The 70,321-nt window shown below is 41.2% G+C and overlaps 7 protein-coding genes across 8 annotated transcripts in view; 6 read left to right on the plus strand and 1 right to left on the minus strand.

The window, feature by feature from the left end:
- Positions 1-17,903: 17,903 nt before the first annotated feature.
- LOC120795003 lies at positions 17,904-24,119 on the plus strand. Its single transcript, XM_040136433.1, has 6 exons — positions 17,904-18,032; positions 19,771-20,402; positions 21,635-21,965; positions 22,112-22,290; positions 22,387-22,623; positions 23,756-24,119. The coding sequence occupies exons 2-5, from the start codon at positions 19,792-19,794 to the stop codon at positions 22,616-22,618; spliced, it is 1,353 nt and encodes a 450-aa protein (XP_039992367.1). The 5' UTR covers positions 17,904-18,032; positions 19,771-19,791; the 3' UTR covers positions 22,619-22,623; positions 23,756-24,119.
- A 4,576-nt stretch (positions 24,120-28,695) lies between these two features.
- Positions 28,696-35,082, plus strand: LOC120795016. The gene is made up of 5 exons (XM_040136454.1): positions 28,696-29,026; positions 32,128-32,760; positions 33,266-33,596; positions 33,727-33,902; positions 34,037-35,082. The coding sequence occupies exons 2-5, from the start codon at positions 32,156-32,158 to the stop codon at positions 34,254-34,256; spliced, it is 1,332 nt and encodes a 443-aa protein (XP_039992388.1). The 5' UTR covers positions 28,696-29,026; positions 32,128-32,155; the 3' UTR covers positions 34,257-35,082.
- Positions 35,083-37,344: 2,262 nt separating this feature from the next.
- LOC120795876 (programmed cell death protein 10) lies at positions 37,345-46,487 on the minus strand. The gene is made up of 8 exons (XM_040138111.1): positions 46,332-46,487; positions 44,873-45,093; positions 44,227-44,280; positions 41,244-41,361; positions 40,904-41,030; positions 39,333-39,411; positions 39,136-39,218; positions 37,345-38,173 (listed from the first exon to the last, which is right to left on the minus strand). Exons 2-8 carry the CDS (start codon positions 44,960-44,962, stop codon positions 38,092-38,094), a joined length of 633 nt encoding a protein of 210 aa, XP_039994045.1. The 5' UTR covers positions 44,963-45,093; positions 46,332-46,487; the 3' UTR covers positions 37,345-38,091.
- A 2,209-nt stretch (positions 46,488-48,696) lies between these two features.
- Positions 48,697-55,370, plus strand: LOC120795925 (inositol-3-phosphate synthase 1-A-like). Its single transcript, XM_040138209.1, has 11 exons — positions 48,697-48,890; positions 49,268-49,392; positions 49,494-49,655; positions 50,444-50,573; positions 50,937-51,130; positions 51,249-51,398; positions 52,058-52,273; positions 52,454-52,618; positions 52,718-52,831; positions 53,857-54,074; positions 54,265-55,370. The coding sequence occupies exons 2-11, from the start codon at positions 49,279-49,281 to the stop codon at positions 54,458-54,460; spliced, it is 1,659 nt and encodes a 552-aa protein (XP_039994143.1). The 5' UTR covers positions 48,697-48,890; positions 49,268-49,278; the 3' UTR covers positions 54,461-55,370.
- Positions 55,371-56,012: 642 nt separating this feature from the next.
- On the plus strand, positions 56,013-58,954 carry tpgs1 (tubulin polyglutamylase complex subunit 1). Of its 2 annotated transcripts, none has more exons than XM_040136412.1 (2): positions 56,013-56,546; positions 57,613-58,954. In XM_040136412.1, the coding sequence occupies exons 1-2, from the start codon at positions 56,209-56,211 to the stop codon at positions 58,274-58,276; spliced, it is 1,002 nt and encodes a 333-aa protein (XP_039992346.1). In that variant the 5' UTR covers positions 56,013-56,208; the 3' UTR covers positions 58,277-58,954. The 2 variants fall into 2 exon arrangements, with proteins under 2 accessions (XP_039992346.1, XP_039992347.1); XM_040136413.1 differs by having other exon boundaries at positions 56,013-56,453.
- A 1,377-nt stretch (positions 58,955-60,331) lies between these two features.
- On the plus strand, positions 60,332-63,708 carry LOC120794988 (protein ALP1-like). Its single transcript, XM_040136414.1, has 4 exons — positions 60,332-60,619; positions 61,372-61,920; positions 62,013-62,173; positions 62,825-63,708. Exons 1-4 carry the CDS (start codon positions 60,455-60,457, stop codon positions 63,255-63,257), a joined length of 1,308 nt encoding a protein of 435 aa, XP_039992348.1. The 5' UTR covers positions 60,332-60,454; the 3' UTR covers positions 63,258-63,708.
- A 2,041-nt stretch (positions 63,709-65,749) lies between these two features.
- The window catches only part of gna11b (guanine nucleotide binding protein (G protein), alpha 11b (Gq class)), a 23,160-nt gene continuing 18,588 nt past the window's right edge, over positions 65,750-70,321 (plus strand). Inside the window, exon 1 of the mRNA XM_040137413.1 lies at positions 65,750-66,859. Within this exon, the coding sequence (XP_039993347.1) occupies positions 66,724-66,859 (136 nt within the window). The 5' untranslated portion in view covers positions 65,750-66,723. The remainder of the gene's footprint in view (positions 66,860-70,321) is intronic.

Genomic DNA, 70,321 nt, shown 5'->3' on the forward strand with positions numbered 1-70,321 from the left:
GGCGTCACTTCAAGCCTCTCCGGTCCCCAAGTCTTACCCGGTCTTGTTTCAGCCGCTGAAGTGAGGCGCACTGCCTGCCTATCCTGCTCGTCACAACTGTGATGAATGTGTCAAAAGAAGCGATGCGAGGCATTTCATTCTCTTTGTCCTTGTATCTCTTCTTGTCTATAATGATAATAGATTGCATGTATTTTCTCGATGGAAGTCGGGGGTTCAAGAGGTGGCAGGCGAAGCGGAAAATACAGTGAGAGGAAATTGCAAGGGGGGCGGCAGAAATGAGCCCTCACATTTTGTTGGTGTTGTTTTGTTTTGTTTTTTTCAATGGGTCTCAAAGCAGCTAGGCAGTGTACCAGGGGGACAAGACACTGAAAACACTGTAACTTTAAAAACACTGTAACTCACTTATAAGGATTCAGACACACAAAAAGGAAACACTTGCTCCTGTGCACGCCCACACACATTTAAGTCCATGAAAATCTTGTAACAAAACATAATTCAGTATTTGCATACTTAAACGAGATGTCTTACATTTGTGTGTTATGTGTGTGTGTGTGTGTGTGTGTGTTTTTGTATTTGCACAGCTTTGGTTGTTTTGGATCTTGCTGCGGATGCTAACATGCATATTATACAGATGATCAAAACAAAGGTCAGAATGCATTTAATCCTGGTTTTTCATAATGGGTGTGCTTTCTACAGTGTGTGTGTGTGTGTGTGGGGGGGTGAGAGTGTTTGGTAATGTTGAGGTGGGTGTGTTTGCTCAGGTTTGGTTATTTTGGGTGTTGTCAACGTGGAAGTGAAATCATTTTACTGTAGGTACAAGTTTCTCTATTTGGTTGCCAGGCAACCAAAAGCCTTGAGTTGGTCCACAAAAGGCATGTGCATGCACATACATCCAGATGAAAACATGAAAACGCACACACGCACACACACACACACACACACACACACGCACTGGCACAGGCGCATATACATTTGCATATGAACGCACACACCTGCATGTTCGTGTGATAAACATTTGGCTGGAGTGGCAGATAAACAAGAGCTATCACCCCTGTCACAGTGTCCACTCTGGGGTTTGTTCTCACAGATCACATGCCAGATCACAAACAGTGTGCGAGTGTGAGCATGTGTGGATCTGCCCGTGTGTGTGTGTGCTCGTGTGTGTGTGTGTGTGTGTGTGTGTGTGTGTGTGTGTGCATCAGGGGGGATTTTTAAAGTGGCATTGTTTAAAATGTTCAGATAGTTCTGCTTGCCAGGGAGTCAACAATCCCCTTCTGTATGCACACACAGCAACACACCAATACAGAAACACATACATGCAGACTCCACATATACACACTCCACATTTGCATGCGTAAACATACACACACTAACCTATACAGACACACATCAATGACAAGAAGATGCTCATCCCCATTCAGGCGTGGGAGACGGGTGTCAGGTAGAATTTTTTTCCTCCATATTTTGTCATAATGACAGGTGGGGTAATGGGCCATTAGATTAACAGCAAACAGAGGAGGTGTTTTCGAATATAATGTAATGCTTTGTTGATAGAAACCAGACGCTGCTCTCCTCCTGACTTAGGCTTCTCTGCAGTATATGCCCATACACACTTAGCTCAAAATAAGGCCAATGATGATAGAATGAGGCAATCTCTGCTCTTTAGGGTGTGTGTGTGTGTGTGTGTATGTGTGTGTGTGTGTGTGTGTGTGTGTCAGAAGAGAAAGAAAGGCACAAACATGGGGAAAGGAATGGAGATAGAGAGTGTGTGTGTATGTATGTGGGGGTGAGCGAAAGTATGTGTGTGCTCATTAAAACTGAAAGAGAGGGAGGGAGAAAAAAAAGCTTGGGAGAGAGAATCATCTGTGCCCATCAGCAAGGATTTACTGATGAGGAAGTAAAGGGTCTCTCATCTCTCCTTAAGACATTCCCTCCTCTGCCCACTCTGTTTCTTTGCTGCCTGTTGTTAATTGCCATTGTTCAATACTGTAAATTCCCTTTGTCAGCACATACCCAGTGAAGACGGAGAAAGTTAAAATTCTGACCAATTTCAAAGAGGAATTTTGTTCTGTATTCCTACTGTAGATGAAAGCGGCAAAGCCAGAGCTCCTTCAGTTGCAGCTCGTTTCAAAGTTGAAACAGACGGTTAGACTGGGATGGTGCCCCTGCAACAGGTCAGGCTGTACAACTACAAACCTAAGCTAAGTGATAATGACTTATACTAGCAGCGTGCAATAGGTCTAAAGATAAATAGTTAAATCTATTATAAATCTATATTTATCTATTCTAAATCTATTTTTTTTAAAATACCAAGGATTTTGCCTACTGCCATCAGGAAAAGACAAAGAAGTCAGAAATATATTTTAAGAATACCAGGCTCCCACAAAAATGAGATACCCTCTATTTCAAAACAAGACTAGGTCAAAACCTAGTATAAGGCAGGACCGTGTATGGTCAATTTTGCAAGATTTAGGACGTAGTTGAAAACTTTTGTGAACAACTACTTTTAATTGAAGGTTGCTAAAGCTTGCTCGAAAAGTCACTAAATGTCAATAGATGACATAATATGCTAATTAGCACATTCATGACACATTGTGTCGTATTTGCATGCTGCCAAGTGTCAGCCAGTTTCAGCCGTTTGCTTCTCTCTTACTCCTTACTCCTTAATACAGCCACATTCCCAATAAAGTTTTTCTCATTTACATGTATTTCTGTTTCTGTTGTCAGACAATGGACAAGTATGAAATAGTGACTGAAAGGTTTGTCCAAAAAGTTGTTAGATTTGTTGCTAGGGGCTTTTATGCAAAAAAAGGCACTAAAGGGGTCTGAAAAGTCAGTAAATTTAGCAACAAAGGCACGAAGTTGGCAAAACCGCCTGTAAATACCCTCCAATGATGTAATAGAAACTGTTCGTCCCAATTTGATTTGCAAGAGCAGAAAAGCAACCAGTGGAGAAACTCTAACACTCGGGTGGCCAACCAATGGTGTAACTTCATCACTCACTCACTCACTCACTCATTCAGTGACATTCACCTGATCAGTGGTGTATCTTCATCAGTCAGTCAGTCAGTCGGCGACAGACATTCACATTTATAGGGCGGGCCCTGCTGCTACAGTCCAGCCAAAAGTGCAAAGATACAATGATAGTATATTAGAGTAAATTTCAAAGCATGCAAGGTAAGGTTTTGTGCAGATTGACAATGTTCTTACTATGGATTGCCATAGTGTTCAACATTAAAGTCCAACTCCTCTAAAAAATGTGTTTTTTTTATCGTTACTTCGCTCAGATGTTTCACCTTCATTGTACAGAATGACGTATGTGCAGAGTTTCACACTAGAAGACTATTTTCACGCTCATAGGCTGAAGGGAGAAGGCTTCTTTGTGCACACCTTCAATCTGAGTTTAAGGCATGTACATACAAGCGTGATTTTGTAACACAACAACTTTCACAGGTGTGATGCATATGAGAGATCTTGAATCCAGGAGTTTGACTTTTGAAAACAAAAAATATTTGCATATTCTTAGATTCTGGATTTTTGAACGATGTAGAAGTATTTTTATTAGTCTTAAAACATGTCTGGGGGAGGATCTTTAAATAAAAATTAAGACATTGTGATATAAATAACCATAGTAATAATTCAAGTAATTTATAAAAAATACCAAAATTATTATTGTGAAATAATTTGATAAATGATTGAACTTCAAACCATTATTGTGAAATTAAACCATTTTTAAGTTCATTAATTCTTATTTCATATTTTTTTTAAATCTCAAAATGCCCTTTTTCAATGTCTTTTAATTTCATCATAGCATTTTTCCCATTAACACTTTTATTTCATGTTCACTTTTCATGACAGCGGCCCTCCCACCTTTCAGCCAATCACATGCCTCCTGCCTCATGAACGAGTTCTCCACCTTTCTAGCATTGCACTCCTATGAACATCATCAGACTCACAATGGGCGGTTAAAAAAAAGATCAAAAAGATCAAAATTGAAACCTGGCGCGTACACTGCCCATAGTGCAACTCGACCGCCATCGACAGTTCTGCCGGAGATTTGGGTGCGTTATGCTAGTAGTGGCTAACATCTCCTCGAGCCGTCAGCTTCTAGCAGAGATTTAGCCAGGTAGCTCCCGTTAGCTAGAGCCAAAAACAATGCTGAAGAAATTGTGAATCAATTAACCAGCTAAAGACACAGTAACTAACCTCTCCTTTCACTTAGTAGATAGCTACATAAGCTAGCTACTTTGCTGGCTAACTAGCGAGGCAGGGTTGTGAGCTTGAATGATTACTCAGCATCAAACTGAAGAGCATATGTTAACGGCAGCAGCTAATGGTTAATTCAGAGATATTTTGGCAGTGTTGTGATTCTAAAGATGTTCCTCAGACAAAGACATTAAACTCTGTAAGGAGAAAAAAAGCCAGTCTCTCTCCAGGCACTTTCTTTAGGGTCCCCAGACGTGAGACGTGTCACTTCTGTTAGCGGTCTTATTTTATTTTATTTTATTTTACCAGATCTGAAAACAGTGACATTTCACTGCTCAGGACTTTAAGTAGCATAACATATTTATATTTGGTCAGGTAAAAAACTAGGTAAATATTCTTTCTTGTAGTGTGTAACGTGTGAAAGAAATATTGTTAGCCCTATAAAACCATGTGGAACAAATACAAATTTCACATATCCTCTGGAATAAAACTGAAAACATAAACCTCTTTTGTATTGTCAATGTCAGCTTTGATTTTAGCGAAATTGTGTGCCTTTCTGCGTGCCCGAGCTCATTCTGCCTTGAAAATGTATACATAAAATATGTACATACATATTTTCCAGTGTTTTTTCTTTTAAGTTTTTCTCGGGATAAAAAGGTAACACTACAGTTAATTAACAAACACAAAGTCACACACAAGTTAATCTTTAACAGAACATTAGCTGACAAACGTTTAATATCAGCATGAGGGTAAGTTGATTCCTACTGTATTTCTTTTTCACACCTTACTAATGTTAAAACGCTAATGTCACAAATGTCTTTATTATAGACAGAAGATAAAGTTATATCGACCGTACTACAGTACTATCTCAAAATTACATATATATATGTATACACATTTTTTTTTTCTGACAGATACTGTCACTGTTAGTCTTAGCAAGTGGGTGAGGGCGAGCCAGCCAATGACACAGGTGTGCTGGGGACACAGGTGATTGGCTGAATTTTTCATAATGTCATTTCTCATGACTCTGCTGTCATGAAAAGGGACATTATGAAGTAAAATGTGACATGAAAATAAAAAGTGACATGAGATAAAAGTCTCATTGGGAAATGCCATTGTGAAATAAAAACAGACCTATTGTAAAAGGACGTTTTGAAATAAAAATGATGAAAGATGTCTTATTTATTTCTTTAACACTGAACCCTTTTTGACTCCGTATTTTACCGACTGGATCTTCTACAAATGAGAGACGTGTCGACACTGTTGTAGGCAGGGGCACAGTTCATAACTGTGGGCCCCATGACAACAACTCAACAGCAGCTCTGACACAATATCTGTAATCCTTGACATGTTTTGAGACCCTGGTCCAGCTCTGAGTAAGAACCCAGTCCACAATGTCAACTTTTCACAGACTAAGAAAAACTGTTTTACTGTTGGCTGGGTGACAGCGCATTTCTGACATTAACCAGTGGGTTTCTGAGAAGTATTCACCAGCCACAGAGATGGTAAGATATATGTAGCCATTACATACATTATAGCATGAGTCACCAAAATCGGACTTTATATGCATAAGAAATATACGAAGACATTTTATATTATGCACTGTAACTGAAGTGAACATTCTAATAATGCACCTCCAGTGATGACTGCAGTAACAACTCGCTTGAAGGTGAAACAATGAGTGTTTGCAAACCAGACAGAGGCAGAAATGAGATGAGGGTCGGCCGTTTGTGTTTGTTGCTCGGCGTCGGCGGCAGATCAAGATGACTGAGTGTAAGCGAGCTAGTCAAGGCCGAGCCAAAGAATCCATATCAGAAGTGAGGCAGGGTAGTGCAAGGCAGATCAATGTGCAAACAACCCAGCCTTACAACAGCAAAGGAACACAGCCATCTGCTCTGGCTAGAAGACTTCTTTTTTTAATTCTGCACCCTTATCTTAAGTCAGGGATGAAAAATATGTCTTCTCTCTGCGAAAAGTTTAGTTTCTATAAGTCTGGGCCTTGAAATGTTAAAGTGATAATCTGTGAGAAGCTGTTTTTGTTTTGTGCCTCTGTCTTTGATGCCTCATTGCTCTGTTGTTTATGCACTTTACTCTGAGCAGAGCAATCCCCATTCAAACAAGAGAAGTCTTTCTCCTTGGATTTTATGTTGTTAAAGTTTATGCTTCCTTGGGTTGAGCTTTCTTTTTTGCATATCAGATGTTATTGATGCGCGTGCAAACTACCCAGTACTTCCAGTGAAATTCCAGCTACTCCCTTACCAATGTCATATTTTCACAAGCCAATGTAAATGAGGTGGAGGAAGCAGGTTGAAGAAGATTCTAAATCTTGAAGACAACAACTGAGAGCGAAAGTGAGTGCAACTCAATATTTGTGAATTTTCACCTTTCTTTTCTGTTTTGCTTATTTCTTCTCTGTTTCTTCGTTATTATTTTTTTGTCAGCCTCAGAGGCTATTTCGCCATCCATCTCTCTCTCATCGGCCACAATAGAGAATGATGTGCTAAACAGCAGGCAGACAGACAGAATGAGAGATACATAGACAGATTGCCAGGCAGATAGATCAGGAGATGGTTGAATTATCTATGCAGTGAATCTTAGCAGTTAAAACTTGTGATCACAGAAGGAACAGGAGGCAGGGAGACAAAAGGAGAGTAACAGGCGTAGAGAGAAAAAGAGAGAGAAAGAAGCAAAAACGAGTGAGGAGAGGGGAGAGGGAAGAGGTGTAGTTGAAAGTAAGAGGAGAATAGAGAAGAGGAGGGAATCGATGTTCCCCATGCGATCTATAGAACTCTCAATTATCCTACTGCAGCCTGTCAACGGTGGCTCTTGAGGAGAAGAAGAGGGGAGTGAAGAAGGGAGCAAGAGGCAGTGGAGGAAACATCAGTGGGAGGGGGAGCGGTCGGGAAGGTGCCTCCTGTTTCAGCGGTACCTACTTGCAGTGCAGGGTGTGATGGCGAACTCTGCGTTGCAATGCAACTGTCCTGTTTGTCTAGCGGCGTCGGCTACAGGGGACAAAAACACAAGGCACAGGGGAGGGAGAAACAGATAGAGAGAGAAACAGCTACAGAATGGAAATGAGACACAGAAAGAAAGAAAATGAAAGAACTGAACAAAGGCAGGGAGACAGGAGGGAAACTGGGAAAGAGATGAAGTGACAAGAGAGACAAAGACAACAGAAGGGGAAAAGGGGAAGGATGCTTTGAATAAACGAAAGACAAAATGAAGGGAAAAAATAACGAGATGTGGAGAAAGGAAGAAAACGGGGTAAATAAATCAAATAGACGCCTTCCTTTTTCAGCACCTAACTTCCTCTAAGAAAATCAATGCAGACTGTAGCCAGAGTCCCACAGGCCAAAGAGAAAAGATCCACTCTGCATGAGCATTTTCACACGTACCTCACATGCTGGTTGTGCTACAGCTGTGAGGACCCTGGATTGACTAACCACTCATCTGCTGAAGAATTACCCAAGCCTTAAATCTAAATGTCTTATGTCCGTAACCCTAACGTGACTTGCATCTAACTTTAACTTTGTTTCAGATCCTACAGCCGTGTCAAATGTGAAGCTTCATGGCTATGATTTTATCTCTGTTTTGTGCATATAGTAAAAAACAAAAAAGTGTGTTTTTTTTCTGTTTTGCCATTCAGTGTTGCGTGGTGAAAGAAGGTGCCAAATCACACTTTTAGCACATAAACCAACAGGAAGAAATGATTCTGCCATCATCTTAAAAATGGACTCTTCTTATTTAATGTTTGGAAAACAAAAGTTCTGTACTCATGTTTTTCACCTATCCACACGCTCATGACGCAGCATCAGGAGCGGGTAGGAGTTCAGTGTCTTGCTCAAGGACACTTCACTACGCTCTCTGGAGGAGAAACCTTCTGACCTCTAGACGACTGCTCTACCTCCTGAACCACGACGCCCCAACAGAGCCACAATTTAAGTTGAGAATCTACACTTGGGCAGTTCTGGTGCGTCATTCATCACGAGTCTGGGGCATCCACACATTGTCCAACAATCAGGTATGCCAGATTTAGGCCATGATTTTGATTTTACCACGCAATGAGACATCGAAATCTAGTGCTAGACTGATAAATCCAATGAGCAGTGGATAGCATTGGTTGTTTATTCAAACTATCTCTTGTGGTGTTGAGAGTAATTACTGTCCTGTGAAGCAAAGGCAAAAGAAGTGTGAGATTGTTATAGTGTACCAACAGTCAACATTGTTTTTTTTTAACCATGAAAGCAATGTTTTCCTAACTTTAACCATACCCATGACCTTAAAACAAGTACTTTTAGTTGCCTAAACTTAACCACACGTTAGCTATGAAGATGGAAGATCAGAAAATGTTAATTTAAGTCCTTTTTGGAGCAGTCACATAATTTGTTTTTTCAGACACCAACAAGTGGGCAACTTTGTCATTTAGAAATGAGGATTGCTCTTACATGACTAAGCCAATTCACTTGTTTAGGGAAACTGCTCTTCTGTGTTTGATCCATGTAAATATCCATGTGTTTGAACTATCCAGGAGCAGTATAGTGGCTGCACTGTATCTGAGGTCCACCTCCAGTTTCAATCCCATTGCCTTGGTCAAGAGCAATGGCCTTTTTATATGGGAGGAAGCACCCTGAGCATCTGAGGAAATAGAAGGATATTTTGGGAAATACATAAATTTGCTGTCTTGCTGAGAGTTAATAGCAGATCAATCAAAGACAAACAATGCACTGGTTGTCCAACTAAAAAGTTGAACCAGTCTTAACTTTTGCTGACGACATCCGATCAAATACTCCACATGCAAGCACATTCCTGGTGGATTTCGTTGTAACGTTTGCATTGCAGTCGTCGCAAAAAAAGATAAAGTACTTGCCAAAGTGATAACTTTCCAGAGTTGTAAAATCCTGTCTGTCAGTATTACAAATTGCTGTAGTCTTTTGCTGTCTGATAACCCTTAAGCACAGTAATCTGTTACTCAAACTGAACTTCCTGGATCGTATTTCACTGTCTTACCGGTGAAACAACACACCCCCACAAAGGCTGCTGTATGTGCCGTTTTAATGCAGGGGCATTTCTGGTCTGATCCCCCCCCTAAGAAAAAGAAACAGCAAAACTCTGCCTAAAAGAACAAACTTTGACATTTCAGTCTGGGTTAGGATTAAAAGAAGACAAAACGTGTTAACTGGTGAGCTTTAGATGTGTTGTTAGCTGTTCTGTTCTTTAATAGGAATCCAGGCTATTCCCTGCCTCTAGTCCTTATGCGAGGCAAATCCACCTCCTTGCCCTAGCTCTGTACTAGAGTGGTATCAGTCTTCTCATTTAACTCTGGGAAAGAAGAGCAAATAAGCCCGTATTTCCCAAAATGTCAACATAATACTAAAATCTGTGTTTTTACAACAGTGACAACCAGTCAAAATTTCCTCACAAGAACAATGGGTTAAGTATAGCAGAAGCATAGCTGAACCTCAACACACACATACACACACACACACACACACACACACACACACACAGAAACATACTGCACAATCAATCAGACACCCCCACAGACTAAGCGCACACAAACACAATGCCAACGTGCACGCATTGCGATGCTCAGAGAAAAATAAATGCAATCTTAAGGTGCGTCGATGACTCATTTTAATCGATGGGAGACGGTCTAGCTGCTCAAATCTCCGGGGAAGGCTGGCTCTCCCAACTCTGTGGTGGGTCACAGGGAGAAACCCACCGAATCGATAGATCACTTACGCTCGGAGAGGAAAGAGAGAAGCGAAACCAATCCATGAATCTGTTGACTTATTTGTGTGTGAGAGAGAAAGAACGGAGTGTTAAGAGAGGAGAAGAGAAGAGAAGAGAAGAGAAGAGAAGAGATTTGTGGCACTGCTGCATACTGTGTCTCCAGAAGAGCTCTTCTGGGTCCCCGAGACCATTTCTCTTTAAAGAAACTTCATCATCCTCCCTCAGTGCCTCTGTGTGTGTGCGTGTGCCTGTGTGTGTCTGCATGTGTGTGAGTATGCACTCAAACAGTATGTGTGTGTGTTCATGTGTGATAATTGGGTGTAAACAAAAGCGAGACAGTAATTAGGGATATGCCATTTCCCTTCTCTTCTCGGCTGTATTGTCTTTAAAGGTGCCTATGATTGATGTGCCTTTTATTTAGTGTTTGTAGTGTGTGTGTACGTGTGTGTTTATGTGCGCGCGGCTGTGCGTGTGTGTGTGTGTGTGTGAGAGAGAATGTGATAAAGGGTTATTGTATTCGGACTCAAGCTGTGCTGCATTGAAAGGGGGCCGTACCGAGTCATTATGGTCAGTAAGACATCCATTGATCAAGCTGTCAAGTATCTATGTTTTGTGTGTATGTGCGTGTGGTTGTCTGTGCGCTGTTGAGTGTGTGTGCTGTCGCCTGATAAGCTAATTGCCCCCTGGCCAATGAAAATACACAGTCTAATGGCTCAAAAACATCAAGTCAATTAGCACATATAACAACAGCCAATGATATAGTCATTCACTTAAACATTTCCCCTTGTCGAACACGCTATTGAACTCACTGTGTTTGTTGTTCTCTCTCCCTCTTTCATTGTGTACACCTACATATGAAGATGCATGCACAAGCCCACTTACTGTAGGCTGTATCTTATTACTTACATGCAAACGTCTGAGCACTCCAGCTGAAAATAAGGCTACAAAATGTGAAGAAAGCTGAGAGGTGGTGATACCTTAGGGAGCTGATTTACCGAGCAGGAGTGTGTTTCGCGTTAACCCACATCCACACACACAAACACACACACACTCACACACACACACACACACATGTACAAGACACAGATACATGCAGACACAGATGCTTGCCCACACAATAATTTATTCAATCTAAAAAAAGGAGATAGCTGCTGAATCCCTCCATCAACACAACGCCTTCAAATTCTAACGCACACATGAACACACCCAAGCGGCACACACATCCACATGCAGACATACACACACACACACACACACACACACACACACACACACACACACACACAGATCACACGGATCACACTCACAGAGGTATCTGCAATGAAATGGGATTAACTGTGGCTACAGCTAATCCTGATTGTTTGGTTGTTTTTTAAATCTGATTTTTACTGCACCACATTCACAAAAAGCTCAGGAGTTGAAACCCAAATCTGTCAATTTCCCATTGCTCAGGGAAAGTGGGCAAACACTTTCCTGTACCTCACACATGAACGTATTAAGAATCTAGAGAGGTATTTTATTAGTGTTGTTATCTCATATCTACACCCATCCAAAAGGAAATTGTGATCATATGTAGCTCAAAACATAGACTATAAGGTAGCCTCGAGGTAAAAAACTTGAGACTGAAAATTCTGGTTCAGCTCCCCAGGTCAGCTCATGGAAAGTGTGCCCTGGAAAAATGAACGAGAAAGGCAGTTAGCACTCACATGCTCCAGTGGAGCCGCTCGGCAGTCGACAGCGGCAGACAGAGGTTCTACTCCCAGGTGTGAATGTTTGTAAAAGCAGCCATATTCCAGAAACAAAATTGAACTTGTGCAAATCCAAACGCTGTTAATCAGGGTACGGCAAGCACTAATCACTGCATCTTAAGATGTGCTTCTGGACACCCAGATGGGTGTGCAGGTTGAGGGGTCAACACAAATCACAAAAAAACATAACTGGACGCTGCTACTAGTCGTATCTAGCCATGAAGAGAGTTTAGGATTTGTGAGCAGAGGTTTTGAGATACCTGCTACTGAAACCAGTGCCTCCTTCCTTAATTTTGTTGTGTTCGGCTCAAAGACAATTTATTTTACAGGTCCATTATTTTCTAGTCATTTCTTTAAAAATTTCAGGAAAGTACTGTGTAAATTCTGAGTCATATTTGACTTTAGTTAGTTGTCTTGGGGTTTAAACAGTAGTTGTTTTCTAGAGGAACTTTCTTGAAAGAGCTGCTCCGTTTAAACCAAGTAAATATTTATTAAATCAGTATTACATCTTTATGGATTTATATTTATATATTTTAGAATCAAAATTCACATTTTTGCACAGTCAGATGACTCTGGGATTAGCAATTAATTGAAATTATTTAATTGACGGCATGTCCGTTAAACAGTCTATATCTTAATTTACATATTTCTTCCTAGAGACAAATATCCAGTTTCTATGGATAAAAGACACTTTGCCCTGAGCTGCTTTTGTTATCATTTGTTATCATCTTACTACATTTTTCCATCTAATAACTTTTGCAAGTCTTGATTAATCAACCTTCGAAAATCAGCACAGGATCTAGGAACACAATGTGAACAAAGGTAATAAACCAGAAAGATGCAGCACTAAGGACACAGGTGAAAAAGATAATCAACCATGCAACACTGTTGGTGTATTCTGATGATTTTGCTTTTAGTATGTGTTTTGTCCTCTGGGCGTTACTGTAAAACATCACCATGAAGGTTAAAATGAACACATTTGCATCCGGTCACTTCCTTTAAAAGGATGGGTCTTTCATTGTGAATTGAAAGTCTCCACAAAAGCTTCCTGCGGCTTCTGTCCCCTGTTCTGTTTGACCTGATTTATCCGTCTATCTTCTCGCTGGCTAAGCCTTGCAGCTTTCTCTATGATCTTGTCTAAATTTACATCTCTCTACATGCCCCTCTAATCGTGGCTGAGGAAAAGTTCTCATTGCTGCTGATGAAAGAGTAAGAGGTCGATCAAATGCAAACCAGGCTCTCTAAAGCGTCCTCTGCATCACGCATCGCTCTGTCTTTGTGGCCTCCAGCTCCGAGCAGCACCAGGAAGGTCTGAAGGCAGCACTCCCATGAAAATCAATGATCAGACTTTGGTATTACTCCATTAAGAAGTGTGAGAACATTTTAGACAAGGGTGGGGTGGGGGGATTCACTGGATGGTATCTGATCGACTAGAAAGACCAGAGACGTTCGTCCTTTAACGTCCCAGATACATTAAAGGTGTGGAATAAAATATGCATGTCAGCATAAATCAATGGCGTGCGGCGGTGTACACTGCAATACAATACACAGTGAGTGTCAGCTGGGAAAGAGATTATAGAGCAACAGTACCTATCCGATCCAACAGCAACAAAACTGCAGGTCTTAAATTAGTTGGTGAGCAAAAAAATCTGTACAGGCTTAAATATGCTTTAATCACTGATAATCTATGTTTCAAAGGTGCCCTGTGGAGCTTCTGACCACTAGTAGGGCAACGGAGCAATGTTTTTATTAGTGGGTTTCCCCTTTTGACTGTGTGTCGTTTTCGCCTTATTAGAGCTGCGCTAATCAGTATTTTCATATTAACAATCAGTAAAACAACTAATGGTGTGAACGGAGTTGCGTGTAGTGATGAACCCGCAGAGAATTAACACCTGACTCCACAGCTCCGCTCAGCTTTACCGAGCTCTTAGCGTCTTTTAGCTCATAGTTTTGGTTTTACAGCCAACAAATTTCTGGTTCATATCACTTTCACTGCTCTAATCACTGTACCTTTCAGCAGCAGGAGCCTCAGCTCACTATAACTCATGCTGTTAAGATAAATTGTACCGTGGTAATCTTTCTTTTTTTATTTCTTATTTCCTTTTTGTTATCATAGCAATAACAACGACAATCACATATGTTCTTTCATTTATAGTACTACACCTTTAATTTCTTACATGGATACTTTCAAAGTCTCATTTAGTCCTCAGTCTGTTTCAACTCCATTTTATGAGTGTAGTTGAGTTCCTGCCTCCACATTTACCGAGCGACACTTTGGATCCTGGCTTCCAGAAGCAATGAAGATGCTGAAGACAGTGGAAATTCAGGGAAAGAGTAAATCCAGAGCTGGGAGTAGATGGTGGTGATGGTGACGATGAAGCTTGAAAATCAGAAGGCAGTGGGATAATAGCTATATATTTCCAGGTGTTACACATTGAGTGTTTTTCCATTGTAGAGAGAGAAAGTTAAATGAAAATAATAATGGGGATGTGCAGGTCCTCTCATTTCTATTTTGGCAGGAAGCACCAGGTAGAAATAAAGCGGACATGTAATAACTAGAAACCTAACAGAAATACATTGAACAGTTTGCACCTTAACCTACTGATATGAAAACTCTCAATGCCACCATCTGGGGAAACAACCTGGCAGGTTGTATAATATGTAGATTCACAAGCTTTCCAGAAACTACAGTTAAAATATAGTACAAGGACAGATAAAAGTGTAGCAGAAGTTCACACGAATCATCCTACATGTGCTACATTTTGCTGTCTGAACTTATTCCTTACAGCAGTTGGAGACACTGGCCTACCGTGTTTGTGCAGAGCAAAGCGGTGCTTAGTTAGCATATAATATAGGCAAAACAACATATGCAAAGCTGCTGCTTTTATACAGCAGTCACTTTTAGGTTTGGTATCCACTAGCGAATCCCTCTAACTTCTCTCCTGGTTTCAAGTGTTAGATTGATTTGACATTAAGAGACATTTTTTTTTCACTATTTAAACTCTGCAGGAAAGGAACTTCATGTACCTAAATTTTATACTGACGGAATTTAAGTACCCTGCCTCTTGCCCAATGTGTGCTGGGTAAGGCACTGGACAGGTACCGGTACAGTAAAAAACGGTAAGAGAACAATGATGGATTGATCATTTCCATGAAACAATGGAAATGCAACTGTCAAGATGTCCTGTGTAAATAAACAACAGTGCTTCAGCTGGCAAGAGCAGTGATGACTCAACGACCCGGAACAGTTGCACTTGCAAGTGTTTGCAAGTAAGGATGGGTCTAGATGTCAAAATGTTCTTGATAGAGGAGAATTGGTTTGCAATTGTATTTATTTATCTAGTTTTTTATTAAAAGAAAGCATATAAACTCTTTAAATAAAAAACATTTTACTTTTGGCTCACACAATACTACTACTACTCTTACTACTCTTGCTACACATAAAGGGGGTCACATTCACTGCTGCTCAAAAGCCAGTGTTTTTTATCTTAACAATGGATCAAAAATAATATATGTAATGTGAAAGGGGTCACTTGTAGTGACAAACCCAACTCTGCAGTTCCCCTCAGCTCTGCATAGCTTTTTAGCATCTTTCAGCTCATTGTTGTGTTGGTTTAACGGCCTGTAGTTTAACTGTTTTAGCTCACTCTCACTGCTCTCAGCAAAAAACAGAAAAAACCCTTTAAAATCCACTGTTAATACCTGCCCAGGACCAGACAGCAGACAGACAAAGTTAGCAACCAGCTGATGAACACAGTGAGCAATGTCAGTCAGTTGGTCCACCTCTTTGGTCCAGACTGAAATTTTTCAACAACTATTGGATGTACTGCCATGAAACTTGGTTCAGATATTCAACGTCCCCAGTGGACGAGTAATAACTTTGTGTTTCCGCTGACTTTTGATCCAGCCCAATCAGCGGGTCAAAATTTTAATTTTGTCTAAACTAAGTGTATTCCCATCAGCTTCAACTGTACTTTGTGTTTAGTGGTAATTAGCAAATGTTAGCGAGCTAACATGCCAAATAAGGGGTGAACATTATACCTACTGAACATCAGCTCATTAGCAGAGTCACTGTGAGCATGATAGCGTGCAAATTTTAGCATTAGCTCGAAGCATTGTTGTACCAAAGTACACTCTCACCGGGCCCCTAGCATGAACTGTAGACTCTTAATCTTGTTTTTTGATCCTGCGAAACTTGTTGGAGGATGTGTCCCTGTAGTACAGTATCAAACTAAAGTGGGTCCTGCATTATTACTTTATGATGTGGCCCTGTCTTTCAAAATGTAGTTTTAAGACCTTAATATTGTGGTTGTAGTACAGTGGTTGCGTTTAATCAAAATAGCACAGCCTAGGAAACAGAAAACCTGGGACCAGGTAGCATTCCAGGATAGGAGCACTGGTTTAGTATCTGTGCAAATAATGAAGCTGCTGTTTATAGGCTGCCGTGTGCTCTTCTAGATTGCACCAGATTCAATTCTGCGGGGAAATTATCAGTGACTTAAAAGAATGAATCAAACAATTTAGGATTCCCAGTTTCACCTATGCATTTATATATATGTATATATATATATATATATATATATATATATATACATATATATTTCCTCTATGCATATATTTACAGTATCGGGTATGTTCACTAGCAGTCCACGATAAATATATTACAATCTGATATGACTTTCATGGGGTGGTATATGTTTTTATCTTTCATAGCGAAGATGCCTGTTTTTAAGTGCCATCTGTCATGATGAGAGCACAACAAATACATTGCACCCAGGGCCCAACTGCTGCAACAGCAGGGGATCGTGGTTTATGTTTGCACTCCGGTGACATCTGCTGGTAGAAAGAAGCATCTACTCTCAAAAAAAGTTCGAGTCCCAGTAACAACTATTGCCACGACCACCAATACCGGTTGTCCCAACCTACATGAGCTGGACATGGTGCAACATGTAAAGATTAAGGGGCAACTATACAACAAACAGTGCACAATTAATAAATATCTGCACAATCAAGAACATTACATAATGGTGGTGCATTAAAAATGCTATAGGAGGTGTTATTCTTCAAGAAGTGTGAAAGCTGTTTGCGTCAACATTGGTTTTGGCTTAAAGGTCAGTGGCACATTGAGAAACACACCGGACACTGGATGTGTTCATGAGCTGTCTTTAAAGAGCCCATATGTTTCCTTTTGTGTTTGTTGTTGGCGCTGAGGGTCATACAATGATTTATCATCATCATAATTCCTGTTATTATATCCAGTAGTGGAAAGTAATTATGTACATTTACTTAAGTATTGTAGTTTTTATTTTTGCTTTATATATTTCCATTTTCTGCTAATTTATTCTTCTATTCCACTAAAGTTGAGAGGGAAAATGTAACTTTTAGTGCACGTCATTTCTTTGACAGCTGTAGTTACCAGTTACTTTGCAGATTAAGATTTTTAATACAAAAAACATATGATAAGATTATAAAACACAGCACATTGTTAAAGATCAAACCAGGGGCTTGCCAAATTGTTCACTTGCAGTGTCAGTGCCCCTCAGATGTCTGAGTTGTTCCACCGAAGATACATTTCCCCTCTAAACTTCTGATGGTTTCATTCAGATTCATTCCGAGGTCAGATTTTTCAATATTTGAAAAAATCATTGAAATAAATAAATTGATCAATAAAATAAAGGGGGGAGAAAAAGTCTAAAAACTGACATCAAATTCGTGCAGCAGAACTTTGTTTTTTTTTTCTTCCGTCCTAACGCCTTAATCCATCTCACGACCCTTCAAATGTAGTTTTTGTGACCCTTTGGACGGGCCCAATCCCCACGTCGGGAACCGCTGATCGCAGTTGATATCGCTGAACCTCAGCCACCTGCAACGATCAAATGCTGCTTACACACTGACGCCGCTGCTCCAATAACATCATCTGCAATAACATGTCAGTCACAACGGCCTTTTGGCTGCAGAACAAGTAGTTTTACTCCTGCTGAGTCATACATTTTGCTGATATCACCTATGTACTTTGACTTAAGATTTTGAAAGCAGTACGTTTAGTAGTAGTGGAAGTAGGCTTGTTTTCCTTTTCTCTTTCCTTTTTTTACATTGCGTTATTGGTACATTTGCATCTACGCTTACGCCACCTCCCTCGCCATCGTTATTAGGTGAAGCGGGCCCGGCAGCCGGCGTCACTCGGACACAGCGGCGACGCCTCCTCCTGATTGGCTGCCTTGCACTTTAGGATGATCTCGTGATTGAAAATCTAGTAATCGCTCGACACCTGGGCACGTCGCAGGCGCGCTTTCGTCTGAGGCCGGACCTCCGTGCTGTTTGCCCGCATGATTGATGGAAACTGAAGTAAGTCGCTTTGTCGTCGGATATTTCTGCCCGAAATGTCGCTGTTTAGGTACCGATACCTTGTGCCAAGAGCTAATTCCAGCTGTTTTGCCAAATCCCAGCGGCGATTTATCGAAGGGGATTTTCTGTTTCCTTGTGTTTCCTTTGTCTCTTTTGTTGGTTGTTGTTCCTTTTGTGTGTGTGTTTTTTTCTTTTTTTTCTTTTATGGTCTGTTGCTCTATAACTTTCAGGTAAAACATGTTGACAGTCACTTCGTTCAGATGCTCTGGCCAAGGGGCGCCCTTCACCTCTCCGGCCGCCCAGTCCATCCGCAATGCTGCCGGAGCAGCACGGAGCTGCGCGTATATCTGTGAACTCTAACGCACATCTGTAACCCTAATCTTTTATACCGCGGATGCACAACAGATAAAACTTCATGTGCCACTCTGACCTACAACAGACGTGAAATGATCTCTTGGTTAAATTGTGTTTTACAATATTGGCTACAATCAAGCAAATGAGCCTAAAATATTCCCAGTCTGACAGTCAAGGATGCAGCCTGTTTGAGTGCAGACCCGTGTGCTGAGATGAACAGATGAATTCTAATGAAGATGACTGTGAAGGCCACTTAAAATACACATTCGTTTACTATCAAACAAAAATGCTTTCGACACTGCGGTTTTAACGCCATGGTCCCCACTAGACCTTTACGAAAAAAGGCCATTCCCGAAGTGGTGGTGATTCAAACTGAACATGGTCAATTACTGCAGTGGCTCAGCTCATTGATATGTAGATCATCAATCAGCAAACCAAAAAGGCTCGTAACTTTTTAAAAAAAAAAATGTGTTATGATATTGTTCATGTGTTCATTGTTGAATCCAGTGTAGTGTACAGTAGTTCATTTTTGATTTAGTTTCAGCTAAACTTTACACGGGTAAGTTCTGACTTTTATCCCCACCTCCACCTGCAGCAGCAGCAGCAGCAGCTCTCGGCTGCTTCAGTGAACGTGACTGTTCACATGTGGTGCAGTGCTATACCTACATGTTGCGGAGGGCACTATTAACTATGGATGTCCTCCCTGTTTCTTGCCTGTGTCAGTGCTTTGAACAGCTTAGGGATATAGTGGTGACTGAAAGTTACTGTACATTATTTTACTATAAGATGGGGGGGGGGCATGATAGTAATCAAAGTTGTTGAGCAATTATTTTTCTGCTACATCATAGTCCCTCCAGACGACCCTACTAGGGTTTGGACTCATAATTGACCTTTTTCATCCCACTTGAGTTTGTAAGCTGGAATCATCATCATCATCATCATCATCATCATCATCATCATCAAAGCAAAGTCAAAGCAAAATAAGTAATAATGACACCCAGATTTGTAACTGTTGGTTTTAGGAGGATGTTGATGCCACTAAATATTGAAAAAAAAAATCGGATTGGATATTTATTTATTTATGTATGTGATTCTTTTTTTTTCTCAAGAATTCTGCTTTGCCAAGCTCTAACAGTTCTTAAACATTTTGAGATAAAAATGGAGCACCAGGCAAAATAAGAATATAAATGTGCAAATTCAAGAAAATTTACATTAGAGAGACAGCAGGTATTGTCTAGCCGGACCTGATATGAGATAAGCAGTGGTCTTAATAGGTAGAACAGTATGGCTTCTAGCTTGACTTTATCAAATCTGAAATGTGTTATCCGGCTGAGTTTCTTAAATGTCTTATACGTGTAATGATGACTCTAACGTCTGTCACCAGGATTCTTCAATCTTTGGCTGAATGGACAAGTGGAAAAAACTTAGATGGAAGTTTTTCTTCCTCTTCGTTGGCATCTTCATCTTCATGGTTGTGGTTGTGAGATTCCCTGGGACATACAGGGCCGTCCCGAAGCCAATCCTAAACCAGCGTCGGGTTCCAAACCCTTGCCCTCTATGGATCTCTGACCAGACTATCACCCCGCTCAACAATACCAGGCACTTGCTGGTTTCAGCCTTCATGGATCAGAGGGTGAAAGACTTCGATATACGCATCATTAGTATATTCAGAAGAGACTCAATTCATCCCCTTCGCTGTCTTTTTTGCTGTGCAGGCCTGTTATCAAATACAACAACTCAATCAAACATCGAAGAACACTCGGACAACTTTGGTTTTCCTTTCGTCACTACAGATGTCATGTGTAGGATTCCTCAAAACTGCAGGGCTACACATGTCAGTCTTGTGAGTCAGACAGATGGTGTGAAGGTGTCTGAGCAGATCTGGCTCCCCATAAGAAACCAGAAGAGCGATTGGAAGGAAGAGAGAGAGTTGCAATTTAACTTTACAGTATGCATCTCCAACCTGTTTGAATTCAACAATGTACTTCAGTATGCCCAGACCCTGGAGATGTACAGGTCAGCACTTTACACAACACACAGAATACAGAGGGTAGACATAGTAATAGCAACACCACCACAAAGTACAGCCTCAAAAATGAGCTGAATTAACCCTTGAGTTTCTAGAAAACTTTAATCTTACAAGGTTCAAAGGTACTATTCGATGCAGGGCTCCTACTATTTAGAGAAATGTCTTATTAACTTTAGCAACTACCTAAAACCAGTTGTTTTTTTTTTTTTTTTGTGACCACTTGGTGTGGAAAGATTGATTTCCACACCCAGCACAATTGTACAATTGGTGTTGCGCCACTTATTTGCCTCTGTTATATTGTTGGTAGGCCTTTAGGTGAATAATCAGAATTTTTTTTTTTGCTGTAGAGTAAGGAAGCCTCTTTTTACAAAGTTGGAAAAGTTTCTGTAGAACCCAAAATACTTCAACACATGGCTTCTCAAGTACTTTGGAGTTGTGATTGTCCGATTAGCTCAGCTTTTTTTTTTTTTTTTATTAGCTTATTTTACTGATAGGTCAATAGTGCTTGCGATATAGGTCAATCAATTTTTAGAGCGCCCCTGCTGGACTACAAGAAACTACTTTTTAAAAGCTCTGTGTTACAAACTGTAAATTTTGAATCCAAACGGGTCTTATTTTATTTATTTACCCACCCTCAGATGAAAGGTTGAATAAAAAGTGACAGCCCTGCTACTGAGTACTGTTGAGATGCATTGTTGTTTGTGGCTTAACACTAACAAGTGATAGTGGTATAGTTATAGTGGCATCTAGCCCTCCAGGTAGTTTCAGCTTTATTTGTCTGGGTTGTGAGAATAGCTATAATATTTCCATCTCGACCCAGTTTTGAACAAACACAAACTAAAGTCAGAAGGTGACTACCTGAAGACCTAAGTCAGTAAAACTACCAGTATTGTTTGTAGTACAATGAAATCTTCAGCAGCTTTGGTGAAAACTGAGAATTTCTCAATTTCTATAAGGTAAAGGTTTTAAGTTGTCCAACACGTTGGAGCAAGCTCTAAACACAGCTTGTTCCAACAGGCTACGGTGGCCAAAAAAATCAGATTTGACTGCAATGATTCAGTGGATGTCACAAAAGTTGCTCAAATCCATTTTAATATCTGGAATTATGGGAATATGGAACAAACTATTGGATACCGCTAGAGTTAAATGACAAAATGTGTTTTTGTCTTTTTTGTTTTTTGTAAATTTGTCTGAACAAACCATTTAACCTTTGCCCCAGGTTGCTGGGTGTGGACAGAGTGGTGATCTATAACACCAGCTGTGGCCCAGAACTCGACCGCCTCTTGCAGACCTACAGCCAGGAGGGCTTTGTGGAGATGGTTCCCTGGCCCATCGACAAGCATCTGAACCCATCTCGTGGCTGGCTCTTCTCAAAGTATGGAGGGGAAATGCATTACTTTGGCCAGCTGGCCACGCTTAATGAGTGCATTTACAGATCCATGGACCGATCACGCTACGTCCTGTTGAACGACATAGATGAGATCATAATGCCATACCAACACAACAGCCTAACACCTCTCATGGACATGCTCCAAGGGCAGCATCCAAAAGTAGGGTCTCATTTTGTGTGCATTTGAGAGACACTTGAATATATTAATATCCGTACTTGATGATCATATTTGGTGTTTACGGCAGGCTCTTGCTTTCTTTTCTAAATTTATACTGCATCCATCAAACTTTACTCCACGTTTTGCAGGTTGGGGTGTTTCTCGTTGAAAACCATATCTATCCCAAGAAACCCTTTGAGGAAAGTAAAAGGGGTCCCCTGCCTCAGTGGAGAGGGGTGCCAGGCTTTAATATTCTGGAGCACATCTATAAGTGGGAGCCTGACAGAATGGCACTGTACCACCCGTACAAGTTGATCGTTCGGCCAAGGTAAACAGACTTTTCAATATGGTGCTTTGTATCGACAGCGTAGTAGGTATCATAGCAGCATTCAGATAATGATCTGTGAATGTCTGTGCTTCACAGGCTGGTGGAGCAGACGTCGGTGCATTCAGTGCTTAAGACGTTTGGAGAGCAGTTCAGGATTCCACCGGAGTATTGTCACATTGTTCACTCTCCACTGAGCACGCCTTCTGTTCAGCCGGTGGAGAAGATCCATGTGGACACCCGACTGTGGGACTTCAAAGACAAGCTGATCCCTATTGTGAACAATGTGCTGAGGAGAGCGGGGCTGATGGACGAACGCTCAAATGGATAATATTTGTAATTGCATTTATATATTTATCAATTATATCTACAACATATTTAGCCATGCTAAAACTATGGTTCTATGCATGGCAATTGTCCAGACCGAAATATCTCAAATTATTAGATGGACTAGTGCAGTACCTGTTCAAAATGTGCTTTTTATCTAATTAATAGTTCAATGTTTTATTCAATCATCTAGTTAGATGACCTATCTAATTTCCACGTCACTGCTGTTACATAAAAATTAATAATAACCCTAGTGTCAGATATCTGATCAGAAAATACTGGACCACAAATTCAAAAGGATTGCTGTGGCATATGCATACAAACCCACACACCTAGATAACACTAATGCAGTGTAATACAGTAGGCCTGCAATAAATCCAATAAACATTAATCCTTCCTTCATGAGTAGTAGATTCAATAAAAACTGAACATTATGTTCAGTTTTTATTGAATCTGTTTCAAAGAGGTGTTTTATTTTAATGGCATATATATATATATAAATATATATATATATATATATATATATATATATATATATATATATATATATATATAAATTTTTTTTTTAATATAATATAAAAATTTCATCCCATTTTTAAGAATTAAGGCTGACAAAATATTAGGCGTTTTGTAGCTGCAGCTTGTTTTCTGGGGAATCCGTGCTTTGACCGGGCGCATCTGTCTGTGTGATGCGCCGTTGTGTAATCGATGACGTCGGCTGAGTGGAAGAGTCACCCTAACCAACTGTAGTTTGTTTCTCTCTCTCTTTTTTTTTTTTATATGTTTCTTGAGAATCGCTGTCAACACTGCACTTCCTTGGGTCCTCAACAATACACACGTGAAGTTTGAATTTGATTCGGATGAACTGTTGCCGAGAAACTCGAAAGACAGTCAGGGACTTCTCCATTTATTAGTGGGATGTTAGCATCCCGACATTACGACTTAGCTCAAAGCAAGGGTGTGCCTCGCAGAGCCACTACCATGGCTGTATACTCTTGGTCTTGTTTAAGTTTCTGCTGAGTTCAAGCAGAGAAACAATTCCCTGGAAATGGTTTGTTGACTTTTCTATTAACCAATTATTATTTTAGCTGAAGAACATAAAACCGTCTTAACCTGTTTTATGCATCTGCTGTCATTGCAGTCAATGCTGCTTTGCTCCTCCAACAACCTACCACCACCAGTGCCAAGGCCCTCTGGGATCTGTGACTGGCTGCTGTTTAGTATATGTCTCATCACCAAAGCCTTAAATATGTAACAAATTAGTGATTTAAAGTTTTTGATATTGCTGTAATAAAATGAACTTGTGTGTCTACCCTTAAAAAGCGTCCCTTTTTACAAAGAAGGAAGAAGGAAATACTATGCGCTTTGCTCCTGTACTTAATTTCATCTGGCACAACAGGGTATCCTTGCATATGCCTGTGCATGCACATGGGTGTCGGCGGGCCCGCGACCCGGACCACTTGACCGACAGAAAAAATAATTAAAGTAATATGTTTCTCACTTCATGTTGGGTTTTTTTATACATATACATTAATTGCTGAATTATTCAGTAGGCAACTGCCAATACTTACCAACATCCTTAACATAAACTGGGTTTATATTGTTCTTGCAGTTTTAAAAATTGGGATACAATTTTGAAAACATTTCAGATAAAAATAAAAAAAAGTCATTATAAACAATGATAAACATTCCTCGACAAACAGCCTATATAAACAGCTTTTCAAAAGCTTTAAAATACCCCCAGTTTTTCAGTTTTTATTGAAATTTAAGCATTTCAAGTCCAATGAATAACCTTAAGTGGTATAAAAGGTAAGAAGTAAACTGCATGAGGTCAAAAAAAAACAAAAAAACTTTTGCTGATTACTTACAAAAACTCTTGTCTGTACAAGGAAGAGTGTAGGGACATACTCCAGGTTATGTCAGAACTACCTTAGAGGAAAAGTACACGACAGTAGGCTTCAAAGGATGGAATGACTTAAACCCCATCAAGCTGGTTTGGGATGAACTGAACAGGAGGGTGAAAGCAAAGCAACCTTTTTGTGGGAACTTTTGAAACTGTTGAGGGCGGTGCCAAGGGGATAGGAGCCTTTTGTAATTTTCATCCAAGGGCGAAGCATACCGTAAAGTTTAAATCCCCAAATGTGTTCATTGTGACACGGTAAAGGTGAGAAATTTGAGTTCCAGAAAGGATGAGGTTTGTCGAACTGATCAACTCAATGCGAACATCAAGGAGCCAAAACTTACCGAATGATCCGACAATAGTCATCAAGCTGTGGTGAGACAATGCAAGAACTGATCTGTTACTTATACTTGTATTGGTTCACGGCCTCTTGGATTAAACTTAGACTGTTACTGGTGAAGGTTAAGCATTTCATAGTTTTATAGTCCTCTCTATGCTTTCTTTCCGTCACATTTTTATATTTTCTACTTCTTCACCACATCAGTACAACCATCCCCTGCTTTTTCTGGGGCTCGAGTTATTTCTGTCTCCTGCAAGCTACAATATGTGTATGATTCTAGTTGTTAAAAATCTAGTCATCTTTATGGTATCTGAGTGCTCTATCAAAAATAATCATGTGTATTTTTTAAATCCTGTAATCTTATAGTTTTTTCTTTAAAATGTGTGCAAAAGTTAGCCTTTTATCCTGATAAAGCCACTTGATTAACCGGATGGAACAGGCCCCAGTTTTCCACAGATTCAAACATGAAAATTTCCTCTTCCCTCCAGTCTGAAATTTCAATGGCAAGTAAAACCAGGCTCCACATTGGTCTGACTCACCGGACGTAGGCTGCGGGTATAAACCTGCCACTGGCTGTGTGCCTGCTGCGTGCTGGAAATGGCAAGTTTTGATTTGGGTTTTGCTACCACACAGTCAACAAACGTCTTACACTGTTTATTTGCTGTCTTTTCTTTGCGGGGAATTACCTATTTCAATGACAATGATAAACCTACCCACATGCAAATGTTCCACCAAAACAAGTCCCCCCCCCCCCCTGCACTATTTTGCAGGGGCACCACTGCTGCATCCTGGGCACCACCCAAGACGATTGTGATTGGTTTAAGTGAACACAAACAAGCCAGAGCGTTTTTTTTTCCCCTATAGCAGAATGATAATGGATGCAGCCAGACCATTCTCCAGCGCTGACACAGCACTGTGGAGAATGGTCTGGCCATGCGAGACCGGCTCCACATAGACATTGTTGCCAAAAGGACAATTATGTAGCTTTTTTGTGTTTAATAACTGAAAGACTTGTTTTTGTGACATGAAGTAAATTGTCCTTTAAACATGTTTTTCGTTTAAATATAACATTCTGCATACATAAAAGAGAAATACATATAAAAATGCGTATTGTATTTAACTTTATTTCTTTTTTGATATGATTTTATTTAGGCATTTTAAATTTTCCATAGAGAGAGTGCTGACTGGAAAAAATAACCCAATTCTTGCTTTCCCTGGGGAATTAACATGGCTGTGTAATGTATCCAGTAAAAGGGAATTTATACTTTTTCAAGACAACAGTGTGGAGGCTGAGTAACTGCATGAGAGCCACTAAAATCAATACTGACAACCTGGATCATTTTGCAGAAATGCACACAGAAAAAAAATCCCATCAAATTAAGGCACAAAAAGCTTTCTGCCCACCGGGTTTTTGCGTTCACATTCAGGATTGCAAATGGTCCAAATTAGATGGTAATCAACTGCAGGGCCCTGGTGATGCCAATGCACGCCGTACCTACAGTAAGACCAAAGGCACAACCTTGGGCCAAGCTACAATTCTGAACATGGAAAGAAAAGCCTCTTAAAGAGCTGCTGCATATCCCACCAGTAACAGAAGGAGAAGCAAACATGTAACAGGAAATTGTCACCACACAAGTTTGGTTCAGAGTGTGTGCACTGACTGCCTGTGAAATACAGGACACAAAGGAAATTACGAAACATTTCTCTTTAATCCCTTAAATTAGAGTCGTTCTTTTTAACGTGGTACCTCTCAGGTGAGTTGGAGTGGTACTGCAGTACATCCAGCATTTGACCCTTGTTCGTTGTGCAAGACATTTTGATAAAATAAAGATTAATGAAAGATGATCCAGAAAATGATCTTTTTTTTTTTTTTTACTGGTTATCATGCTTTCCATTAATAATGTCCGTATACATAAAAAAACACCACATCAATGCTTTGAATAATATACTAACCCAATAATTATCTATAATTTCCTTGACAGACATTATAGTCTTTGACGAATATTATGTTATATAGAAAAATGACAAAAATTCAATTGACTCAATAGAGTAACTAAGCTCAATCATATTTTTAATCACTATCTTTACTACAAAGAGCACTGTCCCTTACTGCATCATCTTTGATTAATGGTCAATTCTAGCTTTTTTTTTACGAGAATCATCTGTAATTAAGAACAGGGCTTTTTTCATCAAGGTGCATACAGCCCCAACAACTTCTGCAAGAAAGGTAGGACAGCTTGTTTTTTGGCCTGAAAGGAAAATCGGGGGCAAAAAAAAAAAAACCCTTCTACAATGAGGACACTGGTTTACTGGTTTTTTGGTGATGACTCACACTTAAACTGTACAAGTGTGGAAGCAATAGTAGTGGTCTAAAGTCAGTTGTGGAATGTAACAGTACAATTACTCAAGTAAAGTACAACTTTAAGAAAGATTGTACATTTCACACCACTACATTTATAGTGTAGGCAAATGCATATATTACTGTGTTTTGCAATAATGAGTACTTTTGCTTTTGGTGCTTTAAGTACATTTTGCTGCTAGAATGTTTGTACTTCTAGTCGAGTAAAACGTTGAATGCAAGACGTTTACTTGAAACGGATTATTTCTACACTTTTGTCTTGGTAGTTTTACATAAATAAAAGATCCGACTGCTTCTTCCATCACTGTCTAATATGAGCAAAGTGGGAGGCCACCCTCTCAACACAATATCAATTTGAATTACACCTGAGAGATCAAGCAAGACCAAAGGCGCCATTTCCGCTGGCAATGGGTAGGTGTCGCTGTCATCCCACCACATTTTCATTTTTATTCACTGACTAAAAGACCACTAAAACCACAGTTTCCTCTTACTTGCTCAGAGTCGATCAAAGCTCATCTGTGTCACCTCCAGTTATTACTCTATTACATTGCACACCATTTAAGTAGTGAATGATATGGGACTACTTTTCAGGCAACACACGCTGTCCTCCCTTCCTGGTCAAAGTTGCTGGGGTTTTATGCGGCCTGTGATGAAGCCTGCAGACATTACTCAGGCCTGAAAAAAGTCCCAAAGTCCTCTGCATTTTAGTTAAAAAAAAAAAAAAAATCATATAGCTGTTTTTATTTACAGATAATTCTCCTAAAATGATGCTGATGACCAATGAAAGATAATGCAGCAAAGGATGGTAATTTTACAGTGAAGATGGGAATAAAACATTATATTATTATTTAAAGGTTCATTCTTGACTTTGGAAATGGTAGCTTGAATTTTTGGTCAAACATTTTTAACATAGCACAATAATATTTATCGAAAGTTAATGGGTCTCTGTCAAAGAAATTGTGGGTGATTATTCGGTTACTGTATTATAATGCACCAATTTATCTGGCTTTGTTTTGGTATATGAACACTGTTATGGAAAAAAAATGATAACCTTTGTAATCGTAATTGATTATTTGCCAGAAGATAGACATTTATATACATGAAGCAAAACATCTCTTTCGTCCTTTTTGCTGCTGAAGAACCTCGGACTTCCTGGTGCCCCCCACCACGACCACCGCCCCCCTCTGGAGCCAAACCGACGCTTGAGCGAGGCGGAGTTTTCAAAACTGGAACTGACTGATTAATAAAAAATGGAAGAAAAGGAAAGGTTTTGAATAGAAAAAAAAAAGCAAAATAAAAAAAATAAAATAACTTCCGCCTTCTCTGCCTGCGGCCACTGACATCAGCTAATATTCCCAGGCACATGTCAACCTGATTCAGATCCCAGCAACATCAGTCCGGCTCCTCCTTTTTTTTTTTTTTTTTTTTTTTTGGCTTTTAAAGTTCACCAAGCAAAAAAAATGATGCGGAATGTGTGCATCAGCCTACATGGTGTTAACCTCAAAGCAAGACGGGACCCAGCAACCCGCTCCACCTAACGTACTGGCTGAGCTAGAGTGTTTTTGTTTTTTGTTTTTCCCGTTTTTCCTCTTTCCTTTCTTTTTTTTTTTTTTTTTTGTTTGTCTGCCGAAACTCACCTCCGTCAGGGGGGGCCACCTGGGGAAGAGACGGTCACGCCCAGACCTCATCAGAACGAGTAGAAAGTAAAACCCGAATAACGGGGACTCGGATGATAACTCGCCCGGCCCCGTGCGTCGTCAGCCGCCAGCTGCCCTCCGGCAAGAGGACCGCGCGGACTCCGCTTCGGCTCTCAGTGAGTTACTGCATGCTGGTTATCATATTCACATTAATGGTAAAGCTGATCCCAATAAGTCTAGGACCTGGAGTATTTCTCCATTTCCTCTCTACTAAGGGGAAAAAAAAAACCCAAAACGCTACGATTTTCCTTGAATTTTTCCTGTGATTTTATCGCGTGTAGTACTTTTCTGTCCGTAATTAAAAATAAATATGAAGACACACAGACATTCATCTTGCTGCCATGCCGTCACTGGTTGTCTGTCGATGTGTTGCTTTTCAGTTTCTCCACTGAACGGAGAGTTTATGGCCCCTTTGTGTTCTACTTCCCGACAGATGTATCTTTAATTTCTCCTGTAGGAAATTAACAGCGTATCCTAGTCGTATAACAAGTCACATGAGTATCGACAGGTCTCCCCTTTTTAACTCTGATCACACAGTAAGAAAAAGCTTGTTAACGCCGTTTTTCCTAAACTTTACTTTAGTGTCCCTGTAGGTACTGGGGATTTACAGGACATACTCAGGGGATCAGTCATGTCTCTTTTCCTCTAAAATGCTTGTTCTCCACGGTTTGTTTTCCTCTACTAGTACCAGCAGCAAAACCCATAACAGTTGCATGACTACCACATTCACACCAAATTACACTGTAAATCGCAGGCTGTATTATAAACCGCTGCCTTGTGTCACTGATACTATAACTACTCCAAGGAATGTATACTTGCTGAACACATCATGAAAATAAAAAGCCACTCTTCTTTTAGACCCATCAGTTACAGTAAGTCTGTTCGTTCAATTTCCTAGAACTGTATGCAGCAAAGCAGACCCGTTTTTTTTTCTTTTCTTCTATCAATCATCTTGCTATCATGGCCACAATCCAGAGTGAGGATGAAAGTAAACCGCTGTACACCGCTTCAGCATTTCTTTTCTCATACTGCAAAGGTGTGCCATTCTAATCTTTATACGTAGCCTAAGGGCAGAACTTTTTTATCATATACTACTGTGATTTATTTTGTGAAGCTGTTAGGAAACCTTTTTCCAATGACACGCGGATTCTCCGAAGTCAAAGCAAGTGGTTTATTCCCGCAGCAAGGAGACAAGTCATACAGCAGCGCAAGACAGTACGGCAGCAACGAGTTGTCTCCTTTCTCCTTCTTCCGCTATCCTCTGTGTGTGCCAGATGGGCAGAGGCTTGTATTCTCGCTGACATATATCAGTATGCACGGTGAAGATAGTTATTGGCTTATCATACGGGGAGGGACAAATGAGATGGCCTTGAGGAGACGAAGAATGCCCTGTTCCTCTCTGGTATTCACCTCCCCCCCTGGGCGCAGCCTCTGTTGTCATGCGAGAGTTGTACAGATTCTCACACAAGTAATAATACGAGGTCAATACGAGGTGATTACACAGTCATGAGCATAAGAAAAATTTTTCTAACAGAAGCTCCCCAATGCTTTATCTTAGGCTTTCTTCCTCCGTATAAACAGTATCCCTACACTCGAGCACAAACTGATTGATTTCTCATCAATAATTGTATGAGGCGTATTTGCATGTTGATAATGCCTGTGACTGCTGTGGCTGTTAATCTGGTTCACATCCTAAATTCCTGGAGCAGCTCCTAATCTCTGGGTTGATTGATTCATGAGAAGAATTTCCTCACAAGACAGATTTTGTAACCTGCAGCTGTTCATTTGGAAATGATTCGTGTAAAACTACCGCTAGCTTGAATTCACGACCGCTCTGATTCCAGCATCTGATGAGCTTCTCCATGCCAACGGCAGTTGAGGCTCATGGGTAATGTAGTATTTAGATCCATCCTCCATGCCAAAATGACGGAAAAAAACATGCCTTCTCAGAATTTGAAATTGAAATAATTAAAACTAGTGTCCACAAACTAGTGGCTAGGTAATGTAAGCTTCTCAGCAATAACAAACTAAATAAAGTAGAATCTTCAGTCTTGTAGCCAGATATGATAACTCTTCAACAAACAGAAACTGAGAGCTCAGATTGGTCGCTGTCATAGATGCAATCTCTAGATTCACAACGAGAGAGCCAGAATCAGCTAAGCAACCTGAGTCCCTACATCCCCGTAAACTGCAGTCGGTCCGCGCTACAATTACGGACTATAATTATTCAAGTCACAGTTTACAAAATTGCCTTAACTTAAGGCGGCTCATATAGCCAGCTATCGTCTACGTTACTTATTTCAACTTAAAATAACCTCTTTGTGCATCTTGTAATAACTTCAGTACCACAAAGTAGACATTTTACAGATCACGTAGCTCTTACTGACCCACTTACAGTAAAACCACTGTATACACATAATAGTACATATTTACTGATAAAAGGCGTAACTGCAAAGATTGATCTTGGGATTTTAATCAATCAATCAATATTGGATCATTCAAATAAAAATCGCCTACACATATACATAGATTTCTCAATATTTCCTTGTGGGGAGCAATGAGGTATTAAAGGTACTATATGTAAGTTTTTGCTATCGCTACATAGCCAACATTAGTATTAATAGCTGTTTACTTACCAGTCAAGAATAAAAATTGCGAGTTTAGCATCAAATCTCCTTCCTTTACTTGCCAAAAAGTGTATTCAGCGGTGGAAAGCAACGCCATAGTAAACTCTTGTTTTGCTTCTAGTTCTATCACTTCTTTTTTTCTACTGAAGTCAGCATGCCACCCAGCTAGCCCTAGCCCGTCCCATCTCGTAATACCAGTTTGTGATATTAAGTCTCTGTAGTGTCCAGTCAGCCCTCAGTTTAACATGAGTGGATGAAGAAGTAACACAAAAAGAAATTAAGTCTGATGCTTAACTCGCAACGTTTCTTCTAGAGTGGTAAGTAAACAGCTGTTGATGCTAATGTTGGCTATGCAGCGATAGCAAAGACTTACATATAGTACCTTTAATGCTGTGCATGTCTTACATTTACATAATATTCTATTCCACATGAGCTGGCTAACTGAAATAAAGTTTGTGAGTTTCACTAATCACAATCACATCTGTTAAGGATATTGCCGTAACAGCACGGTCCAGCATTAGCCATCAGTGTGTTTGCTTTGTTCGTCAAATATCTAATCTCTCTAACCGTGGTTCGTACTTCTGCCTCAGGTTGGGAATCTATCTCGTCTGTGGCTGGATGGATAAGGCAAAAGAATTAAGACAGAGGTTCTTCTTCCCATTCATTGCTACCATCATTTTCATCTGCATCATCGTTGTGAGAACACCCAGGATGTACGGGTCGATGCCAAACCTGCGGGGGCCCCAGAAAACTTGCCCCTTTCAGATCTCTCAGCAGACCATAACCCCCCTCAACAACACCAAGCACTTACTGGTGTCAACCTACATGGACCAGAGAGTGAACGGTTTTGATATACGAATCATTGGCATATTTAGGAGAGACTCCATCCAACCTCTTCACTGTCTTTTCTGCTGTGCAGGTTACTTATCAAGTACAACAACTCCAGCAACCATTTCACAACACTCAGACAACTTTGGTTTTCCCTTCGTCACTACAGATGTCATGTGTCAGATTCCTCCAAACTGCAACGCTACGCACATTGCTCTTCTGACTCAGCCAGAGTGCGCGATTTTATCTAACCAGATTTGGTTACCCATAAGAAACAAAAACACTAATGGGAAGGAGGCGAAAAAGTTGCAGTTTAACTTCACAGTCTGCTTCTCTAACCTTTTCGGAGACTACAACAATGTGCTTCAGTTTGCACAGACCCTGGAGATGTACAGGTGAGCACAGCAACAACACCACAAGCCACTGTGTCAAACATGAGCTGAACCACCTTCTCTCTGACACCGTCAAAAAAAAAAAGCTCATACTTAAGTAATACTCTCATACTGTTATAAATCAAGTTGGAATAAACTTAAACTAACATTTAATTTGTTCAAATGAACTCAACCCCAACATAATGTTTAAGTCTGAGATACAGTGAGCTCTGACTGCACATAAGCATATGTCCATCCATCAGCAGCCAGAGACTGTGTCTAAAGTAGGCAGTCAGATGGATTGTACAGGTGATGTTGCTCAACTTGTTTTTGCCTTATACAGTGGGTAAGCCACCAGGTGAGTTATCAGATTTGTTTTGAATGATGAATATCTTGAATAATGGGAATATGAAACAAAAACGTTTTATATAGCTGGATACCACTAGAGTTAAATGACAAAATATGTTGTGTTTTGTCTTTTTTGTTTTTTGTAAATTTGTCTGAACAAACCATTTAACCTTTGCCCCAGGTTGCTGGGTGTGGACAGAGTGGTGATCTATAACACCAGCTGTGGCCCAGAACTCGACCGCCTCTTGCAGACCTACAGCCAGGAGGGCTTTGTGGAGATGGTTCCCTGGCCCATCGACAAGCATCTGAACCCATCCCGTGGCTGGCTCTTCTCAGAGCACGGAGGGGACATGCATTACTTTGGCCAGCTGACCACGCTTAATGAGTGCATTTACAGATCCATGGACCGATCACGCTACGTCCTGTTGAACGACATAGATGAGATCATAATGCCATACCAACACAAAAACCTGATGTCTCTGATGAGCATGCTCCAACAGCAGCATCCAAATGTGGGTTATTTTGGGTGTGCATTTGAGAGAGACAATTATTGCATTAATATCCAAACTTTAAGATCACAAATTTAAATTTGTAAATAGTTATATTGTCTTTCCATCTTCCATGCTTTATCACATTCTGTAGACAGGGGTGTTCCTCATTGAGAACCACATCTTCCCCAAGAAACACTTTGAGCCAAGTGGGAGGTTTCACCTGCCTCAGTGGAGAGGGGTGCCAGGAGTTAATATTCTGGAGCACATCTACAAGGAGGAGCCTGACAGAAACATATATCACCCCCACAAGATGATAATTCAGCCAAGGTAGGGTGAATTTTTCACTGAAATCTACTCAATCAGAACCCACACTCAATGCTTTGACTGGATAAACAAAACAGTTGGCTACAGGTCTTTTTGTGAAACAATATATTAGTTATTTATGTCTCTGTGCATCACAGGATGGTGGAGCAGACTTCAGTACATGAAGTACTCAAGAATTTTGGACAGCATTTCAAGGTTCCACCAGACGTTTGTCGGATCATTCACGTCCGCGTGTGCCTGCAGGGGTCGTTAACGCTGCAGCAGCTCCATGTGGACAAACGGCTGTGGGACTTCACTGGAAAACTGATTCCAAATGTGGACAAGGTGTTGAAGAGAGCGGGACTGCTGACATCATAGGTGCAGAGCTGATGGATGGGACTGGACAGACACTCAGATGGACACAATGTACTGAGCAACGGCCACAATGCTGGTGCTGATGCAGTGAACTACACTGAACTGAATGCTGCTCAGCTGTCAAGAATGCTAAACCTTTGAAGAGCGGTAGAGGTATTGTGTGTAGTTCACTGTGACTAATTGGTTTTGTCACAGTTAACAATTGGTTAAGTGTTGGGCCCGTTTAAATCAGTGACCTTATATGAAAGTCAAGGGGTCACCAAATTTACCGCAGTTTATCCTGAGGGGGACATGAACGTCTGTACCAACGTCATGGAGATTCATCCAACCAGTGGACAGGCCAATATTCCCAAACTGCTTGCGTAACAATAAAAAAACACTAGAAATCCTTCTAAAATTGTAAAACTTGTGGTGCAATAGAACACAGAAAACAGAGAAATACTTGCAGATACAATAACTACAGTAAATAATTAAGCTCAGTAACCTCCTGGTTTCCTTGAGAAGTCATCCTGGATGTTTTTTTTAATCGAGTTATTGATAAATTCTGTAAACTGTACAAATTAAATATTTTTAACTATCAGCCTAAAGGAAGTGGGACTTTTGTCAGATTAAGGAGAACCGTGAAAACATTGTGATTTCTTATCAGTCTGTCGGCTCGGTAGGTTTTATACAAAATAAACAAGGGCGTTAATAGTTCTTTGTTCATGTGAGCATTTGGTCAGGCAGCTTTGTGGCGTTTCTGTTTACAGCTAGGTGTGAGGAAAATGAATGAATTTTATCAAAAATAAATGTGTTCTAAACACCTCAGGGCATATTTCTGTTAATTGGTTTTCTTTTTGTGCACACTTCATATTTAAAATATACATGTCTAATACATATTTTATAAATATATATTTAAAAGATAATATGTAACTTTTTTTTAACCAAATGGTTGATAAATTGCTGGTCCGTCGTAAAATACTAAAAACAAACAAGAAAAAAAAGAAGCGAATCATTTTGCTTGTTCAGCATGAATACCTGCTTATCAAGAACTTCAGACAACAGTGGGAACATTTAGGGAAACACAGCCAAGGGATTTGCCTGTGAAGTACAACTGTTCAGCTTCCGTCTGTTCACAGGTGCTGCTAAGAGTAGAAATTGCTTCATTAAACACACGACCGTGCATATGAGACACAACGGAGGGGAACACACACACACACACACGCCCACTACAGTGCAGTTTTCCCACTTCTGTGTAATTTGACAGGATAAACCAGGCCTGAATAGAGAAGCCACATTAGAGCTGGATAAACTTTCTTCTAGGAACACCGTTGACAATCCATTGTTCACTCTTGATTCATTTATTCATCTTTTGAGCCCACAACATTTTCTTTACAGAAAGCGGAAACCTGGACTGGTTTTGAAGGACCAGGTTTTCAAAACACCTGGTCCTGCATGGGAGTTGTCTCAAATGACTAAGGACTTTATCTGTTTGTAAATACTGCATTTCTGCCACACGTCAGCTTCTATTACCTGCTCAGATGTCAGTGGGTCATGCAGCATTCAAACAGCTGAATGGTTTTGAGTTCTTCTATCACATTTTTCAACACCTGCTGAACTCAAACAAGCTCCAGACCAAAAAGGTCCAACTATCAAGCAGCAAGAAATGGGAATGAAGACCTCTCTCGACGATACTGCAAAACTATTCTGGAGCCTTTCAGTCCCTTTGCAATTTCATGTTTTGCTAATGCATAGTTCCCAGGCAATGCTGGAAATGTTATTGTCTTAGTGTTGGTGGAGATGAACAGCAGTATTTCGGCTGACAAAGGCACTGTCAAGGGAATGGTACAGTTAGGAAGAAGCCTCTGACCTTGGAGATAACGTGCAGTCTATGTAGGAAAACTTTTTAAAGACTGCTCAAGCTTTGCCAAACCGCTAAGAGATGTTTTACGATGTTATTTTACCAGTTCAGTGTAAATAACACAATTAAACCATTTTTCAGCTGTTGGTCCTAACAGAGTAAAAGGCTCAAATTCACTTCTCTTTTACTGCACATGTAAAAAGTTGTATAAAGTCTTTTGTGGCACAAGGGGGATGCATGACATCCAAGAGACTGCCTCAACTGATGTTACCCGAGTCCGCATTGGCTGGTGCTCAAAACTACAAGTTTGGCAATGAGACAAATCTTGGGATGTGGAGTAATAATGTTAGCAGACCTCAACGGCCCCCACCTCATCTCTGCTAGATGCTTGTCGCTCAAGGCTACATCAGCGGCTACTAGCATAACACACCTGAATCTCTGGCAGAATTGTCAGTAGTGGATTTACACTGTGGGTAATGCAGGCGCCAGGCTTTGGCAAGGAAGAAGAATGCAACTGTCCACTGTGACGCCAGTGTTATACGAGTGCAACACTAAATCGATCGAGTTCTCTTTTAAAAAACCCACGACTTACGCTCAGTTGCCATTCTATAGTTACACCAAGCTGAAACAAATGCAGTCTAATACAACACTCCTGTAATAGATCCTACTTCATGAAGGTTATAATGTTCATGTTTTTTTGAAACTCTTAGAGAGGTGTTGAATCAATTTTATGGTCATTTTGGAGGCTGCAGTTTGTGATGCTGTTGAACTGTAATGCGTTACACCGACAAGCGTTTCTATTATTTTGTCCACCTCATGTTTATCGGTGAAGATAGGCAAAATAATGAACACTCTGAATGCAAAATAGTTCATCACCACCAGAAAACCACTTCCTCCAAAATGACCATGAAGTTGAATCAACACCTCTCAGAAACTGTTTGAATAACTATTCAAAATTATAACCTTCAGGAAGGCAGGATTTATTTCAGAGCTGTTGTATTAGACAACAGACTAATACTGTTGCCACTTTAGTTTAGTTTTAGCTAAGCCCAACTGGCATCCAAGTGTATGATTTTTGTATAAGGGGTGACTTACTAAAATGCATTTCATTTTTTCTTTGCATGAAGTTATTTTTCAGCTAACATAGTAACTGGAGTTCACAAAGTTTAAACGTCATACTCCATCTCCTCACCAAAAATAAAGACATCGACCTACACACATTGGACTCGGACACATTTAAAAAAAGCATCATCATTTGGAAACTATTTATTGAACATTTGCAACCAGGTATCAGTTAAATACAGAACTTTCATTTCTCTCTCTACATCCCCCAAAAGCAGGGACTGGCTCCACTTCATTACACACTGAGAGGAGGGAATGTTACAGGACTTGGTAAGGCGCACACTGTGCTGGAAGTCATTTGGCTTTCTGTCTTCTGATAAAGAGCAACAATATCTGAGTCTGCCTCTTATATGTCCAACACTGTTTCCTCTCCTCGCAGCTATTTCACCTGCGGTCGAGTGCTTTTGTCAATCCTATGCGTACAGACCGAGGCGAGAAGAGAAAACCTGTGTAGACGGCTGAGACACACCCCTACTGAGTGCGGTCTCACACGTGTAGCCATGATCGAAAAGCTAAAAGTAAAATGATCAACATGAATATATTAGAAAAATGGCAATTAGTCTTTAATAAACACCTCGCCTCACCTACTCCCAACAGACCGGGGTTATAAATTAAAACTGTCCAAATAAAATCAATCAACCAAGACTTTGGGCCCATTCAGTTCCATTTCAAGACTGGAAAATCCTCATTGAAATAACAAATGGCACTTTTCAGTCTGTTGAACTGGAATCTAGAATCTCGACTCCAATGGAATCGACCCCCCAACCCTAAAATCAACTCTTTCTAATTTACATATATGGGTCAGGTGCTCTTCAAGCTTCCGCCATTCTAGCAGTTGCTCCCCAAAGGACACGAGGACTCTGTGGTCTCTGAGGGCTAGGCCACGGTTTTGAAGGTCTGCAGTATGAGGTTGGTTTGGTGGATGAGCCGGTTTGCACTGATGAAGACATTTATTGCCCTGGGAACAAAGAAAATTACAAATTTGAGAAAACAGACTGGAAAGGCTCGGAAGTACTGTTTAAACGTGAAATAACAAAGGGGAAGTAGAATGAATGGAAATGGGGCGGGGCCATTTCTGCCAAGACATTCAAAGTCAAACGAACTGTCGACATTCCTGCCCTCATGTCCTTTCTTCTCAGAAACCTCCATGGTTGTTGATAGAAAGGAGGATGACACAATGCAGACATGCGTGAGGAGCTGGATGATTTGAAAACAATGTCACGATATCCAGATTTTTTTTTTTAACAATACTAACGTAAAGCTGTCAGTTCAATGGCTAACCAGCAACAATATGCAATATGTCCTTCCTTTATGAAGTGTATCACACACTGTGTCTGATTATTTTTATGAATGAATTTTTTAGCATTCTGTTGTAATGCGTTTCTAATAATTTAAAAATAATTAGGTATTATTCATCAGAGTAGTCATCAAATTAACTAACTGATAAAAAAATGTCAGCACTAATCTGGCTCCACTTAAATATAACTAACTGGTTTAACTCGCCTCATTTAACATACCTCCGCCAAGGAAAAAAAAAAAAAGCCTTATCTCACACTGTTAAGGAAAGTGATTTAAAAAAAAAAAAAAAAAATGCTGGATCCGCCCCTTTAACCAGATCTGCACCAAAATTTAATGGGTTCTTTCCCTGGCTCATGCCACATCCCTCCACCAAGTTTGGTGCAAATCGGTTCAGTACTTTGCTTAATCCTGCTGACAAATAAACAAACAAACCAAACAAACAGACACGGGTGAAAACATAATCTCTTTGGGGGAGGTAAAATTTCAGCAGCAACAATGTCCGTGTTACTCTGAATAACCTCCTAACCTCCCAGCTTTGCAGCACCTTGGACACAACCTCTACACATTTACCTGTGCAATGATGAGCTGTAGCATCATATACAGTGTTATAGTCATACTTACTTTCCGTCTTTGAAGTATGTTTTGAGGGTGTCGCTGAAACTTTTGGAGTATTTCACAAACTCCTTTTTCTGGTGCTCCAGGGCCTTTACAAGCAGACAAACAAACACAGAAAAATAATTCAGATCAATCATTTACAGTATACAGGCATGTATTTGTGTGTGTGTGTGTGTGTGTGTGTGTGTGTGTGTGTTACTCACTCTGCGATTCTGGTACTGATACTTCTTAATGACATTGTTGACTGTGTCCAGGAGCTCCTTTATGGCACTGGCTATGTCTCTGTCGGAAACAAAAGGCAACAACAGTCTCAATCTTTGTAATATTTGCACTGTCTTCACCAATAATGGCTTTATATCTAGTGCAAGATATTCTAGACGTGTATTGACCATATGCTGCCCATATATTTTTATGCTTGTTCCATTTCCTGTTTTGTCTTTTGACTCCCGCTCACTACAGTGCATTCAGAAAATATTCAGATCCCTTCACTTTTTTTCGCATTTTGTTATGTTACAGCCTTACGCTAAAATTTTTTAAATTAATTTTTTTCCCTCATCACTCTACACTTGAAACCTGATAATGACAAAGCAAAAACACAATATTAGAAATTTTTGCAAGTTTATTAAAAAGGAAAAACTGAAATATCCCTTTGTTGTAAGTATTTAAACCCTTTGCTCAGTACTTAGTTGAAGCACCTTTGGGAGTCATTACAGCCTTGAGTCTTCTTATCATGCGACAAGCTTTGCACACCAGGATTTGGGGATATTCTGCCAGTCTTCCCGGCAGTTCCTCTCGAGCTCTGTCAGGTTGGACTGGCATCGTTGGTGGCCAGCCATTTTCAGGTCTCCCTAGAGATGTCTGATTGGGTTCAAGTCAGGGCTCTGGCTGGGACAATCAGTGACATTCACACTTCTGTCCCTAAGCCACTCTTGGGTTGTCTTGGCTGTGCGCTTAGGAGCGTTCAGCCAAGTCTGAGGCCCTGAGCGCTCTTGACCAGGTTTTCATTAAGGATATCTCTGTACTTTGCTCTTTTCAGCTTTCCCTCAACCCTGACCAGTCTCCCTGTCCCTGCCGTTGAAAAACACCCCCAAGTAACCCTCCCTAGATCTGTGCATTGTCAGAATCCTGTCTCTGAGCTCTGAAGGCAGTTTCTTCAACCTCATGGCTTCGTTTTTGCTCTGACATGCATTGTCAGCTGTGAGACCTTATATAGACAGGCGTGTGCCTTTCCAAATCATGTCCAATCAATTGAATTTACCCTGGGTGGACTCCAATCAAGGTGCAAAAACATCTCAAAGATGACCCAGAGATATGGGAGGCACCGGAGCTAAATTCCAAGTGTCATAGCAAAGGTTCTGAATACTTATGTCAGTGTGATATTTCAGTTTCTCCTTTTTTATTAATTAGCAAAAATTTCTAAAATTCTGTTTCCGCTTTGTCATTATGGGGAATTGAATGTACATTGATGAGGGAAAAGTTAATTTAAACAACTTTAGAATGAGGCTGCAACATACCAAATTGTGAAAAAAAGTTACAGTATAAATACTACCAATGCGTTCTGATTTTTCAGGTATTTGCTAAATTGTGGGACAGGGTGATCAGGCAGCTTCACACTTCTGGAACAGACGGGAGGTTAAAATACAAAACAATGGAGTCGGAGCACTTGTTCCTGAGTTTCAGAAAAAAAATCAATTAAAAAAGTACTGGGGTGGGGGGGTGGGGTAGCAGTTTTGAACAGCATGATGGGCTTGTCAGTGTTTGTACTCGCACTCACTTGATAGTCTGTAGGAAGCGTACTCTGTCATTGATCTCATCAGGGATTTTGCTGAGGATGTGTTTCAGAGCTCTGGCCTTCTCATTCAGATCCTGGAACTCCTGCTCAGGCCGGTCGATCATGAAATCTACATGAAAAGGGTTTGTAGCACATTCCCAGAGACTCGATCATTTAGGTCAATCGGCAGACACACGCAAACAAATGGCTAAGTCAGAATAGAACAGAGAGCTGGTGTATACCAGTTAACTGGGGATAGTATGGGCATCCCGCTGGATCACCTGCAAACCTAGATCTTAGAGTCACAAAAGACCATTTCCAGCACAATATCTCACCACCTCACCTTCCACATCATCAGCTGCCATGCGCAGTAGGGATTCAGTAAAGTTGATTTGGACGTTCTTTTTCTCCAAGATCTTCATTATGATGTCCTGAGTCAGACCAGGGTTCTCCCTCTCCGCCTGACAAAAGAGGAGCTGAATTAGGCATGCAGGGTGATGAAGAGAAGTAATCATGTATGAGAGGAAAACCAGGTATAGTGTCCTCTCCCACAAAAGCAAGAGAGAACAAAGGCAGGACTTAACAGAACGTCAGACGTCTGCTGTGAGCAGTTAAGGTGAATGCACAAAAGATCTCCGCCTGAATAATTTAACCTTGAATTAGACCAACCAAGAAGCAGCAGGGGCAGCAGAGACACCAATCAGTGAGACAAGTGAACAAAAGACCCACAAATGTCATGGTAAAACAGCTGTAAGGTGATCACATCTCATTTTGGCTTGTATAACGACAAAGCTGCTTCACCTACATTAATATTTCATCCGTGCACACGGTCAACACTCGTGCTCATCAGCAGCGGTACAGAATAAGATATGACCGCTGTGCTTTTATTGTTCCAGTACAATCACAGCAGCCTATAGATAAAAATCAGAACCTTTCATGCCATATTGATAGCAGCTGAGTTAATTCATTTGGACATCAATCATGTACATGGAGGTGCTTCAGCATAATGAACACCACATAAACTGAATCTAACAGTGTCTACATGACTAGTAAGAAAGGTAAGATTGAAAAACTAATTTTATATGACATCATACATTATTCACTGATAATGTCATTGAATACTTGAGTTGCAGTGAAATGTACATGGAAACAACAGAACAGAACAGAGATTCTGCTTCATGTTTGTCCCCTTTAACTCTTTCGAAAAAGGAGACCTCGGTTCTCCACTGGATCGTTACTGTATTGAAGTGGCACGGAGGGCACGTGACAAACAAGTCTCTGATTTCTCAGTTGAAGGTTTATGACATTTGTGCATTGTTATCCACTCAAGGAGTGTTAGGGAATGAAGGAAAGTAGGAAAACAAAGATGAATGGGCTCCCTCCTGAGTGACTGGAAGCAGCTCAAAAAGGAAAACAGAGGGGTGCCTGCAGTGGGCAAGCCTCCTCCTATGGGTTTGGGGGCGACCCAAGACAGTGTCACCAGCTGAGCCCTCACTTAGAAATGAATAAAAGTCCGGGCTGAACCTCCTTAGAGGCCTTCCTCTGGATCTCCCTCTGCTGCTCGGGGCTTAGACTGAGGGCCTTTGGGCCATTGCCCTGAGAGCCCCCTCCGTCCCACCTCATACCGCTTTGCCTTTAATTCAAAATTTTTGTTTTATTTTCTTTTTCCGTTATATAGTACAGCTCAGCTTTCATATAGTCATTGTCATGCACTGCCCGCCTCACACCTTTGTGCATATCATAAATACATAATTGCTTTGTAAATGACAGCAACTGTTTTCTCTTGGTGTCAACATGTTTTTTTCTTGTTTGTCTCGTTCTTATTTCCATTTTTTTCCTTTCTTTGGTCTCATGTTTACTTTTCTTGTCTTTTGTCATATTTTTGTTACTTTTAAATAAAAATAACACTTGTGCATTTTTAAATGTTTTTTTTCTTCTGGCAAATAGACTTGAGATGTTACAATTGAAAAATGAGGAAGTGCAACAAAGCAAAAAAAAAAAAAAGTGGTTCTAAAAGCACTACAAGAAGAAATAACCAACATTAAAAGAAATCTACAGTTTTTTTTGGAACCTGTATTTTATTTTCTTAGCTCAGGCCAGCGGTTCTCTCAGTTATAACAGCACTGTCCTCATCAAAGTAAGTGCTGCAAATGCATCACTAAAAATAAGTCCAACATGGCAACAAAGATGAGCGGTCAGCCAATTAGTTTTATCAGATTTCCTAAACCCCTTTATTTGAGGGTAAAAAACAAAAAGTGAGTGCATCAGTATGTCGCTAATAATCCCAAGAAACCAGTGTGTTGGGCTGAAGCTGTGGTGGATGGACTACAATTAAATGTCTTGGTTGATACCCTACAGTTTGCCTTCATTTTCAATTTCAAATAAATTGCACTAGCCTGGGCGCTTTTTTAAAGTCTCGTTTTACTGCCCGTGCTAATGGCCCTATCGACAGGAAAATTAATTAGCAACTATTGTGATAGTTATCACATTCATCAAATGTGAGGGGGGTTAAGGGTAAACTGATAGTCTTTAGATTCTGAATCACTGGTCCGACAAAGTGTCGCATTTGATGAGGTTACCTGGGGTTCTCGAAAATCATAATGGGTATTTTTCACTATTGTGTGCCCTTTTAAAGACAAAACAATGAGAAATTAATCTGCAGATTAATCGATAAGGAAAATAATTGGTCATTGCCGCCCTAGCTGTTAAAACTATTTTAGAGACATGGAAATGTTCCAAAATCTTGGCACCTACTTTGCTGAGGAAAATGTTATCATGACCAAAAAAAATGATGGCTTTAGCCATGAAAATAAATTCCAAATAGTAATAAACCCTAGTTTTCCTTAAATGCAACAGTATAGCTTAACTGATGAGAACTCCAGTTTTACAACTCCAGGAATACTGCAGCTATTGTGTGCCAGGATCACTTTACTGAAGTCGTTGCACTGTGTTTTTCTAATTCATTTTCATCAACTGAAATTTACATCATGCAAAACCTGAAGTGGCCTTGTTGTTATGTCATCCTGAAACTGGAAAGTTACTGTTTTCTACCAAAGTCACAGCCAATGTACACATGTATACACATACATGTCCCCTGCTGTTGTGTCCTCAAAGAGGGAAGTTAACCTTTTGCCGATTATTGGTAAGAGTATCAGATAAAATAGAAACACAGTTGCTGAGTTTGAAAAAAAAAAAAAAATAGGGAACTGTGATGCAGCCTAGATTTAGACCAAAGATATTATGATATGAAGCTGTGAGGGTTGTGAAGTTATGATATTTTACTTTTTCTGTATGTTTCAGGTCATCTGATCCACGCACAGTCCTACCTTTATGAAGGCTGCTCTGAGCGTCTGAGCTGCTGATAGGTTGATCCTCTCCAGCTAATGCAAAAACGAAAAAAAGGGAAAAAAAACAAACACTCAATGTCACTGACAAATCTGGACATGCTGGGGCTTTTGCTGTCAACTCACATCTGGCTAGAAGTTGCAGGGGTTTCAACTGCAGCTGCGTGCTAAGTAACACTTGACTGCTCTGGCAAAACAGGCACAAAACAGGATGTACGTTTAAGTTACCTTACAAAGTCAACCCCACAGCAGTGATTCAAAGTATGGGCACACGATAGGGTTTTACATTTCTCGTGGAAAATTGCACAGAAATAGGTTTTCACTTTTCTAATTTTCCCCATTCAGCAACCTTACCACTATTCTTTGTAAAACTGTAACATTATACAGAGTGTGTATAACATTTTGCTCCTGCTGTATAACATGATTGCTACGGACCGACCTCCTCAGATTTCCCTTTTTTTTTTCATACATAACAAAACAGATTCAGTGGGGATAAAAACACAGTCATCTGGTGATTCAAAGGTCAAATTAATCCTCTAAGTATTTAACAGAACACTGACTGAATACTCCAGAACGCCAAGACAAACTGTTTACTAAAGCTAACTGCTGTCAGCCCTGGATGTTTTACCTCGTTGAAAACTGGGTACATCACGGCGTACAGCGTCATGGATACCATGGAGTTTGTCTCCGCTTCATTCTTCATCTCCTCCATTGTCATCCTCCAGGGAGGAGAAGCTCTTGGTGAAACTGTGAGGAGGAAACCGCAGCTCACACACACTCTCACATACACTCACCCACTCACACTCACACACACTCTGAAAACCACACAAGCTCCAGAGCAACAGGAGCCTGGAGAAAAAGAGACAATAGCAGGGTATTGATGCTTTTATTTTTAAGACAGAGTGTCTACGTAATACAGTATATTTTAATGAGGATATCTTAAATGTGGTTATTAGTAGGGATGCACCAATCTGATCCACCTTATCAGTACTGGTGTTGATCCTGACATGATGAAGTGGTTCAGGCACTGGCTACGATGAGAAGGATCAACATCAAACACAGTTTCTTGGAGAATATCGTTACAAAATTCAGTGTTTCAGCGATTATTTACATTAGCTCTGCGTCCCGGACTGCTAACTAGTGGCACATCACTGCCTGGCCTCAGGTAACATTTCATAATAAGTGATTCCAATCAGTTCCACACTGCGAGGTATTAAGATTTTGAATTCAGGAGACCATCGGCATCAGCTCTAATTTCTTGTTTCTTATCGGTCAACATATACACTGCTAAATACATACCCACCAATACTGTGCATCTATCTGATTAGCTTTCTAACCAGCAGGGAGAGGTGACTTATTGGTTTGTTTAACCTGGAGGAGGGGAGTGGCGTATGTTACTTGACAGCAAGGCCATTGTTACAAACATCAACTTAAATGTATAATAATTTCAGTATTAAGAAAAAAAAGAGCACTCATTACAAGTAAGCACTCCACTGATGTCTCCTACTTGTTTTTATATACTGAGAGCAAGAAGACATGACTGACAAAGTAGTGTTTGGCGTTGTAACTGAGTTCTTAACTACATAAATGGTGAGCATTTGGTTATTTGGCTAACTTTATCAAGTTCTTGCGCCATTAATGACCTGTCCAAGACTTCAAATATTTTCTGAGATATACGGTAACATTACAGTTTGTGAGCCACAGTGTCAGACGCGATGGCTGCCTAACTGGAAGGCTAAATAGATCAGCTACTCAGCTAACTAGGTATAGCTACAAAGTAGCTGACTGAGGCTAACTGAAGTTTGCTTTTATTTGAGGCAATAGATAATCAAAATTCCATGTCGGGACGACAATCGACTGGGTAAAGTAACAAACTTATCGAGACCTAGCCGTAAAGATTCCCAATTGAGGCCTATGGCCGAGCAGATCGATGGTAGCGATCTGCTAGCAGTGAACGGCGTAGCTTACGTGCTAGCTACAGTAAATTGCAGATTTGCACTTGCTGATGAGCCAAAACACGTTAACAAACTGCTTTAGGTCAGATGTGTAAGTCGGTATCTGCGTGTCGAATGTGTACTTGTATCTACCTTTGGTGTGACTTCTTAAATGGGCAGGTTACGCCGTCGATTGCCTTTTAGCTGCTATGTTTTCTTTACAACTTAAGGCGGAAGTTTTTTAGGACTGGCCTCAGCGACATCTTCCGGACCGTTGCTACGTAAACACACGCCCTCCAATCAGAGGTCGGGTGGAGGGAGCGACTGTGACGTCATGTGCGACGGCTACATTTCTGTTGCAATTTTAGTTACGTCGAGGAATTCTTCCCGTTAGGCAGGTAAGGGAAAGCTAAAGGGAACTCAAATTACAATTCTGAACGACCGATTCTGTGCTTTTTTTAAAAACCTCATTTTGTTGTGAAAGGGTGCTAAATATCCCTGTCAAAGCATTAACGCTACTCAAACCACGCTTTCAAATTTGCGACACCTTTATTTTATTTATGAAATCAAAAATAGTGATTTCACTGCGTTTTTTTTTCCACCCAGACAACATCAAAAGACCAGGCGAATCTTAAACACCCGCATATTTATACTTATCAAACCTGGATATGTTTAACAAATAGACTCAAGTAACTGTTTAAACGACAGCTTCAGATGAGTTAAAACTTTTATTCTTTATTCTATTTTTACTGTTTTTTTTGACTTTTTAAAACACCGTTTCAGAGTTATGGAAGCCTTTTTCTACTTATATTTTGTCCAAACTGCTGAACTAATCGCTACTAATTACTTGATCGGAAGTAGCTTCTATTTCCTCTCTTAGCAGACATCCTTAAGTCATAATAAGCAAAAGGAAGAGTTGTATTTTTACCCAGTGCACACTTATGCCACTCCCTTTACAACTTTTTAACAAAACTGACAGGTGAGTATTATTGTTTCTTTGCCCCGAATTGCCTCATGAACATCTCCATCTATCCCCCTGACATTCTCCACATGCCGAGAGGTCAAGGGTCTCATTTTCTATCTTATTTTGGAGGAATGTAGAGGTCATCTTACAGACTGCCGGTTCAGTTGTCTGGTTAGTGTCACCATGATGGGTCAGAGGAGTGCAGGTGGATGAAGCCCTCAGGCCCATGTCTGGCAGCGGCTACCTAGTATGCATGTCCCACACAGGAGATAGAATATTCTGTTTTTCATTTAGTCAAATTTATGGAAAGTATGGTTTCACTGTGTCCATGGTGTTGACAGCAACACTGGTGTCCAAGGTTATTCCCCTGCCAAGACTAAATCATGATAAACTGGCACTAAAAGCCAAGTGTTTAAGTAAAACAAATTGTGTGGTTTTTATGAAGGACTGGGGGTCATTTATGTCCTGACAATTCAGTGATTTCCCCCCATACACATGTTTACCCTGTTCATCCTATTACAGCAAAACACATAACTGCACAGTTTTGGCTATAAGTTTATGCATTGGTCATTAGTAAAGAACAATGTCATCGCCACAACAAATCGACCATATTATGTTTTAATGGTGATGATGTGACAACCCTTAAAACACGAGAATATTACTATGTATGTTGTGATTATAGTACTTCCTGTGTTTGTCATTCTTAAACTCTAATGTTCTTTTTCGTTCTTTGTTCTATCAGAATGCAGAATTGCGGTATGCGAACGCGGTGCTGTGTTGCCATGGCAACGGCTGCCCCATCCACCTGAGTTCCTCCTCATCTCCTGTTATTTTCAGTTTACCTTCGAATCAGTCTGTATTTCGTGCTTTGTAGCCATGAAACAGTCCCAGGGATGTATGTCTGAAATGAGGTTGTCATTTCAGAACATGTCATACCTCACCTGTCCACTAGTTTTCTCTCCTTTCAAAAGGCCTTTCTCTCACACACCCATTGACCAGTGAGCTTCCTCTCATATATACTGTACATACTGGTTCTCCAGATTGTCTGCTGGAGTCCAAGCATTTCCTACCAGTTGTCAGTTACCTGTCTATTTGTGAAATATTCATATCAAGCATAAACCACCTTTTATATCATATGTGTCTGGACTCCTGTGTCTGGTCCCACACCTTGCTTTCCAAACGCTGTGTATATTTGGAGTGTACACACTATAGAGGACAGGATCAATTATTCCCATCAAGAATAATTGTCTGGCCTTCATTGACTGAGTCAGTATGTTTGGGATAAATCATCAGCTATCAAAAAACATAAAACATGCAGATCGGCCGCATCAATTAAAGAATTAATAAATACCTGATCGATTATCAGTGCGAGTCTTAATTTAATTGAACTGTGTAGCGATTGAGGCACACTTGACAGACATCCTGCATAAATCTGGAGGGCCCCTCAACTTTCACCTCCATCGAGCTCTGTGGTTTCGACCGGGACTCTCCGAAACGGAATATTTACCCCCCCGGCCGCCGTACCGACCCAGAACGACGTCTTCCGACGCGCCCGATCCTCTCGCGCCACGGAGAGGTCTGATTGGCTGGCGGCGCCGAGTCTGTCGCGAGCAGGAAGGTAAATCATTTGTCCACAGTCGAACGAGCGGGGCTCGCGGGGAGGCAGCACTTTCAGGACAAAAAGGACTGGAAATTTCCAGTCGCACAGGCGAGGAACTGTCAGCGAGAAGCAAGCGGACTGTCTTCTTGTAAGCGAAATTGCCTATAGACATCTTTACGCTGGTTTAAATGGGAAAAGGTTATGTGATTTCCGGGTTTCGCCGTGGTCGATTTGTGATTGTCGTTCGTTTTCATTCATTCATACGTTAACTTATCGATTTCTCCGTTTTTAATGCTCAGCAATAGCTTAATGCGGTCTAAAAAACAAACAAAAAAACAAACAAAAACAAAAACAGGGAGGGAATGAAAGACTAGACATAACTTATCTCTTTATTTTTCAACATGGCTAGCAGGCACCACGTGTTATTTGTGACGTGTTAAGGAAATGCAGCATCATACAAGGTGTGATTCCCAATGACAGAGAGGGAGGCTGAACAAATTCTGTTTCTCTCCTGTTTCTGTGCAGACTCTACAGCCATGTCTAGGATCCTTCATATCAATAGCCCCAATGTGAGGTATACACATAAGCACATCCTGGCTCAGTATTCCTATCAGACCACATCAGTGAGCAGAGAAGGGGACAAGCTCACGGTAAGTCAGCAGTCTTTCTCAAATTTTGCCTCATAGTTTTTCTGTACGCTTGTGCTCTGTGTTCAGTCTCCCACTAACTCCATGCTCCACACGGGAAACAGGTGACCCCCCGCACCACCGAGATGACATTCTGCACTGAGAGGCGAGTGCCCCGGCTGGGTGTGATGCTGGTGGGCTGGGGCGGCAACAACGGGACCACCGTCACAGCAGCCGTACAGGCCAACAAGCTGGGTCTCACCTGGAAGACCAAGACTGGACTGAAGGTGAGTGGAGTGATACAAGCGTGCCTGTGCACAGACAAACAGGGATTCGGCTGCTTGTTTACACTCATTTCGTGCACAGACTTGAGATGTGCGGTATTTGAGATGGGGGTAGATCCACAAAACAATGTAACTTAATAAGCTTAGGGATCTTTGCTGTTTGAAATGAACTATCTCAAGCATCTTACAAGTCTGTGCAAGTTTATTTCAATGCTGTGTTGAAATGGATGCAAACCACTTGTTGCCTGGAGGTCTGGGAAAAGCAAAAACCTAATGTTTTTTTTCTTGGAAAATGGCCACCATTTCTGTGAAGTTTACAATTGTAGTTAGGCAGCTAAAACATAAAAACACTACAATTATTGTTTTTGAAAGTGCAATTTGTCGGAGGGGGGGGGGGTAAATGGTGAATGAACCCTTTATAACCAGACGAGGATGTGAAAGCCTGAGGCTAACACTAGGGATCTAATAGAGAAGCTCCTTGTCCTATTATGTAAATATAGCCTCCTTTATGTCCCCTCACTAACTGGTAGAGACTCATTAAAAGCTGGTTATGCTGACATGTTCAGTAGAGTGTTAAGAGCTGACTGACTGACTCTGGTCTTGGAGATTTCCTTTTATATGGGCATGCATTTTGACCTCTATGAGCTTCTTCTTGTGATTTCCATTTCAGCCATTTTTCTGTAGTTCATAGGGTTATCCATTTGCAAGAAACCATAAAACCAGTAAAAATGTACTTCTTAGAAGGACTGAAATTACAGTGTTTTTCTCTCCTCTCTCTTCCTCATTCTTAGACAGCAAATTACTTCGGCTCCCTCCTGCAGGCGTCTACTGTTTGTTTGGGATCAGGGCTCGAGGGCGAAGTCAACGTGCCCTTCTGTGACCTCCTACCCATGGTGCACCCTAATGATATTGTCTTTGACGGTACGTACAATTGCAGATAGTCTGCTCATGGTTTGACCTCTGAGACAGAAACTGAGGAGTGTATATGTGTGTGTATGTGAGAGGGCAAGTGAGTTAACAGCAGGGAAATCTGATCCCAGAGCAGCTCTAGAGGCCAGACAGAGGTGAAGATGTTCAGAGATGTGCTCTTACAGTGACTTCTATTGCAGTCTTGCTTCATAAGGGAATAGCTCAAATAGGCAGCCTACCTATAGATTATAAAATGAAAGTGATGACTTGCATAGTTCAGCCTCTTCCATTTTTAGTTCTGGAGAATGAGCGATGTCTAAGGAATTTAGCACTTTTTTTTTTTTTAATAACCTGAAGTGTGTTCGGGATTTTTAGGCTGGGATGTGTCCTCAATGGATCTGGGCAGTGCGATGGAGCGAGCTCAGGTGCTTGATTGGTCGTTGCAAGAGCAGCTCCGACCACACATGAGCCGCATGAAACCCAGACCGTCCATCTATATCCCTGCATTCATTGCTGCAAACCAAGAGAGCCGAGCTGACAATGTCCTCACCGGAACATTGGCCGAGCAGGTAATACATCAATGGCAGAGTAATGTCATCATCATCTGTTTATTCCACTTAGGATTGTGCTGTTTCTGTTGTGATTTTTTTTTTTTCAATTTGACTTAAAGATTAAATGATCTTCCAGGTGGAGCAAATCAGAGCTGACATAAGGGACTTCCGTCAGTCGAGTGGTGTGGACAAAGTCATTGTTCTGTGGACTGCGAATACTGAGCGCTTCTGTGATATCATCACTGGGGTCCATGACACTGCCGAGAACCTGCTAGCTGCAATACAGGTGAGAGCAGGAGCCATGAAGGGGGTTTGGTGTAGAAATTTCCAGATGCATTGAACATACTCTAAAGTACAGGATCTGTAGGCACAAATCCTTAAGCTGGTTTCAGTAGAGACCTACAGTGTGTCTTAATTGTCTACAAAACCAACCTAAATTGTGTTAGTGGCCGGTAGTCATGAATCACCCATTCAACTTTAATTTCCTCCTAATGCTGAGGATCAAACAGTAATCCTCCATCACATTTAGTGATTATTAAAGCTTAGAGGATGAAGAGATTAGCTCTCCTAGCACTTCAGTGTGTATTTGTAAATTAAATGCCATAATGAGTCTGAAACAGTCAGCTATTCCTTTTTATATCAGGTCAGGGGAAGAAAATTATTTGTGCCTCTCGGGTGACTTTTTACTTTATCTCCTGTCTTCAGCATGCCTGTATTGCTATCAGCAACGACAATAGTCTATTTCACAGACTTATGATCTTCAGCAAATAGCTCAATTTTAGATAGGCATGAAGTCGACAATAGAGTTGTACTACAGAGATGATATAAAGTGAGTCTCAGGGAAAATGATGCCCTGTGAGTCAAGCGTTTTTCGTTGGTGTAATATGATGATACACTCTGTAACAGCCATTATCTCTCTCTTTTTTTCTTCTCTATATTCACCAGGCTGGAGCAGAGGTTTCGCCATCCACTCTGTTTGCAGTGGCCAGTATACTGGAGGGCTGCGCCTACATCAACGGCTCCCCACAGAACACTTTCGTCCCAGGGGCCATAGAGCTGGCCGTACAGAGAGGCGTGTTCATTGGAGGGGATGACTTAAAATCTGGCCAGACCAAGATCAAGTCAGTGCTGGTGGACTTTCTGGTCAGCTCAGGGATCAAGGTGAGAGAAATAACATCCTGTTTAAAATACACCAGAAAAACACTTTTGAAAACTAATAATATGTATTTAAAAACTTGATTGTACTTCCTTTTTGATAAGAATGCAACGACACTGCTAACCACTACTATTATTTTATTTTCTAAACAAAGAGATTTTAATAAATTTCTCTGCCCTCGACAGCCGACCTCCATCGTCAGCTACAATCACCTCGGCAACAACGATGGGAAAAACTTGTCGGCTCCACAGCAGTTCCGCTCCAAAGAGATCTCCAAGAGCAACGTGGTGGATGACATGGTCCAGTCAAACTCCATCCTGTACCAGCCTGGAGAGAAACCTGACCACTGTGTGAGTGACTCAGACACAACAAAAAAGAGAGAGCTCCGTGTGGATGATTACAGAAAATAAGTGATCAGACTAATTAACCATCTCTGTTTTTTATTTCAGGTGGTGATTAAGTACGTCCCCTATGTGGGAGACAGCAAGCGTGCCATGGATGAGTACACGTCTGAAATAATGATGGGAGGGATCAATACTATTGCCCTGCACAACACCTGCGAGGTCAGTGGTCACTAAATTTCATAAAACATGAATTAGAAACAAGCAAAACCACACACACAAACTATATTAAAACAGTTTCTAATGTAAGAGTCCAAACTGCTAATTGCTGGCTACACACAAAATTCAGAGTTAGTCTTCTTTATCTGAATGTAGTTCTGGAGGAGGTGGCTCAGGAGAGCCAGAGCTTACTGTTAATCCTTCTAAACAAATCTTGGAGCTAATTCAAAGATACATCTGCAGATCACTGACAGTTATTTCATGTTTCAGTGGCATGCCTACATTAGCTCACTGCCATTTATTCCGTCACACAAAATTACATCTATTCAGTTAATGTTCACACACTTAATGTGTTTGTTTAATAACATGAATTTGGATTAATGTATAAATTTGTAATATGTGATTATCACATGATTTTTTTAATGCAGTGCATTGAATGAATATTATTCATTAAAGCCACTATATGTTGAATTTGAAAATTTCTGAGTGACAGTGGTATTTTTAAAAAAAGACAGTGGTAGACATCAGTACACGCTGCTGAGATTAATGAGCTGAAAACAACAGAGACTGCACCAGTTTTCACTGGGACTGTCCCTTTTTTTTCTACACAAAAACATACTTCAAAATGATTTTTAAAGATCCTGTAATAACACAAAAACTCTAGATATAATGACTTCAAGTAGGAAAAAAGTATATAAGGTAAAATAATTTTGTCCTTTTCGTGCCTTTGCATTTCAGATATACTCTTCTAGCAATTAAATTTGGAATTTACAGTGAAATTAAACAATACAACTACTTCTATGATTGATACAGTGATCCAATAACAAACACTTAGAACTTTGGGGACTCCTAGTGGTAATATTAAAATGGCACTGCTATGGATACACTATCAGAGCAGTTTTGGCCTGTGCAGGGAACTATGTTTTGCCATAGTGTAAGAATTCCATGTATTCATAAATGTCTTGGACCATTTCTTTGTCCCTCTATTACACCATTATACTCGCCTCATCTTTCTTTCTTTGCAACAGGACTCTCTACTCGCCAGCCCAATCATCCTGGACCTGGTGATCCTGACAGAGCTTTTTCAGCGTGTGACCGTCCAGCCCCAAGGGGAGGAGGACTTCCAGTCCTTCCACAGTGTCTTAGCACTGCTCTCCTTCCTCTGCAAGGCCCCCCTGGTCCCATCAGGGACCCCAGTCGTCAACGCCTTCTTCCGCCAGAGGGCCTGCATAGAAAACATCATGAGGTGTGGATCAGTTCCACTTCAAGACTTAGGTTTCTTTACCTTGGCTGCCTTACCTCACAAAAAGAATTAAATTTTACATTCAATAGAAAACAGATACTTTAAAGCACCCAGGCCAGTATACAGGTGTACATTTCTAGTGTTTATTTTTGTTGCAGAAATTGATAAGAGTCTGCCTCTTTGTCTTTTTCAGAGCGTGCCTCGGCCTTCCTCCTCAGAACCACATGCTCCTGGAGCACAAGCTGCAGAGAGACTTCCTGCCTTCACATACCACCTTCATCAACAGTGAAGTAGCCGCTATGAAAAAAGCCGTCTTCGCCAATGGGAACCATATATCTCTAACAAATGGCAACTGTACACGTGTTGATGATGTAGCATTTGCATTATGATCGCAAATAAAACACTTCAGCCCAAAATAGAACTGATACTTAATACAGTCTTAAACATAGTACCTTGTATAACAAGAATAAAGGCTCTCATCGATCAAGGTGTCATCGCAAAAAAACAAGTTTACAGAGTCAACTTGACATTTATGTAAGATGCATTTTAAAATCATAGGTATCCTGCAGGTCTTGGTCTGTGGCAGAAAGACATGGGACAGCAAAATTTACACAGCATACATGCAATCAGGAATGGACCTTAGCAAAAGATCTGCTATATTTACTGCTTTGACAGGCCTATGGGAAGTCCATAGACTGCAATCACCTGGGTCTACATAAGTCATTACATTAATATATTTCACTGTTTTATGCAGATTAACCATTTAATAATTTTTTTTATTAGTTTTTTTTTTTTTTAACTTATTCAAGTAGATTTCCATCTGCAAATCTAAAATACAGTGTACAGTATAGTTCCTAGAAATGGGTCCATACGTTATACAAGTAAATGTGAATTTGATCTTGCAGCTCTGAAAATGGAGCACATGACTGCTTGTTTGTTGTTTGATTGTACAGTACATGGACTTCATGAATGAGGGGCATATTCTTAACCTACTGTATTTTCTGTTGTAGATCACTGCCTTTTTGCAGTCATTAATGTTTTTGTGTGGAGCTAAAATGACAATATGGATGTAGTTTTAACAAATTTGTTCAAGAGTAACTTGGGCTATTTATATACAATAAACGTTTAAATGTTGTTGTTTAAACGTAACATATCTGATGTATTCGTTGTGTTCGTTGTTTTTAATTCACATTTTCTCCAACTGAGCCATCTGTCAGGTTCAGATATGTGTGAATGGGTAATAGCTATTGTTGCAAAATGAAGTATATGATGCATCATATAAAAAGCATGGTAATGAGTAACAAGAACACATAAAACAAATGTCATTTAACTGCTAATCAGTATTCTTATATTAATTTGTTTTGCTATACAACAAAGTAAGGGCCAGGTAGTATTTTTGCATTAAAAAAAACTAGACATTTCTATGGAAGCTCATTTCTGCCAGTGAAAGAAAAGGAGAAAACCTAGTCGAGATAAGAATTTCTTAAAAAGCTCATAAGACAAAATTTTGATTAAGTTAAAACTATGAGATATAAAGCCAAAATTATGAGATAAAAAGTACATTTTTATTAAATGAATAAACATTAGATGAAAAGGTAACAATTATGAGAACAAGTTGAAATTATAAGATAAAAAGACAAGATTTTAGATAAAAGTCAGAATTATGAGAAAAAGTAAAAACTTTCACTTTAGCCAAATGTTACATTTTTTATCTCATAATTCTATATTTTTATCTAATAATTTTGACCTTTTATTGCTTTATTTTGACTCATTAACTTGTTTTAAAATCAAATTTAAAAATGTTTTTTTTAATCTCATAACTTTGATTGATAAAATCAAATTTTTAACATACGCAATTTTTTTAAATAATTCTTTTTTTCTTTTCTTTTATTTTGCAGAAATCCCACAGAGGTGGGCTTCCATATCTTTCGGAGTGTGAGGGGAAGTGTGAGGGGAATGGGGACTTGTAGCGGTCCAGCAGTCCAATTTTTGCTCGGTGAACTCAACCTAGTGGTTCTTTGAGCTGGGATCCGAAACCCCTCAACACCCCTGTAATATAAACTGCTCCGTTTCCTGTCTCCCGACCGGTCTTCGATCGCTTCCGCTGCCGTTGCCGCGACACGGGACGTCAACAGCAATGGCGGACAAAGAGAAACGCCGGCCCGGAGTTGCTCCTCCCGGGATGCCCGAAGGCAAAGCCACCAAATCGGACAGCGACAGGGAGTTTCTGTCGCAGGCGGGCGTGGGAGAGCTGCTCCGCGGGGCCATCCTGAAGATGGTCGAGGCCAGATCGGACGATCCCATCGGGTTCCTCGCCGACCACTTCTGCAACCTCGCCTCCGTGATAGAGACCGGCACAGCTGGATGCAGCGACGGGGATCAGTTGAGCAACGGCCCCCTGAACGCAGGCGCCCAGGAGCAGCAGCATCTCAACCGGGCGCTGTGGCACCTGCGGCTGGCACACCACTCCCAGAGGTTTATGGTTCAGACAGTGTGATTATAGTGTGGATCAGGTGTTTTCATGGGATCTAGATCTAGATCTAGATAGATAAAACATTTTGTCACTGACCCATTTGACATGAACCAAAATACTATTCTAATAAGATCCAACCCTCATATGTTCTCCGCTACGATGGACAGTTAAATAATTCAGCTTGCCCTAATTTTGCCTGGCCTTGTGTCGCTGTGAAAACAATCAATATGTGATTATGACCAGGCGGGGCTGTAGTAGAGTAACTCACAGTAATATACTACAACAATATGCAGGCCTGTGTTGGCCACAGTGATAATGGAGCACAATACACTGTATAAAGCTTATAGACGATGGCAATCGCAGCAAGCTGCAGCAAGTACACACGTGGTATAATTCGTTCCGCAGAACCGCCTGGTACCGCTTTCTACACAGGCACCTTTCAGAAAAGGTTAAGTGTAACTATTGGTTTTGTGACTAGTTAATCAATCGTTCACTGATGCTTTATAGAACCTTTAAAAGCCATTAATTATAACGACTTTGGGGTTGCCAGGTTGCGGCAGGTGTTTATCCTCCATCAGCATGACACTTGATTTGTCTTTTTACCGCTTTAAGACGTCAGGAAGACTCTCCCAGTGAATTATTTGACCTCCTATTTTCCTTTAATAACAACCGCAGTGCATTTGGACCAAAACTGATTTATTACCAACTTAGTGAATTTTACAGCCGCAGACTTGGATTATTGTAAGAACTCTTCGCAGGGAGAAATGATCTTTTGGCTACCCTTTAATTAATTAATCCTTACTTACCTCTAGAGATATCTAGCCGTAAAGGTAGTATTAATCTTATTTGCAGAGGTTTTGAGAAATATGTACCTGAGATCACCCACACATTCATACATGATTGGCCCTCTTCTATAGTATGATGTAGCATAGGCTACCTTTTTGTTGTTTTGATGTTATTCAAGCAGTGAATTAGAATATAATTAAAGATAAGCTTTTCCTTTAAACTGCTATAGATAAACCAATGATTTGCTTACTTTCATTCCATTTTTTTTTATTTGAAACCCAGATCTGCCTTCTGCAACAACGTCCGGGTGGCCTACGACCTCCTGAACCTCACTGGGCCCCATAGACATCCAGGTGAGGTTCCTGAAGGCCCTGATGGCTCCTGCGCTGACAGCCCCACAGGAGGAGGGGGAGGAGGTGGGGTGAGAGGAGGCCTCTACACACAGACTCTGCAGTGTCTATGCAGCGAAGGCGGAGTCCCTGCTTCCACCTCCGCTCCGCTCCTCCGACGCCTCCATTGCCAAGACCACGAGGCCGTCCCTTATGATGTCTTCCGTCACGGTGTGCTCACATGTGCCGTTTTCTCGGACTACATCCGGCAGGCTCAGAGGCTTTATGCTGAGGTGTGCTGCCCAGACGAAGGGCCTGCCTCGCGTGCGCTGTGCCTGGCCGTGCTCGGGACCCTAAAGGAGGCCCTGGAGACTTCCCAGGGCTGTGATGCAAACTGCTGTGTTAATGCTAATACTAAAGCTAAAGCTAATTCCTGTGTGGAGGCTAATGTGAAGGCTATCCGCTACCTGGAGGCCAGTGCCAAGATCTCTCCCCACAAGCTAGCTCAGGCTATGTCTGGAGCACAGACACGGGGTCCAGGTGGAGACATGGACGCAAAAGAGTTTGAGAATGCAGCGGCAGAGCTGTTTATTGCTCGAGTCAAAGTTGTCTCCTAGGTTTCTTCTCGTAATTTATGAATGTGCAGCAATCTACAGTATATCATAGAGTAAATACCTACCCTCTGTGTACCTTCTCTAAACCTTAACCCACTGCTGCCTAAATGGCAAATGTCTACATAACACTTAAATAACAATTACCTCCTCTCCGGACCGACACTAAACCCAATAATTCCACTATTTGGTGGATGACGCTCGTGATAAAACATATTGTTTGATGTCAGTTCTTGAACTTTTTAATGTCAACGACATGTGCTGTGACTAAACAAGCAGCTACTGTGCTGTGTAAAGGACATGGAGTTCCTTGGATAGACCAAATATATTCCTTGAAATCAGTACTCATCCTGACAGTTTCCACTGTTGTTAAGCCTTCGCCATGAAATGCTCAGTTTAGAAAGTAGCACTCTGTACTGAGCTACTTCTAATGCAATCCAGTATGACCCTGTAATAAATCCTCTTTTTTTTTTTTCGTGTTTTGTTGAGACTGTCAGAGGGATGTTGATTAAAGTCTGTGTCATTTTGGAGGCTGTAGTCTGTGATTCTGTTGAACTGTAGTCTTGTATTCTGACACATTTCAACGTCTTGTTATCGAAACAGGGGCTAATCTCTTATGCTGTCCTGATGACATTACTGTAGCAGGAAACATTTGGGTGAAATAAACATGGAACTGCAGGAGAAGAGTTGTGCAAACTGATGTTCACTTCTTTCACGTGTTAATTTGAATTTATATGCATATGTGAAGTCTGCCATTGAAGAAAATGCAAAGAACATGCTCTCATCACACATTTACAAACACTGACAAACTGGAGCAAAGGAAGACATTTACAGGCAGAGTTGAAGGTGGGAGAAACAAACAATATGAGAGCTCTGAGAAAGAATAAATGACCTTTTAATCCTCTTATCCTCTCCCTTGCCCCATTCATACATGGATAAGCAACTCAAAGACCAAGAATGGACCTATCCCAAGCCAGAGAAGAAAGAGAAGGTTGTACAGTTAGACAAAATAAACGAGACTACAAACAGAACAATAGCTCGTCAAGGGAGAAAGCTTTTACAAATGATCCACAATACCCGGACTGAAGACAGGTTTAAAGGGGTTTAAAAAAGACAAGACAACTACTTACAGGCTTCCTATTGGAACAGAAATATATCACAGTAAGCTCTTTATGCAAGATATACGATACAAAACGCAGGTTCACTTGAGTAAATGAGATGCTGGCATGACTTCAGATTGTCTACATTTTCATATATTCATATTAAGAGAAAAAGAATCTGCCTTATAGTGTTTTTACGAATAGGTTGGTGTAATCTGAACATCTGAACTCGGCGTGTACATGATGCACCAAATCAGACACTGCAGAGAGAACAGTAATCAGCACTGAAGGCCATAACTTTGCTTCAGCAGTTTACACATACTAATAATCTGTGTTTGTACCCAGACAAATTGATTTTGCTTTGACCCCAGTGTACACTTGGCCTGTATCTTCCATTTACTTGTGTTTCTATGAGTAATGGTCATACAAGCTTAAGACAGGTTGTTCAAATGCAGTGGTGGAATGACACAAAGTACATTTACTCAACTTCTGTACTTAACAGGTATTTCCATTTCCTGTTACTTTACACTTCTGCTCCACCACATTTTACAGGCAAATATTGTACTTTTTTTTTTTTTTTGCCAGATAAAGGTACTTGTTACATTAAAGACTAAGATTTTACACACAAAAACAATGATCACCTAAAAAAGTATGAGGCATTGGTATAGGTTCAACTACCCAGCAGTATACTGTATAAACAGTTTAATTGAGTTCCACCAGCTACAAAATTTAAATTCTTCTTATACAATACTGCATCAGCAATAATGATCCTATAATATTAAATATAACACTGTCATTAGTCTACTTTTAATATTAAGTATTTTTTTCTAATACTTATGTACTTTTACTTTTTAAGCTTTGGAATGCAGGACATTTTTTTTTTTGTACAGGACTTTTTTTACACTTATTTTCAGACACTAGATGGCAGCACCTTTCTGGTGCTTAGACTCAGACACAAACAAGAGGAAAGCGGATGTACACAAGCATACGGTATGCGCTGAAATGAGAGGAGACGCGGCCGCGTTAAGGTTCGTTGCCGTACCTTAGTGTCCTGCGTGGCGTCTTCCCGGTTGAGGGCGTGGAAATGGAGGAAGAGGAGCAGCTGCGGTCTTTCATGTTCCTGATGACTTACCTGCTGCTGAAGCGCAGGAGGGACATGAACAACGCAAACATCCAGAGGCGCAGTGAGGTCCAGAGACGCATCCGACATAGGCAGTACTTCTTCCAGAGACAGAGGCGGATGCTGATGGTCAGTCCCTCCCTCTCTGTCTCAATCAGTATCCCAACAAACAAAACAAAACTGAAAAGCAGCTCTGATCACGTACAGTGGCTTCAGAGAGCTTTCAGACCCCTTCACTTTTTACACACTGTATTGTGTAGTAGGTTTAATTTTAAATGGATAAAATTGCCATTTTCCTCCCCATCAATCCACGCCCAATAACCCATAGTGACAAAATGAAAAGGTGTTTCAGAAAAGTCTGCAAATTCATTAAAAACTGAAAAAATTAAATGATCATTTACAAAAGTATTCAGACCTGTAAGTCATTACATTGTAGAAGCCCCTTTAGCAGCGATTACAACATGGACACAAAAATGTGCAGTAACATGGAGTATAAAGTAGAGGGTAGGCTGCACAGATCGTACCAAAAAGACACGTGTGTTTTGACAGCTTTTCTGTTGGCACTGGAAGCAGTAATAGAGAGATAGTTTTTGATTTTACCAACCGGAGCAGGGGAACAAAAGTTTTTTGTTGGAGTATCGACATTTATGAATATAAAGTCTGGCTATAAGTGTGATCAAAATTTATCAGAAGTGGTTATTATAATCTCTGCTGTGGTCAAAGAAATCAAACTAAACATTTTCCCCTTTTTAAGAGAATCAGAGTCAATAGACTCCTTTAAAAAAAGCAAGCAGACTCAGTTGTATTAACAAATTTTGTAAAATCTCTGAATTACTTTAAAGAAAATATCTTATTTTATTTTTGATTTTTTTTCTCCCCAGATGATGATGGCAGGAAGTATCCGCTCCAATGTCCGCATCCGCACGCGGCCCTGGACCAACACGCCAAGCACCGACTGGTGGGAGCGGGTGGTGATGACGGAATTCCAGCCCTCCGATTGGCTGGATAAGTTCCGTATGAGCCGGGAGACGTTCTTCTACCTCTGTGACAAACTGAGGCCCCGTCTGGCTCGCCAGGACACCAGCTTCCGCTTGGCGCTGCCGGTGGAGAAACGTGTGGCCGTGGCTTTGTGGCGTCTGGCATCAAACATCGAGTACCGCACCATCAGCACCCTGTTTGGTGTGGGGAAGTCCACCGTGTGCAGATGTGTTAGAGACATGTGTCACGCCATCGTGTCTCTCCTCGGCTCAATCTACCTGCGGCCCCCCAACGAGCAGGAGCTGCAGGATTCATCCCAGCTCTTCCTGTCCAACATGGGCTTCCCTCACTGTGTCGCTGCCATAGCCATACTCCACACAGCTATCATCACTCCATCAAACAACGCATCTGACTATGCTAACCCCGCCGGCTGGCTCTCAGTGCTGTCTCAGGTAGAAAAGGCACCTGCATCTGTGCTGCTCGCTAGTTGTCCTACATCAGATTTTCACCTCTTGCCTCTTTCTGTCTCTCTCTTCTGTTTCAGGTGGCTGTCAGTGGCCGAGGGCAATTCTGGGATGTATGTGCCAGTTTCCCAGGTGGGACAGACCCAGCTGACATTTTACAGAACTCATCACTGTGGGCCACAGCTGCAGAGGGTGGACTGTCGCCTGCCCCGCTACCTATATTCATGGGAAAACCACTTAGGTAAAGTTAAAGCCAGTAGCATGACAGTGGCATCAGGATCCAATTCAGGACCAAGTAAAATCACATCCGTGCACTGGTTTCTGTTTTCCAAAATGTACCGCTACTGAGGTAAAGTCTGTGTAAAAGCAATTAGTTTGACACAAAATAAATCGTCAGAAGCTGGCGGTTCCATTTCAAAGGTTTACTAAAAGCTGAGGTGAATCTAGAGTTATGCAAAGTCAAACAAAGGGCTTCGTGTGCCTGAGTAACTGAAAATAAGGTTCATAGATTGGAGATGACGAAGGCAGGGGCACAACACACATCTCACTAAATGTAATAATAAAAATGCCAAAAAGGACAAATTTTGACTTTCGTTCATTTGCTGTACATTCCTATATGTTCAATTAAACATTTTGGAGATTTACATACTATACAGACTGATTATAACCTTGTCTTGTTTATGGTAGCTGTTTAAAATTTTTTAGACTTCTGTGTACCGGGTTTAGGATTTAAATCTCTGCCCCCGAACTGAACTACATGCCAGTGGATGTTGTCACAATTCTATAACACATGTTTAATTTTTATTTCTAGATACACTATCTACTCATCCTTAAAGTCTCCCAGTGTGTTCTTTCAGGCCATAGCTGACTGAAAACCATCTTTCATGTCCAGGTATGTGCTGCTGGGGGAGGCCTGCTACCCACTCCAGAGCTGGCTGATGAAGGCTTACCCGGAAGAAAAAGGCAGGCGGGCGAGTCATGCAGCACTGACGGAGCCACAGCGGCTCTTTAATCGGCGACTCACCAGAGCGCTTCGCGTGTCCGAGGAGGCGCTGCTGAGGCTGAGGGCGCGCTGGCAGTGCCTGAGCAAGAGGAACGACTGTGGTCTGGACGTGGTGCCCACCATGATCCTGGCTTGCTGCATTCTGCACAACATGTGCGAGTCCCACGGTGACGCCTTCAAAGCAGAGTGGCAGGTGGAGGTGGCCGAGGCAGAGAGCCCTCAGCCCAGCCACAAGCAGATCCTCTCAACCAGTATGGACCAAAGTCATGCTGAGGAAATCCGGCACCTCTTCTGTGACTACTTCGAACAGCAAAATAATTGATAAAGGACGGGTATTATTGAAAATCCTTGTAAACCTTTTTACTCGTGCTATTTTAGTTTTTGTGACACTAGCAGCATGGTTGTACCGCAGAGTCTGTCAGTCTGTCACTTGTTCTGCCAATCCAGTATTAACATGTATCTTTATGCTAACTGTAGCAAGGCATGTTAAAGCATGGCAATATTAGCATACATCTCAAACCATAGTGGAATAAATGCACTTTAATCTGACAAAATAAGGCTCAGACTGATTAACAATAAGCCAAATCAGGCAATGTGATGTCCTAAGATCATAATACATCCATAGAAGAAAAAGACTTTTGATTTAGGCAGGAGCATGACTTGACACTTACTCTGGTGCCGAAGTCTGTCCAAACGTCACCTTTTGCCCCACTACCAGTAAGGATCTTAGAACAGCGAGATTGTCTTTTTTCCCCATTTTGTTTTTAAATCTATCAAACAATTTTGTCTTCTATTGTGTAATAAAACTTTTTATATTTATCCTAACCATTTATTTCATACATTTGTATGCAGTGCATTATTGCATAAAGATTCTGGTTTTATTTAAAGTAAGTTTGATGTACAGTCCTGACTGTAAGTATTTGGACAGTTACATATATTTTTGTTCTTCAAACTCTGTGCTTCAGCACATTGAGTTTGAAATACAATAATAGATACTACTTTAAAGTGCCAAGTCTCAGTCTCACGCTTATATCAGTATAGAAAGAACTGTGCCAGTTCAAAGGTAATTGGACATTTGGCTACTAAATGATTCTTTGGCAGCTGTGTGTTGTGTCACTGTTAGTTCATGCTCAAATGAGCTCATAAATGACTCAGAGTTGACTGAGAGTGTATGTCAGTATGAGGAACAAAGAGATCAACGTGCAAGTTAAGATAATAATGAGGCTCCAAAAAAAGCAAAAATCTGTCATAGAGATATCAAAAGTTTGACAAAATCAACAGCTGGACACAGTCTGAAAAAACAGGTGTGCACAGGAAAACTACAAAAAAAGCAAAAGATCTGGTAGACCGAGGAGCACAAGTAGATGAGCAAAAAATCATTTGCATGGTGAAGAAAAACCCCTTTATAACGGCACAACAAGTGGAGAACGCTCTCCAAGATTTTGGTGGACATGTTTCCTTGTCAACGATCAAGAGAAGAATTCATGACCATAACCTCAGGATTCACCACAAGATGCAAGCCCCCGGGTAAACCTCAAAAACAGAGAGGCTTGGCTGCAGTTCACAAAAATACACACAAAAAGAAACCGGTACAGTTCTGGAACGAATTTCAACAAAAATCAAACTCTATCAAAATTATGGAAAGAGGAAAATGTGGAGGAAAAAAGGAGCAGCTCATGACCCAAAGCCACCACCTCATCTGTCAAACATGGCGGTGGTTCTGTTGCTGCTTGGGAATGTATGCCTGCCAGTGGAACTGGCCCACTGGCATTTTTTGACGATTTCACTCTCAACAGAAGCAACTGCATGAATGCAGAGGTATACAGGAGCGTTTTGTGCTCAGATTCAGTCGAATGCATCAAATGTCCCTGGACAACATTTCATCATTCAGCAGGACAACGATCCTAAACGTACAGCCAAAGCAACCATAGCTTTTTCCCGGTGAAGAGGTGGATTTGCCAAGTCAATCACCTGATCTCAGTCTGACTGAGCAGCATTCCACTTGCTGAAGACCAGACTAAAGGCAGAGAGACCTCACAACATGCAGGAGCTGAAGGTGGCTGCAGGGAAGCTCTGGGAGAGCATCACCAGGGAAAATGCAAAGCGTCGGGTGATGTTTTATGCTGTTTCATTGCCTATTTAGTAAGCTACTAAAACTGAGATGAGACAGCTTAGTCACTATGGAAATGCAGATTCAGATCCCACATATCCCATCCTCAATGCCAAGCGTCCTCATTTGCTTTGTGGACCTACTGAATGAATAGTTTTAACATGTTACGTGCAACTGTACTCTAAGGCCACAAGATGTCCCTGCTATCACAGTGCACGTCCAACAGAGCCCTCACTAATAATTTGTCTTGTCTGATGCTGCTTGCATTACACTGCAGGTTATCGATGGAGCACTGATGGGAGTGCTCGTTAAAAATGTCTTCTCTCTTGATGACCTACAAGTTGCACCATACTGCAAAGATCTTTTCCAGCAGTGCAGGCTTTTGTGCAGCAGGCGTTGGACTTGATTTTGCAGCGGTCTCACACGCAATGCCGAGGCTATATAAGAGCTAAAGCCAGTTCACACGTATTGGGTTTTGCATCTCACCGACCTAACTCGAGCGCTCGCACAGTCTGATCCCACCCCTAGGACCCGCCTGGTTCATGCAGTTGGTCTGTCACAAACCTGTTTCATGCAATCCCCCGTCTGTCACTCAACACCACAGTATCTCCACCTCCTTGCTTGGCATCGGGTTAGTGTGCGTGCGTGCATGCGTGTGTGTGTGTGTGTGTGTGCGCGCGCGTGTATGTATGTGTGTATGTTCCCACCTTGTTCCAGCGACGAGCTACCCGAAAGCCAGCTGTTTGCAGTGAATACATTTCTGGCAAAGGCCGCCGGTTCGGCACGCATTTTACCCCCTCTTCCAGGCTGTGCTTGTAGCCTTGTGTTCTACCGTCAAAATGAGTCAGGACGTGATGGGCTGCTGTCCTGCTCTCGCTAGCTAGGCGGACAAATTCCTTCAACCAGCCCGCTGTTTCAATCACTGCGGGTCGACACAACGTTAGCCGAGGCGTTGTTGAGAGTGAGCTAGTGGGCTAGCAGGGCAGCTTTCGTAGCCGTTACGTCTGTTTTAGCCAGCGTTAGCTAATGTAGTTACTTAGAGAGCGGACGCATCGCTGCGGCGTAGATAGTGCAATAACGGTTATCACTAATGCTAGCTCCATAGCAAGGACTACTACTTTTCCTAGCGCCAATTGCCTCGCTAACGTTGGAGAGAGTGCACAGATATCAGCTGTTACGGGTTTGGATGTCGCGACACTGCAGTTTTGAAACACTCTCGGCGGATTGTGAAGACAGAATTGGACCCCAGTGACAGACGAAAAGAGAGAAATTGGACCAGCAAGTGACAGAGCGGGTTAATGATATAAACCAAGTATTAAGTGGCTAATGTGGCGGTTTCAGTAATTTTAACATTAGCCGTATTAAGGCAGAGCGTCTCGAGGAGGCCCCACTGTCTCCCGACTCCCCTCCCCAGTCCGAATCTCCCGTGATTTGCCGAGAACACCCGGGTGAAGTCACAGTTGTTCCCGGCTGGGGGGACAACTTGACAGCGAGGCCCCTAGCTTAGTCTCCCCTCCCCCAGTCCCGTCCGTCCATCCATCCATCCATCCGACCAACCCAGCAGACCGCCTCCTCCTTGCCTGAGATCGAAGCGGGGACCGGGGATTCGGGATAAGCTGAAACCGTGGGCAAGTGTTTGTCTGGTCCCGTCTAAATCGGGCTGCCAAAACCAGAGGGGATGACTCTGGAGTCCATGATGGCTTGCTGCCTGAGCGAAGAGGCGAAGGAGTCGAAACGAATCAATGCAGAAATTGACAAACAACTCCGCCGAGACAAACGAGACTCCAGGAGAGAGCTAAAATTACTTCTTCTCGGTACGTGACATGCTAGTTATCATATACCCTTTTATTGTACTGTCTTGTGTCGTTATATGCAAAACTAACCTCCTTGGGCCTTCTTGGCAATGCTAGCAAATATGCTGCTAGTTAACGTTGCTAGCTGGAAGCCTGGTTTTAGTATGAGTAACGATATGGCATGATTTCCGAAATGCGTGGCTTGTCTCGTAGCTTGTTGAGTTAAAATCAGTTAGCTGGCTTGTCCAGGTGCATATCTGCAGGAACAAGCTAGCCACCAATACTGTCTCTTTATTCCAGTGTGTGCATTGCATTGGTGTGTACACAACAGCTCATTTGGCAACGAAGTTACTAAGATGTCACCGTTTACAGGCTACCACATGCTAGTCAGAGTGCTAGTTTGTCATTATGGACTAGCCTTCAAGCTAATCAGTTGGCCAGCTTGAAAACTGCCACTGTGCTTTGTCAGCTGTTGATGGTGGTTAAAAGGTGAAGATGGTCACTTGATGATAGAAGAAGCGGCAGCAACAGCTTTGGGTTGCTTTACTCTGTTGCTCACCGGGTTGCATAACATTTGTACAACCTGAAGTACTAGACCTCGCTTGGTGCTCATTCATTCATTTATCTATTTCTCTTATTATTGTGCACCCAGTGTCTCAAACCTATGCTTCTAGGGGGCAAGGATACTGACGAATTTGCCCCCTCATCCTGGAGTCTAGCTGAGTAGGTTAGCTATTTTTACAGCTGGTGTGTGGGCAGGTGGGAGCTGCTGTTGAATAAGTTGCTCTGTACTGCATTGATTCACAGTTCTGTGGACACAAAGAGGAGCAATAGGCTATGCTTTCTACTAATGTACTTGCAATGTATTCTGTGGACATTGCAAATTCTAACAGGCTAACTTTTAACCACATGTGCATGATATAACCTGCAAGCCACTTAAAACAACATGTTTTCAACAGATTTCAAGTGTGAAAGTTCCTTGTGGAAAAAAAAGACCAGGTGTCCATTTTTAGGACAATTAAAATAATCTAGGTTGCATCCTTAGTTTCAAAACGTTTGCTCTCATTTCTTGCCCATCAAAAGCAGCCCTGGTTATTTGACATGTGTGTCTCCTTTCATTTCCCTGCTGAATAACTCAGCTGGGAGAAGTAGGCCACACTAGAGTCATACCGTCGATGGGATATATTCTTAATCTGTGTCATACATTTTAATCGCTATTGCACTCTATTATACCTGGCGTCCAAGGTGAACAGTTGGAGAGAGTGTTTGTTTTTGTGTGGTGGTTTTGAAATGGTTTGCTTGTTTGCTGCATACATACTTCTCTTGCCAGATGATCAAAGAAGGGTTGACTACATGATTTCAAGATATTTCGGGATTCAAGCAATAATTTATACTCTGTCTCAACACTGGCTTTTACATCAGATATACTCAGTGTTTAAGTTGTTCTCTTAGTGTTTCCGGTATGTCCCTGATTTTGACAGCAGACATTAAAAACACTTATCAAAATGTCATTGTGAAAGGCTGAAAGCAAGCAAGCAAGAACAGCAATCAGTCATGCTGTAAGTGGCCCATCCTTTGTGAGTTAAGGGTGTCAGTGGATGCCTGGATAAGGATGTGTAAGGCAGGATTAGTCCAGGTCTTAATAGGCTTGGTTAAACACATCCGCTGCTCAGACTTTGAGATGTCACTGACTCCTATTATCCCCTCAACCCACAGCCCTCAGTGAGCTGTCTGCCTCTCCTCACCTCACTGAAGGATGAGGACAATCACTGTTTCTGAACATTTAACCTTTATGTTCCATCAAGTTTATTTTACAGAAGAGGGAAAGTGATACTGCGATGCATAATGAGTACCGACCATTTAGCCGTCTTGGTAGAATATTGTGGGAGTTGTTCTGTCATTAGCTACTCTGCAGTTCAGTGCAGGAGATAGGGTGTACATTTCGGCTGGGCTTGCAGCAGTGTACCCAACAGCTCCTTCTGGCCAAGTATGCGCAGCTTTAGTTGTACATAATGTGTTACTGCAGTCTGCTGTAGCTTTAGTACTGAAATATTTTAGTGTGGAGGCATGCGATGGTACGATTTCTTTTTAAGGTATCATAATTCAGCTCACATCTGATGTTTTGTGTGTGGATTTATTACAGAATGATTGATGTAGGGTAGACAAGACTCCAGTGTGAGGAGTTGCAACTATTCTCTTAGTATCATTTTAAATTGAAAATTTTGGGGGTTTTGGACAAAAACACCACAAGACATTTTAAGATTCAAATAAAATCAATACAGTTTCCTGAAGCCCAAGGTGACATCTTAAAAGCAGTTTGTGTGTTCTGTCTAGAAGTCCAAAATGAAAAGAGAATCTCTTTACACTGATGTAAAGCAGAGGAAAGCAGCAAAGCATCACATTTGAGAAGCAGGAACCAGAGAATGTTTTTGCTTGAAAAATGACTTAAACAATGAATCAATTATCAGAATAGTTGCAAATTGATTGATTCATCTTTTTGGCTCTAGATTGATGCAACAGCTACTACCATTTTCTGCTTGTAACATTCACCTAACAACAAAGTTTTTTTTTCTCAGTAGTTCGGGTCTAGTCTCCCTCTGTATCCCTCTCCTTTCCTGGCAGAGTTTACTGTATGGCCAGGGTGCATAGCCATACTAGCCATGTCACAACAAAACAGTTATGAGGTTATGCCAGAGACAGGCATGAGGTTTCCAGACTAAGAACAATGTAAGGGTGAATGTTAGGGTTATTTTTGTAGGTAAAAGCTAATACAACTTCAAGCTTAGCCACTTGGTCAGAAAATAACAGCTCTGCCAGGTCTTCAGCAGTGCCCACAGTCTAGCTGCCTGTCACTGAGGGCCATATCAGGCCATACCAGCAGCTTCCTGCTCAACAGACCAGTGGTTTGCCTCTACTTGGTCAAAACACAGTGGGCCAGGAGTTGTGGCTTTTGCTGCATAGGGTAAATGGATTGCTGGAGTGAGCGAACGGTCAGTTAAGTGAGATGAAAGGGCGAACACTTTAGGGTTCCCCAAAATGCTGAACGAGGTAAACAGTAAGCTCTCAGTGAGCTTTCAGTGTACCAGTTGGTATTTGTTTTTTGTGAAAATGTGGGTTTCACATGAAATCCGAGTAACAACGTCTTGTGATCAGTAAAACATCCCTACAATGATGTCAGTAATGCATTTTTGGTCATAAAGGCACAGTATTTAAGAAAATGATCTGACTGGGGTAAAAGTTGGCTCAAGAACCAAGATGTTGTGGACTTGGTTGTGGACTTGGTAGCACATCATCCCAGGCATGGGTTTAATGTACATTCTTTTGCCAAATCCTCATTTATTGACTAGTTCTTGTTGATCCTCCCCGTCTCAGCAGAACGTCTTGTTTCCAGGTTAAGACATCCTTCAGAGGAACAGTCAGATTGAACCAAGAAGAGGCTCAGGGGTTAGGCTGAGATGTTTATTGCTGACCTCCCTTCTCTTG

This window comes from Xiphias gladius, chromosome 10 (assembly GCF_016859285.1).
Source record: "Xiphias gladius isolate SHS-SW01 ecotype Sanya breed wild chromosome 10, ASM1685928v1, whole genome shotgun sequence".
NCBI lineage: Eukaryota > Metazoa > Chordata > Actinopteri > Istiophoriformes > Xiphiidae > Xiphias > Xiphias gladius.

Coding starts and splice junctions, on each gene's coding strand:
- LOC120795003 (XM_040136433.1), top strand. CDS start 19,792: ATGGACAAGTGGAAAAAACTTAGATGGAAGTTTTTCTTCCTCTTCGTT. Junction 20,403..21,634: donor CAGACCCTGGAGATGTACAG/GTCAGCACTTTA, acceptor CCTTTGCCCCAG/GTTGCTGGGTGTGGACAGAG. Junction 21,966..22,111: donor TCCAAGGGCAGCATCCAAAA/GTAGGGTCTCAT, acceptor CACGTTTTGCAG/GTTGGGGTGTTTCTCGTTGA.
- LOC120795016 (XM_040136454.1), top strand. CDS start 32,156: ATGGATAAGGCAAAAGAATTAAGACAGAGGTTCTTCTTCCCATTCATT. Junction 33,597..33,726: donor TCCAACAGCAGCATCCAAAT/GTGGGTTATTTT, acceptor CACATTCTGTAG/ACAGGGGTGTTCCTCATTGA. Junction 33,903..34,036: donor AAGATGATAATTCAGCCAAG/GTAGGGTGAATT, acceptor TGTGCATCACAG/GATGGTGGAGCAGACTTCAG.
- LOC120795876 (XM_040138111.1), bottom strand. CDS start 44,962: ATGACAATGGAGGAGATGAAGAATGAAGCGGAGACAAACTCCATGGTA. Junction 44,281..44,872: donor TGTACCCAGTTTTCAACGAG/GTAAAACATCCA, acceptor TTTTTGCATTAG/CTGGAGAGGATCAACCTATC. Junction 41,031..41,243: donor GGCAGCTGATGATGTGGAAG/GTGAGGTGGTGA, acceptor CTTTTCATGTAG/ATTTCATGATCGACCGGCCT.
- LOC120795925 (XM_040138209.1), top strand. CDS start 49,279: ATGTCTAGGATCCTTCATATCAATAGCCCCAATGTGAGGTATACACAT. Junction 52,619..52,717: donor GAGAGAAACCTGACCACTGT/GTGAGTGACTCA, acceptor TTTTTATTTCAG/GTGGTGATTAAGTACGTCCC. Junction 54,075..54,264: donor TGCATAGAAAACATCATGAG/GTGTGGATCAGT, acceptor TGTCTTTTTCAG/AGCGTGCCTCGGCCTTCCTC.
- tpgs1 (XM_040136412.1), top strand. CDS start 56,209: ATGGCGGACAAAGAGAAACGCCGGCCCGGAGTTGCTCCTCCCGGGATG. Junction 56,547..57,612: donor CTGGCACACCACTCCCAGAG/GTTTATGGTTCA, acceptor TTTGAAACCCAG/ATCTGCCTTCTGCAACAACG.
- LOC120794988 (XM_040136414.1), top strand. CDS start 60,455: ATGGAGGAAGAGGAGCAGCTGCGGTCTTTCATGTTCCTGATGACTTAC. Junction 60,620..61,371: donor GACAGAGGCGGATGCTGATG/GTCAGTCCCTCC, acceptor TTTTCTCCCCAG/ATGATGATGGCAGGAAGTAT. Junction 62,174..62,824: donor TTCATGGGAAAACCACTTAG/GTAAAGTTAAAG, acceptor TTTCATGTCCAG/GTATGTGCTGCTGGGGGAGG.